The following is a 72,089-nucleotide window of genomic DNA, read 5'->3' as shown; positions in this document are numbered from 1 at the left end:
ATATACTAAGAATGCTTCATTGACAATGTCTTTTCTCTAAAGAATTTCCTCTTCAGAAGACAGTCTTTTGGAATCCTTAAAGATAAAATGAGCCTGTTGATATGTAAGTCATAATTTATTCTACACGTTTTATGAAAGTAACAATGCTAATGAAAATATTTGAGACCAATGAATCCTAATGCCTGGGCCCCAGGTAGGAGACTCTGATTTAATGTTGTCTGGAAAGATGACTGAGCCTCTGGGTTTTTAAAAGTATTCCTAGAAAATTTTAATGTGCAGTCAAGATAAGAACCATGGTATGAAACTTCAGATTAAATAAGAAGAATATTCCTTTATGAATCTAGAATTCTAGACCAAAGAAAGGAACACACACACACACACACACACACACACACACAGTTCCTGATTTCCAATTTGCTCTTAAGCATATTATTACAATCTTCAATTTTGAGAACATTTTTCTTGAAAAAGAAATAGAGAACCAATAAAAGAGCCTTGTCGTATGTGATTCTTTATAGTTTACAGATGTCCTCTATATAATACCATCTTAATTGATCTTCATGCATCCCATTTTACAGGCAATAAAACTAAGAAGCTATGAGCTACTTTGTACATTGTGCATCCATTACCAATAGGTATTAGTGAGCAGAATTGAGAAAATAAAACTTTAAAAATCTTATTAAAATTTAAAAATTTCAGTTCACAAGAGAGCTTATGAATATTTTTTATTTCCATTTATTTAGTATGAACTATTTCATGTATAAAAACACATAATCTATATCAATAATGGTAATAATCCATCAACCATGAGAACAGAATAAGATCCCATTTCTATGAAATATGCAGGAAGGCAAATGCACTTCAGAAAGTATGTTGGTGTTTGTTTGGGTCTGGGGATGGCAATGAGAGAAACTGCAAGATGGGCCCAGGTGTCTTTTTGGGGTGATAGAAATGTTCTAAAATTAGGTTATGATGATGGTTGGACAATTCAGTATATGTATCAGATCTGTACCAAAAGTCCTTCAGTATATGTATCAGAACTGTAAATTTTTTAAAAAGAATGAATTTTACATCATGTAAATTACACGACAGGAGGGCTATTAAAAAAATAGGAAATATAGCTGATCAATATCTTTGAAGCCCTTTGTGTATCTCTCTTTGATGGCATTGTGTTTTCCCCACCAGATTTAAAAATTATCTTGAAATTGGTGTTTAAAATTCTCTGAATTTTCTTTGTGTATACATATGTATGTGTATATACACACATGCACATACACTTACACATAGGTTCCTTTACATATTGTATTTAAATCAAGATATGCTTATTAATATTCATTTTATATCTATATCCATATCTGTAGCCCTATCTATCTACCATCTAATCGTCTATCATTTCCCTAAGTAACCCATTGTTTACTTTGGTTTTTATATTTTGGATAAATTATGTAATTCTAAATAAATTCTTCTGCAACATGATATTTGCATGCAATATTATATTTTCCACCTATATCATAATGTAGGAAGCTTGGGTTTTTCTGTTTTTGTTGCTAGGTGTTATTCTATTATTTTAAATATCACAGTATGTGTATCTTTTCCTTTCTTGGAGTATATTTGGGTTATTTTGTGTGTAATTGTGCACCATGTTTCTATGATCATTCTTGTGCCATTGACATCTCCAGATAGCTCTATTATTATTATTATTATTATTTATGCAACTAAGGGATATTTTCTAAGGAAAAGTTTCTTGAACACTTAGTATGTGCCTTACACTATACTGTATTTTTTTAAAATGTATGTTTATTTTTGAGAGAGAGACAGACAGAGTGTGAGCTGGGGAGGGGCAGAGAAAGAGGGAGACACAGAATTTGAAGCAGTCTCCAGGCTCTGTGCTGACAGCTCAGTGGAGCTCAAACTCATGAACGGCGAGATCATGACCTGAGCTGAAGTCAGATGCTTAACTGACTGAGCCACCCAGGTGCCCCCCACTTGCACTATACTGTAAACCCCAGTTTAAAGTGAGTTTTCACATACAGATTTCCAAGACAAAAACATTTGTTTTTGCTTAAACATCATTGATTTAGAAACAATGATAGGTACCATTTCACCAACAATTTGTATTATTTAAAGAAAGAAAAGATCCTTAACTGAGAAAAACTTTGGTTTTATGAAAATAGCGTTTTAAAATAAGACTTTGAAGAACTTAGCTTATTTCCTTTGAATACTTTTGGGGTGATAGAAAGGCATGAAATTGTTGACAAAATATTATGACTTGGATATTTATTACAACAACTTATACTTCCCAACTGATTAATAAATATGCAGATTATAAACAATTATTGTATGTATAACTTTACTATATAATGCCATTTGAGGAGATAAGAGTTGGAAGTTTTATAAGTATCCATTCTTGAAAACCTTATGTTCTTTAAACTGTCACTTACTCAAAGAACTTACAATTATATTTTACAATTATTTGTCTTGCTGTAATAATCATGATGGTTTTGAACTTGTGTGGGTAATTTTAACAGATGTTTGGTTTGTTTGCTAACATTTTTGAAATAAATATTTATTTGGGGTCATATATGTGAAATGTGGTGCCATTTATGTTTGAATTGTTTTAAGTGAGATGCCAGGTTTTTATTTATTTATTTATTTATTTATCTATCTATTTATTTATTTGTTATTTATTTATAGATGTTTGTTTATTTTGAGAGAGCATGCGTGCAAGTGGGGGAGGGGCAGAGGTAAGGGGAGAATCTTAAGCAGGCTCTATGTCCAGCTCAGAGCCCAATGAGGGACTTGAAGTGGGGCTCAATCTCACAACTGTGAGGTCATGACCTGAGCCGAAATCAAGAGTCAGCAGCTTAATCGACTGAACCACCCAGGCATCCTGAGAAGCCAGTTTTAAATAAGATTATAGGAGCATTTGACTTGTATGTGGGATCAAGAAAGTAACACAGTCACAATTCATGTTTTGTAGCCTGTGCGCACATACATAACTGTGTTCTTACCAGACTGGTGGAAATTCTGCACAAAAAACCCGCAAATGTTTTCATTTCATTTCTTGATATGTGCACATGCTACCAATTCACTACTTTTGTCTTACTACTGAGGAAGGAAGGAACTTCCTTCCTTACTACTTCCTTCCTTACTACTGAGGAAGGAAGAGGCAAGGAATCATGGGTCACCCTGTCTTCCCATTCCTTCCTTGTCATCATTTTCAGTCTCAGTGACTGGCTAACACAGGGAAGTAACATGAGAAGAAGGGATGTGATAGGGTTCCTCAGGCATCTGTGTTTCTTAGAACAATGTTGCCTTTTCCCATGTCTGAAACAAATCTTGGTTTAAAGGAAAGCATGATCTCTCAGGGCTGTCAGCTCCCCCACTCATCATGATGGTAACATGCTTACCTTGTACTCAGAGTCTCTCCTGGGGCATTGCTATGTCACATACACTGTATATGAACTCTCAGACATCAACTCTTCCCCCTTGTATCAGAATTGAGGTTGAAGGTAGGACAAAAGGTGTCTCATTGTTAAATTTTGTCTAAATTTTGTCTATTGTCTGTCTCATTGTTAAATAAGTGTCTATTTATTAAGACATTTTTAATTCTGTTGAGAAATTGACTACCTTGATTATAAAACTGCCAAGGGCTAAAATCTCAAAGTGTTTTAAGATGGAAATATAATATATCCTCATAGCCATTGACTATGTAAAAGTAAGGAGGTGGAGAGGTTGGGAGACATGTAGAAAGATGATGATTAAGAAATGTATAGATAGCTCAAAGAAACATAGTCTGTGAGCATAACGATAAAGAGCGCGCACTTTGAAATCAGACACTATGTGAATCAGACAGTATGTGAAATGTAATTTATTAGTGAGGAGAAGATACTTACAATATCCAAATATCGCCAGTTAATTGGGGAACATGGGAGTGCATATATGACCCCGGGATAATGATTTCATTCCTTTGGATACATACCTAGAAGTGGGAACTATGTGGTAGTTCCATTTTAAATTTTGAGAAACCTCCATATTGTTTTCCATAATACTGTACTAATATACATTCCAATCAACAATGTACAAAGGTTCCCCCTTCTCCACATCTTCACCAGCATTTGTTATTTCTTGTCATTTTGTTAATAGCCATTCCAGCAGGTGTGAGGTAATATCTCATGTGGTTTTGATTTGCCTTTCACAGATGATTAGTGATATTGAATGACTTTTTATGTACTTTTTAGCCATTTATGTGTCTTCTTTGGAGGCATAAATATTCAATCCTCCTATTCATTTTGAAAATCAGATTTTGTTTCTTTTTGCTATTGAGTGGTATGAGTTACTTATCATATTTTGGATATTAACCTCTTAGTAGATACATGCTATGCAAATATTTTTTTCTATTTTATAGGATGCATTTTCATTTCATTGGTCATTTCTTTTGCTGTGAAGAAGATTTTTGTTTGAAGTAGTCCCACTTGTTTATTCATGCTTTTATTACTTGTACTTTTGGTGTCACATCCAAAAAATCATTGCCAGGACTGAGGTCAAGATGCTCTTACCCAGTTTTCTTCTAGGATCTTGTAATTTTAAGTTTTATGTTTAAGTCCTTAATATATTTTGAGTTAACTTTTGTGAGTGGCATAAGATAGGGATCCATTTTCATTCTTTTGCATGTGAATATCCAGTTTTCCCAACACTGTTTGTCAGACACTATCCTTTTCCTGTTGATTTTCTTGGGTCTTTTGTTAAATATTAGTTGACTGTACATGTGTGCATTCATTTCTGGGCTCTTCATCCTGTTAAATTGGTTAATATGTATATTTTTATGCCAGTGCTGTACTGATTTTACTACCATAGCTATGTGATAGAGTTTGAACTATGAAGCATGATGCCCCCAGCTTTGTTCTTTCTCAAGATTGCTTTAGCTATTTGGGTCTGTTTTTATTCTATATGAAATTTAAGATTGTTTTTTTTTTTTAATTTTTCTGTTGTTGAGATATAATTGACAGATAACATTATATTAATTTCAGATGTACAGAATAATGACTTTATTTTGTATATATTGCAAAATATTCACCAGAAGTCTAGTTAGTATCTGTCACCATAGTTATACTTTTTTTCTTATGAAGACAACTTTAAAGATCTCTTCACTTACTTCAAATAGACAATACAGAATTATTATTTTTTAATATAAAATATTGTCAAATTGGCTAACATACAGCATTTACAGTGTGTTCTTGATTTTTGACGTAGATTACTATGGTTCATTGCTTACATACAACACCCAGTGCTCATCTCAACAAATGCCCTCCTCAATATTCATCACCAATTTTCCCCTCTCCTCCACCTCCCCATCCACCTCAGTTTGTTCTCTATATTTAAGAGTCTCTTATGGTTTGCTTCCTCCCTCTTTGTTTGTAACTATTTTTTCCCCTTCCCTTCCCCTATGATCTTCTAAGTTTCTCAAGATGCACATGAGTGAAAACATATGATACCTGTCCTTCTCTGACTGACTTAATTCACTCATTAAGTGAATGTGTGTGTGTGTACACATTCATCAGTTGATGGACATTTAGGCTTTTTCCATAATTTGGCTATTGTTGAAAGTGCTGCTAGAAATATTGGGGTACATGTGCCCCTATGCATCAGCACTCTTATATCCCTTGGATAATCTCCTGTAGTGCTATTGCTAGGTGGTAGGGTAGTTCTATTTTTAATTTTTTGAGGAACCTCCAAACTGTTTTCCAGAGCGGCTGCACCAGTTTCCATTCCCACCAACTGTGCAAGAGGGTTCCCATTTCTCCACATTCTCACCACCATCTGTAGTTTCCTGAGTTGTTCATTTAAGCCACTTTGACAGGTGTGAGGTGGTATCTCAGTGTGGTTTTGATGTGTATTTCCCTGATGATGAGTGACGTTGAACATCTTTTTATGTGTCTTTTTATGTTTGCCATCTGAATGTCTTCTTTGGAAAAGTGTCTATTCATGTCTTCTGCCATTTCTTCACTGGATTATTTGTTTTTTGGGTGTTGAGCTTGGTAAATTCTTTATAGATTTTGGATACTAACTATTTATCCTATATGTCATTTGCAAATATCTTTTCCTATTCTATCGGTTGCCTTTTACTTTTGTTGATACTTCCTTTGCAGTACAGAAACTTTTTATCTTTGATCTATTTTGAGTTTATTTTTGTGTATGGTGTAAGAAAGTGGTCTAGTTTCATTCTTCTGCATGTTGCTGTCCAGTTCTTCCAGCACCATTTGCTAAAGATACTGTCTTTTTTCCATTGGATATTCTTTCTTGCTTTGTCAAAGATTAGTTAGCCATATATTTATGGGTCCAATTCTTGGTTCTCTATTCTATCCAGTTGGTCTATGTGTCTGTTTTTGTGCCAATACCATACTGTATTGATGATTACAGCTTTGTAGTATGGGCTAACATCTGGGATTGTGATGCCTTCTCTTTGGTTTTCTTCTTCAATATTACTTTGGCTATTCAGGGTCTTTTGTGGTTCCATACACATTTTAGGATTGTTTGTTCTAACTTTGAGAAGAATGCTGATGCAATTTTGAATGGGATTGCATTCAATATGTAGATTGCTTTGGGAAGTGTTGACATTTTAACAAAAATTATTCTCCCAATCTATGAGCATGGGATGTTTTTCCATTTCTTTATGTCTTCTTCAATTTCCTTCATAATTTTCTATTGTTTCAGCATACAGATTTTTACGCCTTTGATTAGGTTTATTCCTAGGTATTTTATGGTTCTTGGTGCAATTGTAAATGGATCAATTTCTTGATTTCTTTTTTCTGTTGCTTCATTTTTTGTGTATAAAAATGCAACCGATTTCTGTACATTGATTTTGTACCCTGTGACTGCTGAAATCATACATCAGTTCTAGCAGTCTTTTAGTGGAGTATTTCGGGTTTTCTGTGTAGAGTATCATGTCGTCTGTGAAAAGTGAAAGTTTGACTTCTTCTTTGCCAATTTTGATGCATTTTATTTCATTTGGTTGTCTGACTACTGATACTGGGACTTCCAACAGTATGTTAAACAACAGTGGTGAGAGTGGAGATCCTGATGTGTTCCTGATCTCAGGGGGAAATCTTTCAGGTTTCCTCCACTGAGGATGATATTAGCTGTGGGCTTTTCATATATGGCTTTTCACTGTTTAATATGTTTCTTCTATCCTGACTTTCTTGAGGGTTTTTATTAAGAAAGGATGCTGTAGTCTGTCAAATGCTTTTTCTGCATCTATTGACAGGATCACATGGTTCTTATCCTTTCTTTTATTAATGTGATGTGTCACACTGATTGATTTGTGAATATTGAACCAGCCCTGCAGCCCAGGAATGAATCCCACTTGATCACGGTGAATAATTCTTTTGATATGATGTTTAATTCAATATGCTGGTATCCGGTTGAGAATTTTTGCATCCATATTCATCAGGGATATTGACCTGTAGTTCTCCTTTTGTGTGGGGTTTCTGTGTGGTTTGGGAATCAAGGTAATGCTGCTTTCATAGAATGAGTCCAAATTTTTTTCCTTCCGTTTCTATTTTTTGGAACAGCTTGAGAAGGATGGCTCTGAACTCTGCTTTACATGTTGGTAGAATTCCCCTGGGAAGCCATCTGGCCCAGGACTCTTATTTGTTGGGAGATTTTTGATAACTAATTAAATTTCTTCACTAGTTATGTGTCTGTTCAAATTTTCGTTTCTTCTTGTTTGAGTTTGGTAGTGTGCGGGTGTCTAGGAATTTGTCTACTTATTCCAGGTTGTCCAGTTTGTTGGCATATAATTTTTCATAGTATTCTCTGATAATTGCTTCTGAAGCATTGGTTGTGATAAATCCATTTTCATTTGTGACTTTATCCATTTGGGTTCTCTCTCTTTTCTTTTTGAAATTCTGGCTAGGGGGTTATCAATTTTGTTTATTTTTTCAAAAAAACAACTCTAAGTTTCATTGATCTGTTCTATTATTTTTTTTTTAGATTCTGTATTGTTTATTTCTGCTCTGATCTTTATTATTTCTCTTCTCCTGATGGATTTGGGATTTCTTTGTACTGCTTCTATTCCTTCAGTTGTGCAGTTAGATTTCATATTCGGGATTTTTCCTGTTTCTTGAGATAGGCTTGGATTGCAATGTATTTTCGTCTTAGGACTGTCTTTGCTGCATTCCAAAGGGTTTGGACTGTAGTGTTTTCATTTTCATTTGTTTCCATATGTTTTTTAACTTCTTCTCTAATTGTCTGGTTGACCTATTCATTCTTTAGTAAGATGTTCTTTAACTTCTGTGTATTTGGAGGTTTTCCAGACTTTTTCCTGTGGTTGATTTCAAGTTTCATAGCATTGTGATCTGAAAGTGTGCATGGTATGATCTCAATTCTATATTTATTGAGGGCTGTTTTGTGACCCAGTATGTGATCTATCTTGGAGAATGTTCCATGTGCACTCTAGAAGAATGTGTATTCCCCTACTTTAGGATGAAAAGTTCTAAATATATCTGTCAAGTACATCTGGTCTAGTGTATCATTCAGGCTATTGTTTCTTTAATGGTTTTCTGTGTAGATGATCTGTCCTTTGTTGTAAGTGGAGTATTAAAGTCTCCTGCAATTACCACATTCTTACAAATAAGATTGCTTATGTTTGTGATTGTTTTATATATTTTGATGTTCTGAATTCGGTGTGTAAGCATTTATAAGTTCTTCTTGATGGATGGACCCTGTAATTATGAAACAATGCCCTTCTTCATCTCTTGTTACAGTCTTTAGTTTAAAATCTAATTTGTCTGATATAAGTATGGCTACTCCAGCTTTCTTTTGGCTTCCAGTAGTATGATAGATGGTTCTCCATCTCCTCACTTTCAATCTGAAGGTGTCCACAGGTCTAAATGGGTCTCTTGTAGACAGCAAATAGATGGGTCTTTTTTTTTTATCCATTGTGATACCTTATTTGATTGGAGCCTTTAGTCCATTTACATTCGGTTTTATTTTTGAAAGATATGGGTTTAGAGTCATTGTGTTATCTGTAGGTTTCATGCTTGTAGTGATGTCTCTGGTCCTTTGTGGTCTTTGCAACATTCCACTCACAGAGTTTACCCTCAGGATCTCTTGTAGGGCTGGTTTAGTGGTGATGAATTCCTTCAGTTTTTGTCTGTCTGGGAAATGTTGATCTCTCCTTCTATTCTAGATGACAGGCTTGCTGGATAAAGGATTCTGCATATTTTTCCTCTTCAGCACATTGAAAATCCCTGCCACTCCTTTCTGGCCTGCCAAGGTTCAGCAGATAGGTCTGCTACTATCCTATGTGTCTACCCTTGTAGGTTAAGGCCTGTTTATCCCTAGGTGCTTTCAGAATTCTCTCTTTATCTTTGTATTTTGCCCCTTTCACTACAATATGTCATACAGAAGACTGATTCAAGTTACATCTGAAAGGAGTTCTCTGTGCCTCCTGGATTGCAATGTCTGTTTCCTTCCCCAGATTGGGGAAGTTCTTAGCTATGATTTGTTCAAGTACACTTTTGGCCCCTTTCTGTCTTCTTCTTCTGGAACTCCTATGATATGGATATTGTTCCATTTCATTGAATTCCCTTAGTTCTCTAATTCTTCCCTTGTGATCCAGAATTTTTTTATATCTCTTTTCTCAGCTTCCTCTTTTTCCATAATTTTATCTTCTACTTCACTTAATCTCCCCTCTGCCTCTTCAATCCTCGCTGTCACCGCCTCTAGTTTATTTTACACCTCATTTCCATCATTTTTTAATTCATCATGACTATTTTTTAGTTCCTTTATCTCTGCAACAATAGGTTCTCTGCTGTCTTCTATGCTTTTTTCAAGTCCAGAGATTAATCTTATAACTATTATTCTAAATTCTTGTTCAGTTATATTGTTTATATCTGTTTTGAACAATTTTTAGGTGTAATTTCTTCCTGGAATTTCTTTTGAGGAGAATTCTTCTGTTTCATCATTTTGGCTAGTTTTCTGTCTCTTATGTGTTTTAAAAGCTTGTTATGTGCCCTGCACCTGTGAGCACTACTATATTAAAAAGGGGTCATACACTGTCCAAGGTCTGGCCCTTCAGGCAGTTTTTGGAGAGTGTTACTTGCTCTCTGTTTTTGTGACTTTGGTTACTTTATCTCTCTACTTGTAGTGATATTTTGGGCCCTGCACCACGTGTGCTTGGATTTATTTGTTGAAGTATCCCTGGAAAGGATAACAAACAAACAAATAAACACACAAAGAAAAAACAAAAACCAAAACAAGAAACACCAGCTACATTAAACAACAGGGTGGAGGCAGTCCTGATGGAAGAGGTCTTATCCCATACAAAGAGAGAAATGACAAGAGCAGGGGAAAAGAAGATAAAATAAAAATTGACCAGGAAGGTATATGGCTTAATCCAGAGAGAGAGAAGGGAAAATAAAGAAGGACGTGCGGAATATGTATCAAGAGAATGGATGAAATATGTCTGCTTAAACAAACCAACAACCAGAGTAACCAGACTACAGGAGGGAAGAGATAAGAAGGAGAAAAGAAAGGAAGAATATATCTATATAATAATAAGGATTGTCAGAGAATTAAATCAGGCAATGCAACTGAGCTGGTCTGGAGGAGGGGTTGTCTGGTTCATCAGTGTCAATCCCATTCTGGTAGATCTGCAATTGCCAGGCATGGAGGGGAGTAGTTTGGTGCAGGTGGGTCCGCCTCCACTGTGGGACCTCTGTCCATTCCCTGAAGCTCCACCTCGCTGGTGTTGGGGAGAAAAATGGTGACACCACAGTCACCCTTCCATGGGCCAGGTGTCCCAAACCACTCTGTTCAAGCTGTCTTCACTGTGCCACAGGTGCCAGTGAGGCGGTTTGTCCCACTTTGCCAACTCCTGGGCCTCCCTGGCACTCAGCTTGGATTTAAACCCCAATGTCTTAAAGATTCCTGCTCTGTGCATCCGGGTTCCAGGGAAGAGCTGCTCTGCCACCACACAGTGCTAAGCACATGGTTTGTCCCACTCCGCTGACTCCTATGCCTCTCTGCTGGGACTTAAACCCTGATGACATTAAAGTTCCCACTTAGTCCACCCAGTTTCAGGGAAGTGCCACTTCTTGAGTGGATATATACCTTCTTCCCACAGCACTCCAGGGAGGGAATTGCTTTCTCCCTCTGTAGACTGCACCTCTGAGCTAGTTACCAAGCCCAAGGCTGGCTGCCTTCCTCCCCAAGTGTGCGATCCGGGCAGCTGGCCCCAGTCCAGGGAAAGCCAACAGTTAGAGATTGGATCTTTCTCCATCCTGCTCTGAGTTTTTTTTTCCCTCTTGTCCAGATACAGTGCTATGCTTCCCCGGCTTCTCTTTCTCTTCCCTTTGTCTCTCCGCAGAAGGGGATCACTCCCCTCCATTATTTTTATCTCTCCAAGCTCACAATCACGCACGTGTGGCCTGTTAGGTTGTCCTGGTGGGTCCCTGAAAGTTTCTGTGTCTCTTTGCCACCTGAACTCTTGGAGTTCAAAGTCCTATAGCCTCAACACTGCTTTGTTTGAGCGACAAGGGAACTTCAGATGGCCCCAACAACACAGTATTATTAACTAGAGTTACCAAGCTGTACATTGTATCTTGGTGAATGACTTATTTTATATGTGGAAGTCTGTGCCTTTTCAAAACCTTCACCTATTCCACTTATCCCCCTCCTCTCAGACTCTGGCAATCACCAGTATTTTCTTTGTATCAATAAGCTTGATTTTTTCCTTATTGTTTTAGAGTCCATATATGTGAGAAGCCATTCTATCAGGAATGAGATAAAATCTCACTGTGATTTTTTTAAAGTTTATTTTGAGAGAGAAACAGAGTGTGTGGGCAGGGGAGGGGCAGAGAGAGAGGGAGAGAGAAAGAATCCCAAGCAGGCTCTGTGCTGTCAGTGCAGAGCCCAACGCAAAGATGGATCCCATGAACTGTGAGATCATGACCTGAGCTGAAATCAAGTCAGACACTTAACCAACTGAGGCACCCATGAGCCCCTCATTGTGATTTTTATTTGCTTTTCAGTGGTGATTAGGGGTGTTGCACATCTTATAATGTAATTCTTGGTCATCTGCCATCTTTAGAAAAATGTCTATTCAGATCCTCTAGCCATTTTTTTTTTATTTAAAAAAAATTTTTTTTAACGTTTATTTTTTTTTTTTATTTTTTTTATTTTTTTATTTATTTTTTTTTTTATTTTTGGGACAGAGAGAGACAGAGCATGAACGGGGGAGGGGCAGAGAGAGAGGGAGACACAGAATCGGAAACAGGCTCCAGGCTCCGAGCCATCAGCCCAGAGCCTGACGCGGGGCTCGAACTCACGGACCGCGAGATCGTGACCTGGCTGAAGTCGGACGCTTAACCGACTGCGCCACCCAGGCGCCCCAACGTTTATTTATTTTTGAGACAGAGAGAGACAGAGCATGAATGGGGGAGGGTCAGAGAGAGAGGGAGACACAGAATCTGAAACAGGCTCCAGGCTCTGAGCAGTCAGCACAGAGCCCGACGCGGGGCTCGAACTCACATACCGCGAGATCGTGACCTGAGCCGAAGTCGGACGCTTAACCGACTGAGCCACCCAGGCGCCCCTCCTCTAGCCATTTTTAAATCACATTGGGTTTTTTGTTTTTGTCTTGCTATTGAGTTGTATGAACTCTTTGTGTACTTTGGATGTTAACCTCAAATATTTTGTCCCATTCAGTAATTTGTCTTTTCATTTTGTTCATGGTTTCCATTCCAATGCAGAAGCTTTTTTAGTTTGATGTAGATCCATTTGTTAATTTTGTTTTTGTTCCTTTTGATTTTGGTGTCATATCCCAAAAATCATTACTAAGATCAATACTGAGGAGGTAAACGCCTATGATTTCTTCTAGAAGTTTTGTGGTTTCAGGTATTTATGTTCAAGTTTCAATATATTTTGAGGTTTTTTTTTTTAATTTTTCAATGTTTATTTATTTTTGAGAGAGAGAGAGAAAGAGAGAGCAGGGGAGGGGCAGAGAGAGAGGGAGACACAGAATCTGAAGCAGGGTGTAGGCTTTGAGCTGTCAGCACAGAGCCTAACATGGGGCTTGAACTAACAAACCACAAGATTATGACTTGAGTCAAAGCAGAAGTTTAACCAATTGAGCCACACAGGCGTCCCCTATTTTGAGTTAGTTTTTGTGTGTGATATAAGAGTGATCAAGTTTCATTTTTTTTCCATGTAACTGCTAGTTTTCCCAGCATCATTTATTGAAAAGACTGTCTTTTCCAATTGTATATTCTGGGCTGCTTTGTCAAATATAATTGGCCATATTTGTATGGGCTTGTTTCTGGACTCTCTATTCTATTGATCTATGTGTCTGTCTATCATCTATCTATCTATCTATCATCTATCTATCATATATCTACCTATCATCATCATCATTATTATTATTATTATTATCTATCATCTATCTATCATCTATCTATCATGTACCTATCTAGAGAAGGGGAGAGAGAATGCATGAGCACAAGCAGGGAAAGGGCAGAGAAAGAGAGGGAAAGAGAGAATCCCAGGCAGGCTCCACAGTGTCAGTGCAGAGCCTGATGCATGGATGGATCCTACAAACTGAGATCATGACTTGAGCTGAAATAAAGAGTTGAACACTTAACCAACTGAACCACCCAGGTGCCCCAATACCACACAATTTTGATTACTATAGATCTGTGATATAGTTTGAAATAAGACAATGTGATGTCTCCAGCTTTGTTTTTCTTTCTCAAGATGGCCTTAGCTATTTAGGAACTTCTGCGGTTCTATACAAATTTTAGGATTTTTTGTTCTGTTTCTGAGAAAAATGCCATTGGGACTTTGATAGAGATAGCACTGAATCTGTAGATTCCTTTGATTAGTATGTACATTTAAACAATATAAATTCTTCCAGTCCATGAGCATGGAATATTTTTTCATTTATTTGTGTCTTCCTCAATTTCTTTCATCAGTGTCTTATAGTTTTAAATGTACAGGTGTTTCACCCCCTTGATTAAATTTATTGCTAGGTATTTTGTTTTTTTTTTTTTGATGCAATTGTAAATGAGATTGATTTATATTTCCTCTCTCTGATAGAGCATTATTAGTGTATATAAATGTAACAGAATTTTGTAGGTTGATTTTGTATCTTACAACTTTACTGAATTCATTTATTAGTTCTAACAGTTTTTTGATGGAGTCTTTAGGGGTTTGTATATATAATATTGTGTCATTCTGCAAATGGTGACATTTTAATCGTTCTTTTCTGATTTGGATGCATTTTATTTATTTTTTCCTTGCCTAATGTCCCTGGTTAGGACTTCCAATACTCTGTTGAATAAAAGTGGTGAGAGTGGGCATCCTTTTATTGTTTTGATCTTTGAGAAAAAGTTTCAGCTTCAGGTGTGGGCTTGTCATATATGGTCTTTATTATTTTGGGATGTATTCCCTCTACACTTAGTTGCAAGTTTTATCATGAATTTTGTCAAATGCTTTTTCTGTATCAATTGTGGTGATCATATTACTATTATCCTCCATTTTATTATGGTGTTTCCTTATAATTTATTTGCAAATATTGAACCATCCTTGTATCTCAATCACAACTGATAATGGTATGTGATTATTTAAATGTATTATTGAATTAATTTTTCTTATATTTTGTTGAGGATTTTGGCATTTATGTAAATCAGGCATATTGATCTGTAACTTTCTTTTCTTGACACATCCTTGTCTACTTTTGGTATCCAGGGTAATGCTGGCCTCATAAAACGTGTTTGGAAGTGTTTACACCTCTTTTATTTTTGCAAGAGTGAGTAGGACTGGTATGAATTATTTTTTGAATGATTAATAGACCTCACTAGTGAAGCCATCTGGTCCTGTGCTTTTGTTTGTTTGAAGGTTTTTGACTGCTGATTTAATCACCTTACATGTAATTGGTCTGTTCAGATTTCTATTTATTCATGATTAAGTCATGGTAGGTTTTATGATGCTAGTATTTTATCCATTTATTTTAGATTGTCGAATTTGTGGGTATATAATTGTTTATAGTTGTCTCTTGCGATCTGCATTTCTGTGCTTTCAGTTTTGAAATCTCCTCTTTCATTTCTTATTTTTTTATATTTAAATCCTTTATCTTTTTTTTTCTTTCTGAGTCTAATAAAACTTTGTCAATTTTTTTTATATTATCAAAAAAAGCTGAAAAACATTAAAAAACCCAACTCTTAGTTTCATTGATCTTTTCTATTGTCTTTTTAGTCTCTATTTCACTTATTTCCACTCTTATCTTTGTTATTTCTTTTCTTCCACTAACTTTGGGTTTTGTTTTTCTTTCTGTAGTTCCTTGAGGTGTAAAGTTAAGTTATTTATTTGAGATTTCTCTTGTTTCTTGAGGTAGGCATCTATCATTATGAACTTCTATATTAGAACTGCTTTTGCTGGGGTGCCTGGGTGGCTCAGTCAGGTAAGTGTCCAACTCTTGATTTCAGCTCTGGTCATGATCTTATGGTTGTGAGATGAAACCTCACATTGGGCTCTGCTCTTGATGTAGAGCCTGCTTAAGATTCTCTCTCTCCCTCTTCCTCTGCCTGCTGCCCCCTCAGAGAAAACCAGAACTGCTTTTGTTGCATCCCAGACATTTAGTATGCTGTGCTTCCATTTTCTTTTAATTTTTTTTTCAACGTTTTTTATTTATTTTTGGGACAGAGAGAGACAGAGCATGAACAGGGGAGGTGCAGAGAGAGGGAGACACAGAATCGGAAACAGGCTCCAGGCTCCGAGCCATCAGCCCAGAGCCTGACGCGGGGCTCAAACTCACGGACCGCGAGATCGTGACCTGGCTGAAGTCGGACGCTTAACCGACTGCGCCACCCAGGCGCCCCTGCTGTGCTTCCATTTTCATTTGTCTCAAACTACTTTTTGAATTTCTCTTTTGATTTCATCTTTGATCCACTGGTTGTTTAGTAGTATACTGTTTAATCACATACTTAGGTATTTTTCAGCTTTTCTTCTTGTCACTGATTGCCAGTGTCATGTCATTGTGGTCAGAAAAGATAGTTCATATGATTTCAATGTTCTTAAATTTGCTAAGACATTTTAAGTGAACTAACTTATGATCTATCCTGGAACATGTTCCCTCTGCCTTGAGAAGATTATGTACAGACACACCTAGGAGATATTAAGGGTTTGGTTCTAGACCACCACAATAAAGTGAATATTGCAATAAAGCAAGTCAAGTGAATTTTTTGATTTCCAGTGCATGTAAAATTACTATTATACTGTGGTCTATTAAGTGTACAGCAGCATTATGTTTAAAAAAAAAACACAATGTATGTACTTTAATTAAAAAAAAAACATTATTGCTAAAGAATGCTCACCATTATCTGAACTTTCAACAAGTTGTAATCACTGATCACAGATCATCATAACAAATATAATAATGATGAAAATGTTTGAAACATTGTGAGAATTGCCAAAATGAGACACATAGAAATGAAGTCAGAAAATGCTGTTGCAAAAACGGTGCTGATGAATTTGCTAAATGCAGTGTTGCCAAAAACCTTCATTTTTCAGATTTCACAGTATCTGTGAAGTACAATAAAACAAGGTATGCCTGTATTCTTTCATGGGATGGGATGTTTTGTTAGGTTCTGTTAGTTAGGCTCTATTCGGTCTGTTATTTTCCTTTGGAGTATATTACACATCAAATCCATTGTTTCCTTTTTGGTTTTCTATCTGGATGACCTATCTATTGTTCAAGGTGGGGTATTGAAATTGCCTACTACTGGGGTGCCTGGGTGGCTCAATCAGTTAAGCATCTGACTTCAGCTCAGGTCATGATCTCACAGTCCATGAGTTCAAGCCCTGTGTCGGGCTCTGTCCTGACAGCTTAGAGCCTGTAGCCTGCTTCAGACTCTGTGTCTCCTTCTCTCTGACCCTCCCCTGTTCATGCTCTGTTTCACTCTGTCTCTCTCTGTCTGTCTCAAAAATAAATAAACATTAAAAAATTTTTTTTTTAATTTTGAAATTGCCTACTATTGTATTATCATTTATTACTCTCTTCAGGTCTATTAGTATTCACTTAATATATTTAGATGCTCTTATTTTGGAGATATATGTGTGTGTGTGTACATATATATGTATACATATATATATATATATATATATATATATATATATATAGTTCTTGATGAATTGACCACTTTATCATTATCTAATGACTTTCTTTGTCTCTTCTTACAGTTTTGACTTAATGTATATTTCTTCTGCTATAAATGTAGTTCCCCTGGCTTTCTTTTGGTTTCCATCTTTTTCCATCCTTTTTCTTTGAGCCTATGTATATTCTTGAAGCTGAAGTGAGTCTTTTGTGGACAACATATAGTTAAGTCTTGTGGGTGTTTTTTATCCATTTTACCACTCTGTGTTAGAAAATTCTGATTAAAGAATTAATCCATTCACACTTGATGTAATTACTGATAGGTAAAGACTTACTGTTACTATTTTGTTAATTTTTTTCCCTGTCTTATGTTTCTTTGTTCTTTTTTATCTGTCTGGCTGTCTTCCTTTACGAATTTTTGATTTTCTGTACTCATATACTTTGATTACCTTCTCTTTATCTTGTACATATTTACTATGGGTTTTTGTTTTGTGGTTACCCTGAGGCTTACTTGGCATACCTTACTAATATAACAGTGTATTTAAGCTAACAACTTAAATTTGGTTGCATAAAAAACTCTTCACTCTTATTGTCCTGTCCCCGTTTTATGTTTTTGATGTAACATTTTGCATCTCTTTATATTGTGTATTGTTTTTTTTTTTCAACGTTTTTTTTATTTTTATTTTTATTTTTGGGACAGAGAGAGACATAGCATGAACGGGGGAGGGCCAGAGAGAGAGGGAGACACAGAATCGGAAACAGGCTCCAGGCTCCGAGCCATCAGCCCAGAGCCTGACGCGGGGCTCGAACTCACGGACCGTGAGATCGTGACCTGGCTGAAGTCGGACGCTTAACCGACTGCGCCACCCAGGCGCCCCTATATTGTGTATTGTTTAACAAGTTATTGCATAGCTATTTTTGTCTTTTAAGTTTTATTTATTTATATATTCATTTATAAAAATTTATTTTAGAGAGGGAGAGAGAGCATGAGTGCAGGAGAGGGGTAGGGGGAGAGAGAGAGAGAATCCTAAGCAGGCTACATGTTCAGTGCACAGCCTGATGCAAGGTTTTATCCCATGACCCTGGGGTCATGTCCTGAGCTGAAATCAAGAGTCTGCTATTCAAATGACTGAACTGCCCAGGCTCCTCCAATGCAACGCTATTTTTAATGCTTTTATATTTTAACTTTTATATCAGAGTTAAGTGGTTAATTCTCTTCGATACTACAATATTAAAGTGTTCTAAATCCAACTATATGCTATGCTTTACTAGAGTGCTGCATATTTTCGTTTTCATGTTATTAATTAGCATCCTTTTCTTTCACCTTGAAGAGCTCATTTCTTGTAACACGTCCAGTGTTGATGAACTACCTCAGCATTTGTTTGTTTGGTTAAGTATCTTGCCTTCATTTCTGAAGGACAACTTTGCTGGATAAAATATTCTTGGTTAGTAGTTTATTCTTTAAACTCATTGTATGTATCATCCAACTTTTCTGCTTAAAAATCTGTTTATAACCTTCTATGACTTTCTTATAGGAGAGAATATGTTTTTCTTTTGTTATTTTATAAAGTTTATTTTTGGTCTTTGATTTTAGATAGTTTTATTATAATACTTGTTGTCAAAAATCATTTTGGATTGAAATTATGGGGTGATCTATTAGCTTATTAAACTTTGATGTCCAAAACTCTCTTTAGGTTTGCGAAGTTTTCAGCTATTATTTCTTTATGTAAACTTTCTCTTTATTACTTTCTTCTCCTCTTAGGACTCTAGTGTAAATCCTTTCTCTTATTTCTCTTGTTTATCTTCCGATAAGTGCCACAGGCTTTCTTCATTCTTTTTCATCCTTTTTTTTTTCTGTTTGCTTCTCTGACTGGACAGCTGCAAATGATCTATCTTTGAGCTCACCAATTCTTTCTTCTGCTTGGTGCTGTGGGTTGTTGACGCTATATTACATTCTTCATTTTAGTCATTGTATTCTTCAGATCCAAAATTGTGTTTGGTTCTTTTTTATATTTTCTATATTTCTGTTGAACTTATCACTTCGTTATATTGTTTTCCTGATTTTGTTAAATCTTTATCTATGTTCCCTTGTAGCTCTCTGAGCATCTTCAGAATTATTATTATTATTATCAATGTTTATTTATTTCTTTTGAGAGAGAAAGCACAGTGGGGGAGGATCTCACAACTGTGAGATCATGACCTGAGCCAAAATCAAAATTTGGATGCTTAACCAACTGAGCCACCCAGGCGCCCACAGAAGAATTATTTTTAATTCTTTGCCAAGCAATTCATATATCTCCATCTCTTTGGGGTCCATACGTGGAAGTTTAAAGTGTTCCTTTGTTGATGTCATGTTTCCCTGATTCTTCATGATCCCCATAACCTTTTTCAGGTGTCTGCACATTTGAAGAAGTCATTACCTCTTCCAGACCTCATGATCTGACTTCTGTAAAGAAAGCTCTTCACCTGTAGGTGTGAGAATCCTGCAATGTACTGTGACACTGGGTCTAGTTGTGCAGGGCAATGTGGTGGCTCTAAGTCTGGGGTGGCATGATGTCTCCTTGGCCCAAGCCTCTGGAATCCACACTATCAACAACTGAATGGTTCTCATGAACATGGCAAGAGTCTGCAGTGGCTGTAAAGCCTATAAGGATCTTTAGTGTCACCTCCAGTCCAGTGGCTAAGAACAATGGCAGACAGCATTGGTGACTAGAGGTGGTGTTCTGTACATACTTAGTTGAGGGGGACAGCTGGAGATACCTGTGCAGTAGTAGTGGTTAATGGCAAACACAGTAGTGGGGGCCACAGCCATCAGCAAGGGTCTGGGTCAAGTGTGGGTGTGCTGGAAGCTGTGGGAACCCTGCATGTCAGCATGTATTCCTTGGACTTCAGAGTCTCCTCATGGGTGCATGTATGACAGTGGAAGGTGATGAAGGGAGCTGGGCCACTGGCATGAAGGTGCATAACTGGAGGGGCTTGCTACAGGCAGACCCAGTGGTGCAGGCCAGTGAAAGGAGCTAGGTATGGAGCCAAGCTTACAAGCAACTGTGTGGGCTAGTTGCCAAAGAGGCAGTGGTGCAAGATGGTGACTGGAGATAGGACCAGATATGGGCCACAAGCATCTGTTAGAACCTAGGTTTTGGGGTTCACTTCTGTGTCTGTAAGACCTTTCCATGGACACATACATGATGGTAGAGGCTAGTGATTTGTGAATGCACAGCTGGAGGGGTTAGTATTAAGCATATACATTGAGATGGGGGGTCACATGCAGAGGTCAAGGCTGGTGTGTTGTAGCTGCAGAGGCCTCAGTTGGTGCAGTTCCTGGACTCTGGCATGGTGGGAGTAGAAGCGAGTAGGGAGGGACTCAGGTGGCTGGAGTCTGTGAATACAAATACCCATGGGGTGAACACCTGGTAAAAAGGCTGCTTTCCTGGTCATGGGTTTCTTCAGAGATGAAAGCTGCTGGGGTCCTTTGCAGAGCAGGTTACAGGGAACCTCAGTCATTCAGCATGGTTGGTACCAGTGTCCTCTGCTTTTATTCCTTGATCCTAGCTGTCTCTGTTCATCTTAGCTTTACAAGTGTCTGAGTGAGGTGAATTTGAAGTGAGTCCTTCATGTGGTACCCTAAAACCTAGGCAGGCTGTTTCCTCACCTTGGTCTGTCTTTCCTATTGAAGGGTCCTTTCTAGCTGAGGAATTCCCATGTGGTGCTCAGCAGTGCTGGTCTGGGGGATGGGATGATGCAAGCAAAATGAAATTGTTCTTCCTTACCTTTTTGTGCACTTATTCTCAGGGTTTCCCACTGTGTTCCTGAAGTTTCTTAAGTGGACTCCTGAGATCTCCCAAGGATGTTTTTGTTCATAGATAGCTGCCCAATTGTTGATCTTTGTGGGGAGATGGAGGCTGGGGTCTCCTACTTGGCCACCTGGGTGATGTCCTGGAGTCTTTTTGTAATATGGTTTATTAAATGAAATCAGAATGTGGTTTCTAAAAATATGAATCATCTGCTTCCTAATAAATACAGTTAGAAGTTTTATAATTGTTTGATCTTTGATTTCTACTAGTACCTAATAAAATTGTTGCCTTATCTCATAAAATTGAATAAATGATTCTATTTCCACCTCAGAAACACTCTTCAGAACCTCAGGGCCTTCTTGTTGGCTAACCAAGCATAATATGTGTGTACTAGGTAATACCTGGAATTATACTTCTGACCTGTGGATTTACTAATATTCTCAGAGGAAAAAGATCTGAGTTCCATAATTCTCTAAGTATCTGTAAGTTTTATTTGTGTAACCAATGGGTTAATATGGACAGAGTAATATTTTTAGGGTGTTGGATTGGTTTCTTTTCACATACTATAATAAAAACCAGAAAGGGGGAAAAACCAGAATGGAATATGTGTACAATTTTGTTTCTTTGGTACCCCTAATTAGCTGAAATATTTCTAGTAAGGGAACTACAAAGGGCAAAGGCAGGGAATCCTATGGTTTGCTTCCTCTCTATTCAATTCAATTTTTGACATATTTATAATGATCATAAATTAGGACACTTTCCCTGAATTATCTGAAGTCCTTTGTAAGATATGTCTGAAACCAACAACCATTATCTATAAGCAAGAGGCCAGACAAGATAAATAACTTCTAGATAAAGGATGGATCATTTCATGCTCTCATGGAAGCTATTCCTTCAGTGAAGAGGGAGAGATTAATCCACAGAATATGATATCTTATAACCATGTGCATTATGACAGTGGCCTTTGATAGGCAGTAGATTTTCCCTGTAAAATTAAAAGCATTCTCATTTTTTTCTGTTGTTTTATTTTATTAAGCTCTAGATTTTGTGAACACCTAAATATTGTTTTAGAAACCACGAAGAAATTGTGCTCTTAAAATATTAGCAGAGTTGATGCTCAAATATTGAAAAAATACATTTTTGTAAAAATGGAAGTGTGCATAGCTCCTACTTTTTCATGCTTTGAAAAGAACTGCCTTTGTTCTGCTAGTCAAAGTACAGAGTAAAGATATAGGGCTGAGGAAGACAAAAATGGGTAAATCCCTTCCTCCAGGAGGAAGAAAAAGCAAGAGAGGGTCACAGAGAAATCCTGGCCAGAAGTTTTGGGAGAGAAAGAGAAGGAAGACAGGGCAGGGCCAGACATGGTGGAATTTTGGACTTATGTGGAGAACTTATGACTGTTTGTGGACTGGTAGAAATTTCCTTTTGTTGCCTCTTCAAGATGGCAAATTATATTACAGTATATTAGATTAGAATTTGTATTTCTTCTGAATGGAACATATGACAGATTTCTTCTGAATTGCCATCTTACAGTCCATCATCTCTCTACTACCTTAGCTACATTTTTTCCCCATGAGGACAAAAGGTGACAGAAGTTCACATATTAATCAGATTGTTACTACCCATATGACATTATCTCTGATGTTTGAGTGGCAAGAGTGGGACTCTTCTGTTACATGTTATATTTTTTCAATCAAAATTGTGGGAAAAGGTTAATTTGCACTTTGTCATATAGATAAAATTTTGTTTCAAGTTCTAGGGAAATGCAGATTTTGCTCAATAAAATGAATACATGTTGAATATGGGGAACTTTCTAGTATTTGAGTAAGCTGACTCAGAAATAGGTGACTATCCTTCACCAGTATGTTCCAACATGGATTAAAGGACCACCTGGAAGGAGGGAGTAGGCAAACATTACTTTAGGGGTCCAGAACTTTAACCAACTCTTTCAAGATTCCAGTGGATCTCTTTTCCTGGAAAAACTTGAAAAAGGAAAGAAAACGATACCAACTATAACCTCTACCAGTGTACCTGCTTTCAGGGCCATGACCGGGACTTATGGTCTCCTTTCTTTGCTAGCCATCTTAAATTCCCTTTACCCTCACTAGCAAGTCTGAGGTTTTGATGACAAACTTGGTGACTCATGCAAGTCTCATCCCTGAGAGATATAAGGGTGGGCCACCTTCCCCCTTTTCAAGTATATTTGCTGAACTTTTCCCTTTATCCTCACAAGTAAGAAATGGAATAACAAAGGCACAAAGTAATCTCTTGAATGCTAAATGCATTCCTCCCTACTCTCAGGGGACAACAGCAGTTCTAGCTCCCTTTGATGATCAGGGTCAATATCCCCATTAAGATGGTGACTTTTCTTCTTGCTTGATAGAGCCTCAGTTAATGAGCTTGAAGTGCCCAGGAGATAGGGGTAGCTTTTAATACAATGAGATTCTTGCTGATTTCATTGGCAGAAGTGTTTCCCCTTTGGAGTCAGGATTTTCAACTATGCAGAGCTCACAGTCACAGGGATAGGTAGCACAAATTCCCCATTGGATCAGTAGGGGTGTTGGTTAGTAGGCTCAGTTATGCTTCCCCCTTCCTTGGTTCCCATTTATTTTTCCTACTGGGCACACAGTACCAGATAAAGGTCATTCCCAGGTATATACTGCATTCTAGAAAATGGCACTCTATTATCATAAAGTCTTTCCTCTGAAGCAGTGTTTCACCTGTACCTTCACCAGGTTGTTACACTCTGATAGGCAGGCAACTTCGGGGTAATATGTTGCAAAATATGACCAAAGAATCCCATGGACATAGGCCTACTTTGCACACCTCCTTTGCTATAAGTAGGTCCCTTGGTTTGATGTGAAGTTATGAGGAATCCAGTATTGGAGAAGCGATACTCTATAAACTCTTAGATGGGAGCACTGTCAAGAAAGTCAGCCAATATACAGAAAAAAAACTCTCTCTCTCTCTCTCTCTATATATATATATATACACACATACATATATATGTATACATATATTATACATATATATACATATACACACATACATATATATATATATATATATATATATATTCTATCCTTTTCAGAATTAACTGCTTACTCTTCCAGAGCAGAAGAAACCCAGTAAAATCAACTTGGCACCACATGACCCATTGGTTTGCTAAAAAATGATGCCATATCAGGACTCAGTGTTTGTCTCTGTAGACTAGGCACTTGGGGTAGCAGTATCTAGATCAACTTGGTAAAAAGGAGCCTGTGTTGCCAGTACCATCTATAACTTCTATCCCTGCCACCATGGCCACTTCACTCATGTGGTCATCTTGTCAGCACTTGAGTGTTCAGTGACAAGGGGTGGTGGTGTCTTGTATGCTAAATCATTGGTGCTTCTTCCAAATGAGAAATTTTTTGATGGGAACACTTGCCTGAGGTACGGGATTTAACATCCTGGCAAGGACCACTGGAGATAGTATAAACTCACTCCTGGAATGGTTCCCAGAAACATAAAAATGTTTTGGCCTAGCTCAGTGAAGTTGAAATACCAGAATTACCATATTAGATAGTAGAGGAAGGGATTAAAACATTCTGGGAAGTGTGCTTTACTGGAGTGGAATACACAGTAGTGATGGAAATTCAGTGGTGTTTTCTTTTGTAGGCCAAGGCTAATGGTAGCAGGGGCTCATTGATAGCAGTCAGGGTGACAGGAGATAGGACCTCAAAACAGTAGAGTCAAAGTGGAGGTACTCAATCATAGTAAGTCAAGAGATATAATTATTTTAATAGGCAACAAGATTGGGTTAAGGGGGCATGACACATAGAAAGGTATGACGGTGTATGGCACACAGTGTTCCTGAGCAGTGAACACTACAGATGAGAGATGAAAACAAATGATTTTTCTTTGCTTATAGAGGTGAAGAACACAGTTGTCCCTCTTACCTTATAGTCTCCTTGGAAGGATAACGGGCATGGGTTCTAATTCCAAACTTTTTGGTATTTAAATAAAATCTCCAAAATTCAGAAAAACTCAAAATTTGGCTTTTATGATTTAGCTCTTCCAAGATCTGAGCTTTGTTTCTCCTGAAATGTAAATATATAGCAAGAAAACACTCCCAGTCTTCCCAACATCTTTGGGTATAATCCAGAGCCCTACTGTGGGCAACAGTCATTTAATATAGAAGTTTTCTTATACTTTGGGTCTTATCAATTAACTAGAAAAATGGCCTCAGAGATAATTCTCATGGTATTTAGAGTCACAGAAAGCTTGGGCACTCACAGGAAAACTAAGATATCCAGAGAACTCTTGGAATCCCATTGTTCTATGCAATTGTGTCAGATGTAGACTCATGTAGTTGTTAAATTCCAAGTTAGAGTTATACTCTGAAGATCATCATTTACAAAAAATTACTTGGCACCATGAAGGGTCAATTAACTCATTCAAGATTAAACCAAGAATGAAGGGTACCATCTCCTAACTCCTTGGTTCAACTGGGATGAAGGTAAGAAAGTAAAATTTCTAATAGGTCATCAACATGAATGTTGAAAACTTGTTTTACTTTAGCTTATGTTGTTTAAAATTCTCTAAAGTTTTTCTTAAATTAGAAGGTAAAGTGAACTAAAATTAATTTTAACTTTTTCCTTTTAGCCATCTTTCTAAAAACAGTGATCTCAGAATTATTTTGAAAATAATAGATGTAAAAACAGAAGACTGAATCAAATATTCATAAGGCCATTGTCAGATAGATGGGTTTATTTTATGTTATGTTTTAAAATCTCTAGTAGCAAGTGGTTTACTGGAGCTTTATAGTTCTCTCCAAAAAGTGAAATGTAGGAAATACTAAACTTAGTGTTATTTAATAGAAATTTTATTCTAAAAACTGAAACAAAATGAAAAGTAAGTTGTTATGAAATGGAAGCCAATGTGGGTTAGATTTTTTCTGAAGGATAAATGTTGATTCAACCTTAAGTAACAGAAAATAAATCATGCGGCATCCATTGTATCTATTCACGCTCTGTGAACACAGACAAATGTGGTCTGGGCTGCAATTGCTTTGCATGGATTCAGCCCAGATTGTTCCTTGCACTTAAGTCATAGCTCACACTTTATGCCCATGGCCATCTGTTCTTGGGACATTTTAACCTATATAGAGTAATATGGTTTGCAATACTTTCTGGATCCTGATGCTTTTAAACTTCATGTTAATTTCTATTGGTATCTGCCAGCGTATTTCCATTCCTGCCCAAGGATTAACATTTATGAGCTTCGAAGGCCAGCTTTGAGTAGTTTTTTTTTAAAAAAACACAATTTGCTTTTTCAATCTCCTCTCATTTTTCTTATCTTAAAAAATGATTGAGTTATGTGATGCTTTTAAATGGAATGATCAGAAATATACAAAATAACTAAATTAAAGAAATTTTTTTATTGACTTTTCCAAGCCTACAAACCTCCTATAGACTTTCCATTCCTTACTCTGAGCACAAAGGACTCTTGGTAGGTGGTATGGCCTGAAAATTCCCACATGAATAATGAGATAAACTTTCCCATAGATTTAGTCACTCCTTGTTAACTTTGTATTCATCCATGGACCATAATTTAAGTGCATGCAGAACAGCACTAAAATTCTGTTACATTAGGTCCTTGAAAAGCCACATAAAGCAAATATAACCTGTAGCTCAATATATTTCAAAACATGACTCTTCTTTCTTCATCCCTAATTTAGAATCCAGGTTTAAAACTAGTTGAATATGACAAGATTCATAGGCAAAATAATTTCCCAAATAGCTAGATAGGTTTTGTCCAATTTTCTCAGTTGGAGTGCTATGTTTATATTTCCATATTTTTACATTGTTTGTGTTCTATCTAACCACCTAACCATTTAGTTATCATATAACTTCAGCCTAATAACAGATAAATGCAATCTTCATTTGGGAATCGGGCTGCAGAGGTTAAGTGGCTTGGTCATACCATTGAGATCCTCAGTCTAAGGCAAAGTAACTAGTGGGAGCTATAGGTGTCTTACTTTGCCTTTCCACTCTTACCTAGTGTCTTCCAGGTTACGCCACAATGAGGCCAAAAGCCATGGAGTCTGAGCCATTCTAGTGCTATGGCTCACTCACTCCAGCTGAATTTTGTAGCAACGCCAGGGGGGTTTTCACTTATTCCTCTCATTAGTATCCACTACTCTTATTATCAGGCTTTGGGTCCTATCTGGTTTATGTTTTTAACTGCTTCTAGTTCAAAATTAATAAACCAACACAGCATTTTAGCTTCAAAGTACATAGGGCGGTGCTTATTTTAAATATAGAACCATAGCTTTTCAACCAAAAACAAAAACAAATTTACCATATGCTTTTTGATTATAGAGAATTTAAATATGAGGAGGGATGCCTGGGTGGCTCAGTTGGTTAAGCATCTGACTCTTGGTTTCGGCTCAGGTCATGATCTCACGGTTCATGAGTTTGAGCCCCACATCTGTACTCAGTGCAGAGCCTGCTTGGGATCTCTCTCTCCCTCTCTCTGCCCATCCCCTGCATGCTCTCTCACTGTCTCTCAAAATAAATAAATAAACTTTCCAAAGTATTACATAATAGGAGTATTAAATAATACCATTTGGGGGTTCTTCTTTGGGTCACTATACAAAAAATGAAGAAGTAATAATTTGTCCTTATCTTTGTCCTACAAAGAGCTTTGTAGCTCTTTGGATCTCTTGGAATATCTGCCTTAAGAGAATGCTCATGATCAAATTAAACTCTCTTAATACAGGAGTAAAATGAAGAAAGCATACATAGGCTCCAATATACATTGTCTTTTCTAGCTCTTAATTTTCTGTAGTATAGATTTGTGATAAAGCAAAATACAGACTCTCCAGTAGTGGGTCCATGATAGCAGACAAATTGGTATATTTCCTCCTATAACTATTTATTCTTTTCCTTAATTCATCCTGAAGCTCATCCTAGACCTCTTCTCTCTATATACCCAGAGGCACACATGCTTATGATTTAGGCTTAAGGGGCCAAGGTTCTTCTGAGGGTATATATAGTTACATGTTTAAAGACACTTTGATAGAGTTAGGTGAGAGATATTAAAGTACATAGAGAATAATGAGAACCAGTTCTTAGTGATTGGTTGTGTATCCCAGGTCAATAATTATCAAACAGCTATTTGATTTTTAAGATGCAGATTTCTTGGTATTAGTGGAAGAGATATTCTGTCTATTGATTTCTCTGATTCAAAAAAAGTACTGTGTGTGGTGGCAGAACTTCTTTTCCAGGAAAAATAATTCACATTGTTTTGAGACATGATATTCATATATTGCCCTAAGATTTATACAAGGTGCAACATTTCCATTTCATATTTATACAGGTTCCAGCAATGAGATGGTTTATTTCAATTCTATTGCATAGTTGCCTGGAAGCACCACTTATATTTTTTTTAAGAGAGGGCCCCAAAAAGCCAAGCCTAGACAATGATCTCCTGAATCTCACCAGGACAATTTAATACAATATCATTACATTGAAAACATTAACATGTATAGCTGAAAATCTACTTAATTTAAGCATAGTTTATATAGTATTGTGACAGACAAAAATATATATTTAGAACCATTATACATATCTGTCTGCTCAGGAGCAAACTTATAATAAATTATACATTATGCCAGGGTAAATTTTCTCAAAGACTAAAAAGAAAATGTTACACTTTATATTTAAAGTACAATGTTAATTCATTATTTCTAAATTAAAAAACCTAATAGCCATTCCACTAAATTCACTTATTTCAGGCTTACATTCATTTTACATTCACATAAAATCCATTACTATTAACTGTAGCAGTGATGTTGAATTTTGACACTGAGAGTTTGAAGGCTTATTGACATTTCAGTCCAAGCTTGATGTCTTAGAAAATATGTGTGAAAAAAACACATTAAAATCATCCAAGAAACATGTTACAATTACTGTAGAAGTATGAAAATAAAATATATGCTTTATTCTAATGCTTTATCCACAGGTATTGCCTCCAGGGGTTAATATATAGCCAGTGTCTAAAATGTTCCTGTCGTTTTATTTTCATGGAGGATGGATTTTTGAAAATTAAGTCCACTGAGCAAAGCTGGAAGTATACAAAGCTTCCAGCACTGCCCATGATGTCAACACAGAGCGAGGGATGAGCATAAGGTATTGTCTTCTGCATGTCACAACTTTGTTTCTTCCTTGGAAATGGAGAAATATGCATGCAAATGAGCCTAAGTAAACATCCTGTGATTGCTGTTTCATTCTTTTTGATCGTCAACATTTTTTTTGTCCTTTTAAAAAATCATCTTGTTAATATTTAGCACATTTGTAAGTGTATTTTATACTAAATTAGATTTTTATAAATCTAGTTTGAGAGTAGGTATGAAATAATGTGTCAAATAAAAATAGAACATTGTCAGGGTGCCTGGGTGGCTCAGTCAGTTAAGCTTGATCTCGCGGTTTATTAGTTCTAGCCCTTAGTCGGGCTCTGTGCTGACAGCTCAGAGCCTGGAGCCTGCTTCAGATTCTGTGTCTCTCTCTGCCCCTTCCCCACTCACACTCTGTGTCTCTGCCTTTTTCTCTCAAAAATAAGTAAACACTAAAAAATTTTTTAAAAAGAACATTTTTTATTGGCTTACATCATTTTAAGTTGCCTAGTTTTTAATGTTTTAGATGAGTTAAACTTTTTTTCCCTTTTTATCTTTATACTATTACAAAATAAGTGGAGTGGAAGAAATTTTCATTGTTAATATTTATTCTTTTTCACTGGATTTAAATTTGGTTATTGCACATATTGAGCATATTTGGACAACTGTTGCCCAACAAAATTATGAACTATAACATCTTCAAAGAGACTCTACATGCCCGCTTACTCTATTACAATATGGGTGATGTCTTCTATGGAAGCTGATGCATAAATAAGTTGTACAAAAACTTAGGGTGATGGAGTGCATAAAAATAATTATTCAGGCAGTGTGTTGGAGAGCATGGTACATTGGAAAGACTAGATGCACCAGGAACTGTAGTCCCCAACAATTAATCACTTTTCCATGCCAAATGTTTCCATCATTGCACTTTGTCCTTAGTGAGATTCATGCCCAGTTCTCTCCATCCATGTCTGAGAACCTTGGGATTCCCACACCACTTCCAAAAATGTGCTCCTTCCAAGTGCTCTATTGGGTAATAGGCATGGAGTAGATTCTGAGCAGATAGATGAGTAAAAAGAATTCTCTTTTTATTTAAGTATAGATGATGTTTTTATTTATGAGAGAGAGAGTGTGTGTGACCTGGGGAGGGGCAGAGGGAGATGGAGATAGAGATAGAGATAGAGACAGAGACAGAGACAGAGAGACAGAGAGAGGGAGAATCTTAAGCAAGCAGGCTTCATGTCCAATGTGGATCTCCATGTAGGGCTTGATCTCACAATCGTGAGATCATGACTTGAGCTGAAATCAAGAATTGGACATTTAACCGACTGAGTCACCCAGATGCACCAAAGTATAGATGATGTTCTATAAACATTCTGAATGCGACATCATATTCTCCATCAAGTTTTGGTAAAGCATTAAAATAAGGGATATTACAACAGGTAGAATTATCTAATTCATATGCTAAGAATCACCTGTGAATTTAGCTCATGTGTCATTTGATGCTTTTAGGCAATTACAATTTTTTAAAAAAGGAATGGTAACTTCCTGAACAACAGTTTCATACTTAACGTTGAACACTGAATTAACTTCACTTTGTCTATGAATTGCAAAACAGAAACATTTTTGGACAAAATGTTTTAGTTTAAATAAGTCATGGTGCCTTTCTTTATTTGATCAAATGCTCAGATAATTTTTTAGCTCATCAATTCACTCTGCTTTTGTAGACATAGCTCTGATTATTTCTATAATGTGGCTACGGGGAAAGCATTTAAAATTCTAAAATGGTACAAACCATTAAATAAATAAATAAATAAATAAATATACATATACATGTGTGTGTGTGTATATATATATATATATATATATATACACACACACACACACACACATACATATTTTTTAACTCCAGAAAAGGAGCAAAATAATATTTAATGACCAACCTCATGAAAGTTATGTGGACACCAAATGTTAAAATCGATGGCTTTTTCCCTTTAGGACTTATTTTTATTTTCTTCTTTCATCTGCATCTTAAAATTCACTGTCTACTTTTTGTAGTGATGATTTGTCTAGTACCTAAGACTGGCTTTTGCAAAAAGTGCCACAGAGTCACTCTCTTAACATTAAATCATCTTCACTAATGAATATCCAAAATTGAGAGGGTTTTATTTTTCTAGTTTTATCAGGAGGTGCCATTTGTCTCTCATTAACCTTAATTGGCGCTATACTGTTATCTCACCTTAGATAAGGCTCAATGTCACTTCCAGTACCAATTTAGATAGTAATATGGGACACTACTTCTTTCATCATGAAGCAAAACTTTATAAACTTCAGATGAAGACAAAAACCTGCTCTTGTCACTTTCTGCTTAATGGCCTTCTTGATTTATTGCTTTAAGGTTGTCTAATAATCATGCCTTCCATACTCTAGGTATGCTTCTCAATACACATGGTAGCTGTTGGGCACACTCAGAGGAGCTAGTGCTCCTCTACAAAGATGGATTCTACTTTTCCTATTACCTTGTGCATAAAGAAATTCCAGGACACAGTATTTTGCATATGTGTTTGCTTTGCCTGTGCTCAGAATAATGTGTGTCACTACAAAGAGAAACAAATTGCATATTCAGCAAATGTTCTAGTTAAGAAGATGCAAGAATAGGTTAACCATCAGGACACCAGGACAATCACCCATTAATTTCTTGCACCATTCATTTGAGTGATGGCAAGTTACTCTCTGAACTTCATCATGAAAATAAACCAGACCCACTAGTGAGTGCATTAGCAGACAAGGTCTAGATCAAGTCTACTGAATTTCCTTGGCTGTTTCATACCTACTTCTTTTTTCTGAATAAAGATAAATACTCTAACCCTCTGTTCTTTGAGTGGGGCTTAATTCACGTTTGAATATTTAACAAAAATATCTAGAGTCAGAATCAAACGAGGATGAGAAATACCGATGAGAAAGCAATCTGTTGCTTTCATACATGATTCCTTCTAACTTGGCTTGCATTTGTGCAACTGCACTTTTGTATGGATTTTTATCCACCTGAATGCTGTTTATTTTTTAAGTATATTTTTTATATGCTGCAACCCATCTTTCTTGGACTAGCCTGCTATAACACTCTGTTTGTGAAAGCAGTATTTCATGTGGATGGGGTCATTAGGAGTTATCTTCAGTCCCAGACCCTTCTGGACTTGAATCAATGTTGAGGAAAGCCTCCTTATTGGTAAAAGTTGAGCTGAGAGTTATGCTCTGTCGGGGCTTCACAGGTGCAAGTTCATCTAATTTAATATTTTCATTTTTGACCAGAATTGTCTTATCCATGTTTTCTTCACTGTGCCTTGCAACAACAGCATCAAACACATCTAATTTGGGTGGCAAGGTTCCACTCTCAAATAGATATTTGGCTAGATAGGAGATGCAAATGTTGGATAAGAACGAGGTAACCATGGAAAGGGTTTTAAATGGGAATCTCTGATTATATATGCCATTCTTATCAGGGTAATAACCAGGATAAAAGATCAAGGGCTGCAGGTACAGATATGGCTCCCCACCAGTTATTCTCAAGAAAAGGCCAGACACATAACCTGCCACAGCCCCATATGTGTTGGTTCCCTTGACGAAGAGCACACAGAGCAGCTGCGGGAAGATGATGATGTAAACGAGGTCTGAGCTGAGGTACCAGAGCCCATACACAGTCTTTGTCAGCAAGGCCATGGCTGTGGCAGAAGCTCCAAACACAAACACTGTGATTCGCATAACCCAGATGATTTCCTTGTCTGATGCCTGCAAGAAAATGCCACAGTGACAGCTTTTCACACAGTGCACTGGCTCATTTAAGTGAAGAATGAAATGCATTTCTGTGCTTTAAAGCAGGTCTAAACAATTCCCCTGGTTCAAATAGCTCATTGCAGGCAAAACCAACCTAAACGACAGTATAGGAAGCAAGCAATCCAGGTGGCTTCTCTGGCGGGCCTTTGGGAGTGGTTTCTGTGTGTCTTGTGCAGGAAGCACAGGTCAGCTGCACTTTTCTCTGAATATGCAGGAGGAGAGGTGAGAGGAGCTTATGTGCTGTCACAGGGGAATAATAATGCAAGAGATGGGGCACCTGGGTGGCTCAGTTGGTTAAGTGACTGACTTCGACTCAGGTCATGACCTCATGGTTCATGAGTTCAAGCCCTGCATCGGGCTCTGTGATGACAGCTCAAAGCCTGGAGCCTGTTACAGATTCTGTGTCTCCCTCTCTGCCCCTCTCCCACTCATGCTCTGTCTCTCTCTCTCTCAAAAAGAAATAAACATTAAAAAAATTTAAAAAAATAATGAAGAGAGGATTTGACGTACTTTTCATATTAAGGAATAGTTCTTATGTGGCCAGGAGGATGTATGGCCCACCCTTCTTTCCTCTCTTCTAGGAGTCCTACCATCTTTAAGGCCAGCCACCTTAAAAACATGTGGGGCCATTTTGTTAACTATGACCTAGAAAACTAGGGAAAAACAAAGAACAAAGCCTTAGTGAAGGAAGAAGGTGGGCAGGAACTCCTGTGTGTCCAGTGACACAATAGCCCTGTTCTGCACCCGCTTGATTCATTAAGGACAATCACACTGAGAGGCTATTTTCTCATGAACATGGACTTGGGAGTTCAAGTGAAGGGTGGGGCAGATGCTACACAAATGACCACAAAATAACGTACTCACCATGCTCTGCTTCAAGTTTCTTATAGTACATGATTAAACTCAAAGTTTTTCTAAGGTGTTTTGGGTTTCATTACTTTCATTAGAAAGACAAGAAATGTGAATTGTAGCAATATGACTGTACCTCTTGAAAAATGCTTATGTTGGTTTGTTCCCTTACGTACTAACATGAATAGTAACATGCATTAAAAATATTCATATACAGCATAAATAAAATTCAGCATTATTTAATCTTGTGTGCTTAATCAGAGTAGGGTCAGATTTTAATATAGGATATTAGTAAATATATAATATTACAGATAAAATAAATGCAATGATGACAAAAGCAATAATGCTACACTGGAAAAGACTGTTCTTACATTTTGTCTGAATGAAAGCTGGTAGATGTTCCGGGCAAACATGGAACTTGCTGACAAGATAGAAGAATCTGCTGATGACATAACAGCAGCAGAAACTGCACCGAGACCAAAGAAAGAGATGTACACAGGGCAGAGGTACTTCAGAACAATTGGTAAAATCATGTCTGCTTCATCGTTGTCCTTGGGATCTAGAGGCTTATATGTAGTCTGGTTCCAGTCTGTTGAATAGAAATGACAAATATAATAATAACTAAAGAACCACATGCTCTTTATCCATTTGGGGGTCATCTTATTCTCTGGGAGCTTTTGAAATAAATTCAGAATGTATGAATTAGTCTGATCAGAGAAGTGTAATTAGTATAATTAGGTACGTTGGTCTAAGTAGGTAGGAAATCCATGTACTGGTCAAGTGAAATGGTCTTATATTCAACTCTGGCTTCTAATGGGTTTTGGTTACACTTAGCCCTATTCACAAGACCTGTTATCTATCTATCTATCTATCTATCATCTATCATCTATCTATCACCAGCTATCATCTATCTATTCATTTATCTACTACCTGCCTATTATCTATTTTTTTTCTGCAGTTGTGACATCAAATTGTACAGAAACATAGAAAACATGTTATAAAACAAAAGCATAGATTATTTCTTCAGCCAGTTGGAGGTATGAGGGGACAAGTTCCTCCAAAACTTGGTTTTGGAGCTCCCTCAGCATTGTTTTTCTCCCAACTAAATCCCTTCTTGCATTGAATTCCACTTACTTGAAATAGGAGGCATGATAGATAAAGCAAAGTCCTTGTTTTATTGAGTAGAAAGTGCAGGTATGAGGCTGACATTTTCAGGAGGTTTTTGAACTCCATGTAATGGAACTCAAAACATAAAAGGCAAAAGGACTCCTGAGGAAGCAGGAGGGCATACGCATCAGAGGTGTACAGGCAATGTTTTGCAGCACATCTCTGGCTAAGTCTGTGGGCCAGGCTATTAAAAGCAATGAATCAGTTTGATAGTTGTGAGGATAAGGAAAAAAATGGGCAGAGGATGGCAAGTGCCTGATCTTGTTAAAGCAAGAAATAAAAGGAAGAATCACCATTGGATTAATCCAGTGTTTTGCAAACCTGAATGAACATTGGGATCTCTCATGCGTGCCTTTAAAATGCAGAGTCCTACATCCCTATCCTGAAATATTCTGATTGCATATGTCTGAATGATGATAATATTCAGCCAAATCTGGGAATTCACCAAATTATAGTTAATTCGATAGATTGACCTTTGGAGTAAAATTTAATTACAGAATACTATCAATTTATGTGATCTTCACAAAATAACACTGTGAAGCTGACTTAGAAAAACTACATACATGGGGCACCTGGGTGGCTCAGTCGGTTAAGCATCAGGTCATGATCTCACAGTTCATGAGTTCAAGCAAGCCCTGCATCAGGTTATCTGTTGTCAGCACAGAGCCTGCTTCAGATCCTCTGTCCCCCCCCTCTCTCCCCCACCTCTGAAAAATAAATAAACATTAAAAAAAAGAAAAAAGAAGAAAAACTACATACATAAATTATACAACTGTACATTTTCATACAGAGAAGAATGTATGTAAATGTTCAAAACATTTTTTAAAAAGCTAAAGTAGGCAACATGAAGTTTCTTGAAATATATAAAAGGTTTTTTGAAAAAATAAAATAGATAAATGTGCTTTTAAGTTTTAAAATTTGAAACTTGGAAATTATTCCTGCTATTGATACTATAAAGAAAATAAAACACTGTACTTTTTTTATTTCAGAAAATTTAAGTTTTTTATCATAATTGAAGGAATTGCATGATCAATTAAACACGGTCAGCATTATTTTCCAAAATTTTCCATTATTTATGCATGTATCTATGAATTAAAGTTTATTTAGAGAGAGAAAGAGAGAGTGTGCATGCATGAACTGGGGAGGGGCAGAGAGAGAATCCCAAGCAGGCTCTGTGCTGTCAGAGCAGAGCCCAATGCAGGGCTTGATTTCATGAACCATTAATTTTTCATACAACTGAGTGTTTTGAATTATAAAAACCTATCAATTAGCAGTCTAAGACTCACCAACATTAATACTATGCTTCTCCAACAGAATCTCAGGTGAACCACTAGTAAAATATGCGATAAGATCATTTAAATTTTATGATATGTTTGCCTGCTGAACTCTAGAATTCATAGAAGGAATTACATCTTTAAATTTATTTTTTAACAGAGGTAATTCTGCATTGTGCTAATATGCTTTTGCATATTATTCACAGAATGGCTATGAAGGCTTCATTGTAAGGGTTACAAAAAATATCCTGTTGTGCACCACACAAGATGGCGAAAATAGTGGTGAAAAACAAACAAAAAAGTTTGTCTTTGAATATATAGTTCTTTACTGTTTGTACCATTATGTGCTGAAGAATAAAATGGAATCTTTAAATGTACATTACTATAGCTCCTTTTTTATTTGCTGAACTTCTTTGATGGCATAAGTACAGGACTGAATAAGAGTGGTTTCCCTTGGATCCTACTATTTTTTTATTCCCCCATTTTCCACTGCAGTTCAAACCCATGCTTTGTTGAAGCCAATTTTACAGCATTCCTTGAGATATTATGGTACCAGAAACAACAACCAAGAATATGAACCTATTCCAAAAAAATAGCTGACATTGTGTTTTTCAGTGTGTTGCCCTACAACACACACACATACACACACGCACACATACATGCACATATGCATGAGTGCTCCTGATGGCCGGATCTGTTTTCTGATTGTGACATAAATGCTATCTTTTATTCAAAGGCACATAATCACCTTTGTCAGTCATCTTGTTAAGTGTTTGTTTATGTCATGGATGAACAATTGGAATTAAGAGTGTACATTATGAATCATGACTACTTCTTGTAAAAGTTAAATAATCTAATAAACAGCTGTACTAATTGAAAATAAAAGTATCCACATGAGTATCATCCTGTATCAACTTTACAAACACAGCAGAGTAAAAGGTAAGCTTCTTTAATCTGTTTTAATGACCTTTACCTACAGGACCCCTTTGAATTTGGATTATTCTGTTGTATTTTCATGAAATACCCTTGGAAGCTGCATAGCATAGATATATAAGCATCAAGAGTAATTAACAAGTTCAGTAAAATTAAGGGTGAGATTTAAAAAATATTCTAGATAAAGGCTACTGGGAGATAAGCATTTCATAATGCTTTTTTTTTTTTACTGATTTTGAGTAAATTATTCTCTAAGTTACTTAGTGCCTTGAGTTTATCTTTATCTTGAAAACTTATTTATTGATTTCTCCAAGAAAGAAAACTTGTAATTAGCAAACTATAAAAAATGTAAACAGGAATCTCAAGTTCAAAATGGTCTGTAGGTGTCAGGTAAATTTCTAAGCCAGTGGCTCTCAACTTGGGCTGCATTTTGAGCCACCAAGCGGCTTTAAAAACCACTGCTCTCAGGATCCATCTTAGATTATTAAAATAAAATCCCTGTGGGGTAGGATAGAAATGGGTATTTTTTTCAAGAGTTCCTTCCCCTCCCCAGATGATGTCAGTGTGCACCTTGGTTGAGAAACATTGCTAACAGGATCACATAGACACAATTGATAAGTATACCAGCAAGGGCGGGGGGGGGGGGGGGGGGAAGGGCATGCTCACAAATGTTTTATTGGTGGGGAGAGCAATCAAACACTTTTTGGAGGCATGGAGCTAAAATACAATTGTTTGAGTGCTATAACAAATGTCTGTATATGAATATGATGAGAAACAATCAACTATGTGCGGATAAGAGGGAAAATGGGGGAGGGAGGCCGGTTGGGTGGTAATTGGTCACTTCAGTGAAGCCTCAGTGGGTCCATTAGTGAAGTTGCAAGAGATATACCTGTTGATGCTCCAATGGCCCCAATGAGTATGGCTGGTAAAGCCATCACCAGGCACCCAAAAGCTGCCAGGAATGACAACACTTGAGCATAGGTGGCTGAGGATGAAGAGAGGACCCTCTGGAAGTAGGCTTGCCATGGGATTCCACCCAGCATCTGCATGGGAACAGCAGGGACTCAGAATAAATTAGAGGCAAATAACATCTATTAGGTATTTTTTAAATAAGAAGTTGTACAGTTACATGCACGGTAGTCATTTGTATGGCTCTCATACATGCCAAACATCTCAACTGCAATCATCACATTTTCAACTGCAAAGAATTTCTTCAAGTTTTTTTCCTTCATAATTATATCACACAATCTTTTCTATTCTTTGGTTTCCCTACTTTAAGCTGCATTGCAACTACCCAGAAGCCCAGAAGCCTTAGCTTTGTTTTCATCTGGAGGTTCTTTTTTTTAAAGTTTATTTATATATTTTGAGAGAGAGACAGAGAGAGAGAGAGAGAGAGAGAGAGAACAAGCATGGTGGAGGGGCAGAGAGAGGGAGAGAGAATCCAAAGCAGGTTCCATGCTGTCAGCCCTGAACCTGAAGTGGGACTTGATCTCATGAACCATGAGATCATGACTTGAGCTGACACCAAAAGTAGGTCACTCAATGACTGAGCCACCCAGGTGCCTGGGGATGTACTTAAAATTCTTACTGAGGATACACAATCATAAACATTTTGGATACAGTGAACTATAACGTAATTTGTTGCCTGCTATAAAGAAGTATATACAGCTGCATGGCAATCAGGAACACCTGATTGAACACCTGTCAGAAATGACAGGGAGTCAGTTCTGAAGCACTGAGAAGGTGTCACTAGGCAGAGATGGAGAGAGAAGACAGCAGCACCTGGCAAAGAATCTAATGTGAAAACAAGAAGAAACAAACAAAACAATGAAACAACTATGAGACCACCATGTCTTTGGCTTAATTAAAGGTCAGGGTGTGTGGGAGACAGGAGGCAAGGGAATACCTTCCCCTTGATTACTGCCATGGTCCTCTGACTCTCATACAGTCACTGCTCATGAGTGAACTGGTGAATGAATTCCCCATATCACAATGTATTGAAGTTGTTTCTTTAATTGCCTCTGGAATGTATTGTTTATCATTGTCACACCTGTGCCAATGAGAGTGCTTGTTACATATTGACTCCAGAACAATTTCCTCCTTATAAAAGCTATACATGTTCAAAAGTTAAAAAAAAAAAGTAAAATAATAAATTCTAAAATACATAATCCATTTCTCAAGTCTATATTTTTCCAAAACTTTTCCTTTGGTTTGCAACCTGTAAGTCAATACAGATCTTCTCTGACTTACAGTGGGATTATATCCCAATAAATCCATCATATGTTGAAAATATCTGAAGTCAAAATCAAAAATGCATTTAATACATCTAATCTACTGAACATCATAGCTCACCCTAGCCTACCTTAAAGGTGCTCTGAACACTGACATTAGCCTACAGTTGGACAAGTCATCTAACACAAAGCTTACTTTATAATAAAGCATTGAATATCTTATATAATTTATTGATTACTAGACTGAAAGTGAAAAACAACACGGTGTATGGGTGCAGAATGTTTGTCAGTGTATGTTGTTTACTCTTCGTGGCTGGCTGGGAGCTGTGGCTGGTTGCCGCTGCCCAGCATCACAAGAGACAGGATAGTACCGCATACTGCCAGCCCAGGAAAAGATCAAAATTCAAAGTATGGTTTCTACTGAATTCTATTGCTTTTGCACCACCATAAAGTTGAGAAATTGTTAAGTCAAACCGTGATAAGTCAGGAATGTACGTATATCACTAACATTTTCTATGCCAATGAACATTCATCAACAATTTAGATGCTTATATGAATCTCTACACCATAAATTACATGCCAATCTCTCTGGATATTTAAGTCACCAGAGCTTTGTAAGTGAGGTGAAATCTGACCTCCACAGACAAACAGAAGCTCTGATGGTGAGGTGGAAGATGGGTCTGGAGAAGTGAGATTTGGGTGGGCTGCTGCAGGGAGACCGTGAAGGGCCATTACAATGGGCCAGGTGAGGAATGTTGTCAGTGAGCAGGTTCAGGGTGATACCTTAAAGGTATCCAGAGCAGGAGTCCATAAATCATAAATTTATGACAAGTGGAAGTTCAGAGAGACAATTGGAAGGCTGGAGACCACTCGTGAAACATTTGGAGGCTTCCTTCTGTAGTTCATCCATTCATTCATTATCTATTATTCCACTTTTCACTTGTGTTGCATTTTGAAGAATGAACATAACTTAGTCATATAATTTTTTGAGGTGGAAGAAACCTTAGCAGTCATTGGATATATAGCCTTATCTTCAAGATCTGTAAATCTGAGGACTAAAGTGTCGTGTAGGAGAAATAACTTTTGGGTCTTGATTCTCCATTTCAATCCTTCACTCAGACAATGGTGTGATTATGAACAAACTGCCTATCTTCTCTGTCATAATCTTCTCCTATGTAACCATAAATATATCTGCTATGCAGATATAAGTTCATACACACATAATATTTAACCCCATTATCCATTGAATTCATAATTATAATCCAATCTAGAAAAATGTTGGCCAATACGTTTACAATCCTTGGGAAAGAAGCTCTCCTCACCACCACTAGAAACAACTTGTTTTCTTTTTTTCCTGTCTTCTTACCAGGAAATTCCTTATTGGGACAGACAAATCTGCCTTCAGGGATGAAATTTACCGAAGTGCCATAATGACAAAGTGAAATTACAAACTATTGTGAACCCTCTAAAAAGGAAAAAAAAAATAAACAATTTCCCTTTAATTTTGATATAAATGTTAATCTATTTCTTACTTTGAAATCAAAATAAGTGTTTATTTTTGTAAGTAACCATTCCAAGTAGCAAAATCACAATATCTGGCAGTTTCTTTTGGTTTTCCCATCTTTCCTCAATCTGTGATCTGCCTTTATTTCTTCTGTGCCCCACCTTCACCACAAAGTCCTGTCAAGTTCCCAAGCTATCTCCAACTTCCCAAGACTTCTTTCTTGGGATCTTTCCTGAGGGACACCTCTTTTTCCAATTTCTGTCTGCACTAAAGGTCTTATGGCATGACTAACTTACTTACTCAGTAATTAGAGACTGAATGGATTACTTATTTCAGAATAAGTGGGTTGTAATGCCTAAACCAAAAATACAGATTAAAGCTTTTAGAAGGCTTGGCTTCAGATTGGGGAGGTACCTGGGGGTAGGGCATAGTGTTCTTCACTTATAGCACAGCAGAAATGGGTACACACCATATATTACCCCATTGACATTGTCCCTTGAAGGCTTCACTCTCTCTCCACTTTGACACTAATCAGCTACCACAGTCAGTAAGTGGCTCCAGCCTTCCAACAGGAAGTAGTCAGTGTGGAAACATACATGAGCCAGTAGGTGACATATACATATAAGTCTTAAAATCTTAAAAATATGTTTGATTTTAGGAAAAATGAGACTGCATTCCTCAGGTAAGGGCATTACTTACCAACAATAGAAAACTATCAAGCCAAGTGTAGATTTCAAATGATTCAATGGTCCCCAGCCAAGGCTTTTGGTATTTGGTGTGCAGAGCAGTGTACCCAATGTCAGCAACTGCAGAATGTGACAGGGCGAAGGGGACACTGATCCACTGCAACCAAAGAGGGACATGAGACTGTTAAGCTACAATTTTTTTTACCTGTTTAACATGTGCAAGGTTTCGCCACATATTTTGTTTCCTCATAGACCACATAGCTCGGTTGTTCCTCTTGTTCAGACAGAGGAGAACTTGGAATTAAGTTCTCTGCGGGATGCCATGAAATACTTATTTACAAAAGTTAGACTAACATATTATCTATACCTGTGCTTAATTACACCATATCATATCAAATATAAGAGCAGTCAACAAATCTTTGAAGAAGAAAATGTTAAATTTGAGAACATTGAGTATATTGATATATAAACACTTGTTGTTTTCTTTGAATTAGATAAAGATGTCCAATTTTTAACATGACAAGGAAAGACCTGATTGAGAACTTGGTGGGTGACACAAACCTTCAGGCGTGAGTCCGGTGCTAATACAAAAAGAAGGAAGTGAATGGGGAGACCATCTATATGGAACAAGGCAAAGAGGAGAACACACAGGATGTGCACACACATCTTTTGGGCTACAAGTGGCTTAGGGAAATGGGAAAGATAAACATAAATATATGGAGAGAAATTTGAATTGTAAGCTGAGGGTTGGTGTTTTGTTTTGCAGGCAGCTAGAAGCTAGTGGCATTTCTTCTAAGTTTTTTTTTTAAGTTTTTATTTAAATTCCAGTTAGTTAACATACAGTGTAATATCAGTTTCAGGTGTACAATTAAATACTTACAACACCAGGTGTTCATCATGGCAAGTGCCCTCCATAATGCCCATCACCTATTTCATCCATTCCCCCACTGACCTCCCCTCTGGTAACCATCAGTTTCTTCTGTATAGTTAAGAGTCTGTTTCTTGGCTCGCCTCTGTTTCCATATGCTTGTTTGTTTTATTTCATAAATTCCACATATAAGTGAAATCATATGGTATCTGTCTTTCTCCAACTGACTTATTTTGCTTAACATAATACTCTCTAGCTCCATCCATGTCATTGCAAATGGCAAGATTTCACTACCTTTTTTATACGACTAATACTCCATTGTGTATATGAGCCATATATTCTTTATCTATTCATCAGTTGGTGGACATTTGGGCTTCCATAATTTGGCTATTGTATATAATGCTTCTGTAAACATCAGGGTGCATGCATGCTTTTGAATTAGTATTTTTGTATTCTTTGAGTAAATACCTAGTAGTATGATTGCTAGAATGCAGGGTAGTTCTATTTTTAACTTTTTCAGGAACCTCCATAATGTCTTCCAGAGTGGCTGCACCTGCTGCTTTCCCACCATCAGTGTAAGAAGATTCCCCTTTCTCCACATCCTCACCAACACCTGTTGTTTCTTCTGAGTTTTAAAAAGAGTTTAGTGTATTTCTTCTGCATTTTAATTTCTAGATGTGAACAGTGAGCTTAGGAGAAGGATAAGTCAGAAAAAGCAGTAGGTACACTGATATGACTCAGGCCCGAAATACAGTGATGATATTGGAAATAGAAAGACATTGGTACTAAAAAGGATTATGAAGAGAGATTCAACAGTCCTTACATTAGAGTGGTAAGAGAGTTCAGAGAGGGAAAATGAGCAGATGAACCTCATGTTTACAGTTGTGGAGCTCCAAGGATGGTGATAAAATCAACAGAATTGGAGAATTTGAGAAAAGGAAATGGTAAGGTGTGAGTTGATACATTAATTATGCATCCATGTATAGCCATTTGAAGGTTGGAAAACAAACCATTCTTGGCCTTTTATTCAGTCAGATCAATAGACCCTTAACTTATAACCAAGACAACTTGATTCCTTATCAGTTTGGTTACATTCTGTAGCATAAAAGCACTCTAACATTTATACCCACATATATTTGCCTTACCATCTTTGTACTGGCATGCTTGATTTATGCACCTGTGCATTTTAAGGTCTGGTCTCATGAAAAGCAATGAGAAATTACATTTATTGTCAATAAATAGCTTCATCCCCTGGGGTTGTGTTTGTTAGAATACCAAGTGCATCATAAGAGCTGTCATTGCCAAACCAACCATGCCTCCAAGGTTCTGAACAGAGATTTATTTCTGGAAGTGTATGATGATGCTAAGGAGAATTGTGAATTTCAGCACTGCCCACTTGCTTTTGGCAATTTAAAAATTAAAAAAGTAGGAGTCATTGAGCAAATTAAATATACTTGAATTCAATTAAAATATAAGTGAATGAAATTCCATGAAATGCACATCAATTCTAGGGGAAAAAGAGGAAATATTATGATCATTGCTAGCATATGTTAATTTAAGGCTGAACTGTAACTTTAGTTGTAGTCAGTTCTTTTAAATTTTTTCCTCCATTATTAATGATGCTAGAAAACAAACAAAAAAAACAAAAACAAAAAATGAGTCTGAGATTCAACTTAATTTTTCTGACTGTCTAGTGTGAACACTAGCATAGGGTGAAGAGCTTTTCGTTATGAGAAAAATAAGGAAAAAAGAGGAGGCTCAAGGGTGCTTTAATCATCTGTGGAAAGTGAGTCATGATGTGCAGTCTCAATGTGCTCTGTCCGTGGCCTTTCTACGAGGGCACCACCCCTACAGGACACACAGCTGAGATAACATACACATGTCTGAACTCAATACAGTGCCCAGCACGGGATGGTCACACCATTTTCCTTATACTACCTTAGAATTGTCTTAGGCATTGGATATTATATGGATAATAATACAGTCTTGATATCTTAAGATGTTGAGTTTGCAAAGGCTCAACATTGACTAAAATGTGCATGTAAAACACAAAAGCACTTTTAATATAATACCAACAATATTCACGTCTCCATAATTCAGTATTTTTTACTGAATAAACACACATATATTACCTAATTTAATCTAGAACTTACAAACAATACATAATAAATCTTGTGTCCTTTCTTTGTTTCGAGACCCCAAATAGCGATGATAAATATTGAAACCCACAGTTTTTCCAATGGGATAGTTTCTGTCTTATGAGCAGTCTTATGGAATTAAAACTAATACAGGGGAAGGTTAAAAGACTAATGCAGGTAAGCACCAACATTGACATTTTAACTCTGAGTGAAGTGTTTTTTGCTTTCAAACTCAAGGGAGAGCATACATAATTTTCTATCAAATGTGGGCATGAAGCAAAGCAAGTCCTAGACCTTGCTAAGAATTAAACTGAGGGCATATTTTCTGTCAAAATCCAACTAAATGACTACATTTTTTCATCCAATTAATTGAGAAATTTAAAGTCTCAAATCATACACAACTTACTATGTATTGCTCACTATGGAAAATAACGTTTCTATTCAATTTTGCTGAGTTAGTATAAAATACCACATTATCTTTTAGAAAGAAGAAGGAAAGGAAAGGAAGAAAGAAAGTCTGTGAATGGCCCCACTTACCAGGCCTATGAAGATGCAGAAAAGCTGAACTACATCCGTGTAGGCCACGGAGTACAGACCACCCACCAGCGTGTACAGAGTGGCAATGAGCGCAGAAACAATGACAGAAGCTTGCACATCAACGTCAATGATCACGCTGATGGTGGCTCCTGAAGAAAGCAGACAAGAGAATGCTATGGTCAAGGTACTCAAATGGATTCCACTTTCTGTTCAAGGATACACTGAATGTTCAGTACCAGCAGGTAGTGCCTCTGTGTCATGTGAAATGTATTGGATGATAACAGCCAAAGTGAATTGTCATATCAAAATCTTAAAATCTATAATATATTCTTCCTTCCTGAAATTGGCACTTTGGTAACTTATATAGGTGGGGGCATCCAAAATTGATGATATGACCTCAGAATTCCATGAAATATATTAAATTTAATACCATTATAAGAACTTTCAAGGGCACCTGGGTGGCTCAGTTGGTTAACCATCCAACTTTTGGTTTCAGTTCAGGTCATGATCTCATGGTTGGTGAGTTCAAGCCCTGCATGGGCTGGCAGTGTGGAGCCTGCTTGGGATTCTCTGTCTCTTTCTCTCTCTCTCTTTGCCCCTCCCCTGCTTGCACTATCTCTGTCTCTCTCAAAATAAATAGACTTAAAAAAAAAAGAAATTACAATAATTTTACTAGCTATCTGAAACAGACTTTAATTAAATATATGCAATGTATCTACTCATATTCACGAGATAAGCACAATCACCCACTTCCACATTTTACAATTAATGTTCATTTTCCATTTTGCATTAACTCTGACCCCTGCTAGCTTTTCTTAGATGACAGATGGTATAAAGTGCCAAGGTTTAAGACAACATTGTAGGAGAAAGTAATAAAACTGGTAAATTTAATCCAGTCCTACTGCTAGGACACAAACGTATTGAACCCTAGATTTCAACATCATATTTTTTTTTAATTTTTTTTTACATTTTATTTTATTTTTGAGACAGAGAGAGACAGAGTATGAACGGGGAGGGGCAGAGAGAGAGGGAGACACAGAATCTGAAATGGGCTCCAGGCTCTGAACTGTCAGCACAGAGCCCAATGCGGGGCTTGAACTCACGGACCGTGAGATCATGACCTGAGCCGAAGTTGGACGCTTAATCGACTGAGCCACCCAGGCGCCCCTCAACATCATATTTTTAAGTAATTTTCCTTATCAGAATTTTAAACCTGCCTTAGAAATAAAATTTATGTTTTTCTTACTTTCTGACTGTTTATGTGTTTTTGATGTCTATATTTCCAATGAGAATATGAGGATAGGGACACTGGACCACTATGGTTCTTGGACTTCCAGTTCAGAATTCACCTGCTGCTTTACAAATCCTTTCTCCACCATTTTCAAAAGTTACATAGTTTATGTTTCATATTGTTTTTTTTTTTTTTTTAATTTTTTTTTTTTCAACGTTTTTTATTTATTTTTGGGACAGAGAGAGACAGAGCATGAACGGGGGAGGGGCAGAGAGAGAGGGAGACACAGAATCGGAAACAGGCTCCAGGCTCCGAGCCATCAGCCCAGAGCCTGACGCGGGGCTCGAACTCACGGACCGCGAGATCGTGACCTGGCTGAAGTCGGACGCTTAACCGACTGCGCCACCCAGGCGCCCCTGTTTCATATTGTTAAACACAGCAATTATAGGAACCCCAACATACGTGCAACAAATCTGTGATTTTTTTGTATCATTAATTTCAATCTTATGTTCTGCTACCACTCCTCAAATGCATGCTAATAGCGTATGCAAACCACCAGAGACGAAAATCCATTTTCTTAAGGAGCAGTGTAAACTATTTTGATCTAAGATAACAATATAAAATATTTTTCAAGAATTTTTTTCTGAGTGATTTGGCTTTGGTAACAAAATTAAATTATTTTTATGAGTAAAAATGAATTAGTAAAAAGACAAGTCTGGTATTGGAGAATGAAGATGAAGGAAGGTGGTCAATTTGGATCATTGCAAAGGTGGTGACTTTGGATAGCAGACTGAGTTTTTGCTTCATGTTGAAACCTTAGTTGTGATTCTTTGCCAATCTTCTTTTGGTATGGTTCTTGACTTTAACAACATTTCTAAGTCATGTCTCAGGAATGAAAATTCCAATTATTACCTGCCTCTTTGGGCTGCTGTTTAACTTTCTACCGTTGTGACGTTTTTATTAATTCCATACCTCCAAAAGGTAGGGAGGGAGGCTGTATGCTACAGAAAAAAAGATCACTGGACTAGGATTTTAAAGACTTGGATCCTGGTAAATACTGCCATTTGGTTGTAACTCAGTGGTTTTAAAGAAATCACCAATTTTTCTATCACTATTAAGATTGGGGTTAATTTTTTCTCTAAAATATTTTCTAAATAATTCCATCATTTATAGTGACTAAAATTGAAGTTACATTTCCAGATCTGCTGTGAAATATTAGTTTAATCATGAGGCCATAAAAATAAACATACAATAAAGTTATAAAAATTCACCGAATTTGAGCTGTGAGAAGTATAAATACACATTTTAAAAAAAATGTATGTAAAGGATGTTGTCCATTTATGCCAAGAAGGTAGTTTAAAATTCTCTTAAGTTTCAGCACATTCACAAGAAGGTGATAATGTTATATTTGTCTATTCTTAAGTGTTCCAACTTATTTCTAATAGACACTAATTTTGAATTGTCCCACTATTATTTTTGAAGAAAATATGTGTTAATTTAGAAAGACACATTCTCTTTACAAAAGCATATATTCCAAACAATAGCAGCAATGTTTTTTATACATGTTTTTGATATGTGTGTGCATCTGTGTAGAGAGGGATATATAGATATCAACACATTTTACATATATAGTGACATAACACACAGATGTAGATACACACACATATATAATAATAAGTAACTGAGCGAAGTTTAGAGTTTGGTTCAAGTTTATATTTCAAAAATACTTTAGAAATATTAGTTTATTATTTTAACTCTCCCTTCAGGGCTCTGTTACATAAATTGATCTGTATTCCATGAAAGTGAACATTTTGTATTCATTCTGTTAGCTACTGAACCCACTCCTTTTTAAATATCTCAGCAGGCTGTTCTTAAAACCAACATTTTCTAGTGTTAAAACCAATGACAAACTACCATTGCTTGTAGGCTAATGACAGCGAGGTGGGAAAGGAGATGTATTTTTACACATAATTTCATTAGGCTATAGGTGCAGTGGTAGTTGTGGAGAATTATTATATAGTACCTAGAAAGTGCAACATTTTCCACTGAGTTATTACAATATTTTATAGCTATCAAACTCTTTTCTTTTCATCCTTTTCATTCTTTTCATTCTTTTCATCAAATCATCCCTTCATTTTATAGTTGGAGACCAAGAAGATAAGATTATATGGGAGTTTAAAAAATAATGTCATGAGGGGCGCCTGGGTGGCACAGTCGGTTAAGCGTCCGACTTCAGCCGGGTCACGATCTCGCGGTCCGTGAGTTCGAGCCCCGCGTCAGGCTCTGGGCTGATGTCTCGGAGCCTGGGGCCTGTTTCCGATTCTGTGTCTCCCTCTCTCTCTGCCCCTCCCCCGTTCATGCTCTGTCTCTCTCTGTCCCAAAAATAAATATTGAAAAAAAAATAATGTCATGAAAGGAAGTATAAACTAATGTCTGACATTACAGAGGTCAGATCTGATGATAATACTGAAGCTGGAAGGTAAGTTTGTAGTATAGAATATACACCATAGAAGGAAATTCATCTTATCTTACTTTTGCTTTGACCACTTAGGGTCTAGCTATAGACATAAGCCTTTTATCTTCATTTGTAAGAAGAGATGGAGAGAAACATACGTGGATGCCTGGATATCAAACACGGACACAGCTCACTGAGGAAGGTTATGGAACTTCCAACTCTATTAATCTTCAAGAAGGAACTCAGCACTCAGTGAAATTTCCCCTTGATGAAAAGGCAAATTATTGAGCCTGACCGATCTTCCACTATCTTGTTTTCTAAACCTTGCAAGTGGGCTGAGAACTAATGGGCCAAGGATAAGTTGTTCTTAGCATTAATTGGTCTTAGTAGTAAGTTAGACCCTAAGAAGTCTCCATTCATTTTCTAGATCCCTAAACATATATACAACCCAGTACTTTAGGATGTACTGGGATTACACTGAGAAAAGAAATAATGTTGTTCTTCTTCTCCTCTTTTGAAGAAAGTATGGCCATAGATGATTCATTCATTGATTCATTCTTTCATTTGTGAGAAGATTATAACTGTTAACAAGATACAAGTCCTATCTTCAAGAACTTTAGAACTCCCTTTGTGAGGTTGGATTTGGGCATGATATAGATAAACAGGCACATAATAATATAAAGTGACAAGTCCAATGAAAATAAAACTCTAGGTATCTAAGGAAGCCCATGGGAAAGGCATCTGGCAAGGTCAGGATGTCTGGCCCAAGGAAGTGACATCTATAAGAAGATTGAAGGACATTTCCTGGTTTTCTAGGCAGATGTGCAAAATTGTAGGGGGGGAAAGGAGTCCAAAGCAGAGGGCACCTGGGCTTGCACAGTGTCAGAGGCAAGACAGGAGGTCTAGAGTTCTGGAAAAGTAAGGAGGGGTGGGGGGGAGGAGGATGAAAGAAACAAGAGACTAAGTCATAAAAAGCTTTCTGGGCCCACTTAAAAGTTTAGAAAGGGACAGTAAAGGGACATGATCAGATTTGTGTTTTAGAAGGATGAGTCTGGCTACCATATGTAGACCAGAGGAAGAGGGCTGAACCATAAGCAGGGAGACGGTTGCATTAAATCAGGTGAGGGAAGCTGCAAGTAGCCTGGCTTGTGGCTGAAGGGAGTAAATTTGTGTATGTGCTGCTCATCAACCAGAGAGAGGCAGAGGTCCTTACCTAAGGCAGAGAAAATGGCTGCAGCCCAAAACATTTCTCCCATTAGCGCAGGAATAAATAGGAGCCCACCCATGCGTTTTCCATAGATCTGCTGAAACGGGTCTAACATAGTCACATATCCTTTGGAACGCATAGGCTTTGCAAAGAACAAACCACCTAAAAGAAATTAAAGTGTTTATGAGAAAATAAAAAATTCATAATATAATAGTCTTTGCCAACATTTTATTATGTTATAATTTCTCAAGGGAAATACATTTTTTAGAACATTTATATGTGTGGAGGAACCAGACTAAAATACACTGTGAATACAGAACCAAGACATACTTAGTAACAAAACATGACTTTCTTAATACGTTTGTCATTGTATGCATCGAAAGGGCCATTGAATAGTATATCTGAGGCATGTAGATTTAAAAACATGGACCAGCGTGGCATTCGCTAAAATGCCTTTGTATCACCCAGAATAACATTTAGACACTGATTAAGCACAAAATCCAATAAAAGTATTTTAAGGGCAAAAAATATTAGGAACTCTGTTATATAATATTCTTGACCTTTTCTTAGTTTTATTCACAAAAAGAAATTCAGGTACAATTCAAGTTGATTCATTGTTAATGATATCTCTACACTATTTTTGAAAGAAAAAAATCATACATTAGGAAATTAACTATTCTCTTGCCATCAGATCAAGGGACTAAAAACATATTCCATAATCAAGAGACCAAATAATCTAAGCATTAGTGTTACTGATTTCTGGTAATACCTACTTGAGAGAATTCTGGTAACATTTTTTTTGCACAATAGTTATTTACCATTTGACTTGTTATTTCATTTGTTATTTGTACTCCTGTTCTTTATGCTTTACCGAGTGTGTCACTAAAGTTTAAATTTTCACTTACCTAAAATCAGACTCAGAGAATATCCAATTGGTGCCTGAGCCCAAGCTAGACCATAGTCTGGTACATACACTGCTTCAGCTGTCCCATTGATGTAACCTCCTCCGACCCAGGTGGCTGAAATAGAATGAAGAGTGAGGGAAAGACGCTGCCAAACTCCTCATACCCCAGACCTGCTCACGTTGACACAGTGGCCAGTAGCCTCCTGTGACTGCTGAGCACCTGAAATGTGGCTAGTCTGGATTGAAGTGTTCTGGGTGTAAAATATATACTGGATTTCAAAGACTTCATATGTGAAGGTGAATGTAAGGTGTCTCAATAATTGTTTTTGCATTAATTATATGGTGAAATGGAAACATTTTCAATGTATTGAGTTAAATACATTCTACTTTATTTTTTATTACGTTATTCTACATTATACTTATTCCTCTACTTTTTAATGTTCTTTAAAAAAGGTTTGTAGAAAATTTAACATTACCTCTGCAACTCACATTGTATTTCTATTGGACAGTGTTGCCTGGCGTTTGTTGAGGTCAAGTTTCTTTATTTTAAGGTTTTTCTGTTTTAATTGTATTGATCTTTTCACATGGATCACGATTATCTTCCTCAAGGAGGGGGCAGGGAGAGGCATTCACAGTTGTAGATGTATGTATTTTTTAAAATTTTATTTTTAATTAATAGGGTCACTTCTTAAACACTCTGGGTACATAGGATTTTGGCAGAGCTGTTCTGCATCCTAACATTTTACTTACTGTCTTAAATTATTAAAGGAGAGAGGACACTTTTACTCCAAGGTGTCCTAAAGTGACTTTAAATTATCTTTTTCCTCCTTCTTTCCAAGTACCTAACATATGCTTAGGACCTGGGCTGATATTAGAATTTGAATGTTGACTGCATACCCACTTGCATTCTTCATTCTAACCTAGGTCTTTTAGTAAGATATTTGATATTTCACAGAGAATAATAAGAAATATGTCTTCTCCAGATGTTATTTAATAGAACTCCTGTAGCATAACAGTTGAAGGAAGAGGTCAAGGGTCCAAAGAAAACACATGTTGGGTAAACAAGTTTGGGCAAAGAAGGATCTATAAACTCTACCATTTTCTCTGAGAAGGCAGTATCATATATGCTTCTTCCTGAAAAGCTAAAGTTAATGGAACACTTAAATCCTTATAGTTTTTTTTTAATGTTTATTTACTTTTGAGAGACAGCGAGAGAGAAAGAACGGGGCAGGGGGGTGGGCAGAGAGATAGAGGGAGACATAGAATTTCAAGCAGGCTCCAGGCTCTGAGCTGTCAATACAGAACCTGACAGAGGGCTCAAACTCATGAACCACGAGATCACGACCTGAACCGAAGTTGGTCACTGAACTGAGCCATCCAGGTGCCCCAAATCTTTATAGTTTATTTCCTTTTAAGAATATTGCCAAAATATCTAAAAGAATCCCTTGTAGAATGTGTGAAAAATTATGAGGAACATGGGCTGGCTTATCAGATAGGAGTCTGAATTCTAGGCTATATCATCCAACTGGGAAAAAAGTTTGACTCTGAAAAGTTCTCTGAAATCTCACAATTAGAATGTAAGTAAAGTAAACATGTATTTGAAACTATCAAAGACAAGTGTTTCTACTGTGTTCATTCCAAAATTTATCTGCATTTAATCCAGATACCAAGCAAAGAAGGGAATGTTTTAAGGTTAGTGTTTTTTTTAAAGGTTAACATGAAAAGACCTCCCTAGAAAAAAAATCTTAAGCACATTTAAATGGAAATACAAAAACCCTAAATTAGGACAAATATGCATATATCAGCCCCTCTCATCTGCTTGCTAGCTTTTACATGGCTGTGAATAAATAACAAAAGCTATTATTTGTTTTTCTCATTTTAAGCCCTCCTGTAAATTTAAACAGGGTTTCCCCCTCCACTAAGTGTCTAACTAGGACTTGAAGAAATTATTTTCACAGTCATAGAATCAGACTTGATCCTCCTTCTAGGAGAATCTGAAAACTAGGAAACTGGAACTCCTAAGAACACACTAGCAATGTTTCATTGCATAAAGGAAATGGTCTTATGAGCACAAAGCTTATAAGTGATCATTTTTCATTGTGTAGATGTCCTCTCCCTTATCCAAAAACAAAATTGGTGTCTGAATGATTGTAAACATAAGAAGTGAAGACTTGGTTACTTATCCTGGTTAAAGTCCATCCATTTTTATCACTCTAGTCCCTTCTATGCCAGAATTTGCTCTGCATGTTTGCATATTTCATGTCAGATTTATCAGTGAGAATAACTCTTTTAAACTATATGCATTTTTATTTTTTAATCTTTATTCTTTAACAAATATATATGATCAATGAATCTGACAAGGTGTAGATAATATGGTTCAGATTTTAAATGAGTTATGATATTGACCAAGGTTCTTTTCAGTTCTTAAAGACTGAAAAAAAAATCTTTAAAAATTGAGATAGACTATGAAACTTCATATGAAATAATCATGATTCAAATTCTTCTATACACTTTAAAAAACTGTTAGGTTGAAATAATCATTCTAGATCATAAAAACAAATTCTGAAATATTACCTTTATGAACACAATAGATCTAATATTAAACTAGAGTCATAGAACACTATAATAATTTTCAATGAATAAAAACTTTGATGTACAGCAACTCATTTATTCTTTTCAACAATTTTTTGAGTGAAATCAGTTTTTATTGTTTTATTTCGCTTTTCTTCTCATTTTCTTGGTATAGGAGAAACCTGAAGGGAATATATAATCACAATGTTTTGCTTCACTTCAGATGCCAGTATCACATCTGGATCTTTAGGGTAAAAAAGAAGCATTGTTGCTATAATGAAAAATGAAAATTAAGATGTAAAGTTGTGCATGGTGTTCATCAGGATAATAAGGAAACAACATCTGAAAATCTATACCAACATTTCAGTAAACATACGCAAGTTGTAGGGTTATGGATGATTCTTAATCTTTATGTTTTCCTACTTATCTGTGTATATTAGATATCACAGAAAATATTTTGCACAATACAATTTGTTCTATATATGTGAGTATATAGAAAAATTGAGACACGGGGGTAAGAAAGGACCTTTTTACAAATGTCGTGCCTTTATATTCTAGAAAGGAAGCAAAGCCAGCTAGAGGCCTGCACTTGGTGCATTGCGGAGGGGTCCCAGGGTGTGGCTGCCAAAAGACCAGGGTTTGGTGCTAATTCTAGTCCTTACTTCCAGAGACCTTTCACAGTGGTCAAATATAAACAGCCTCATAATGGTCATAAGAAACTATATACAGTTGAAGAAGAATTAAAGGAACATAAAATGTGCATGTCTGAAAAATAAAACCTATAGTCCATAAACTATTCTAGAACATTGTAGGTTTCAGATGGCCAGCAGGGATGCAGTCTTCACAGACTGTTCTGTTAAACTATTTCATATACAGATGAGTCATATTTAAATAGCACATCAGGATGGAAACTGGGCATCATTTGGATATGATTTCTCATGGGATATTTTCCAATGGGCCCTCAGAGTTCTGGTTAGTCTGGATTATGTTGCTAATGTTTAAAAACTTAGTAAGAATCAGAAGTGAAATGTTATTGTTAGTGAATATATATCAAATAATATTAAAGATATAATTTTAAATTGTTGTTTTTCAGAAATATTTTCAACAACAAATAAGAATATAAAAGAGAAACAAGTTACCACTTAAACAGAACCACCTTTGGGAACAGGAGGAAAGATATCAGCTTCTCTGAGCCCAAAGGGTTTTGAATAGGAAAGGGCTGCAGATGCAGGCTAAGGCATTTCAGTTGGGACACGCCCTAGCTTTCCCCCTTTTATATCAAGCCTCCTGGAAATCTTTTTTTTTTTTTTTCCCCAGTGCTGTGGATTTTTCACATGTGATTATCTTCCTCTGAGGAAATTGGTTTATTAAATGGGAGGATTAGGTTTCAAAACAGGGCATCTCTCAATATGGAATTGTGTTGCCCCTAATTGATTTATTCAGTTGAAAACTATCATGAGTTAATGTTCATTGACATTCATCATTTAAGACAACAAAAATTCACAACTTTGTACCTGTATTAATGAACATGATGAGACACTGACTTTATCACATAGCTTGTAAGACTAAGACACTTTTCTCCTTTGTTTTTATTCTGTTCCCACCCACTGAACTGTCCGGATCCTCCAGATTTGTTTCATTGATATTGTGTCCATCGATTTTTTATAAAATCATTTTGTTCAAGTACTACTGAGTTGACACCCACTTATTTTTGTTTCAAAAAAGTAAAATTATTTTTAGGATATGTAAGTAATGAACTTAAAGAATCCCCAAAGGACAAAGGCTAATGTTTGCTTTGTCACTCTGAGAAGCCAAGGAGGGGTGGGCAGCATGGACCAGAGGCATCAGAACCTACCTGTCATGGTAAATCCACCCACCAGCAGACCAATGTCTCGGCCACCAACTATGATGGCCTCGCTGCGCTCTTCTGAGCTGCCACTGTTTTTGGTTCTCCAGGCAGCCCATATTCCAACCAGCAATATTAGAAGGTAGAACACGATGATAGCAATCAGTCCTTCTACATGGAAAGCCATTTTTATCTAGGGGTCCAGATTCTTCCACAGTGAGCTACTTCATTAAGATTTCTAAAGAAAATACAGTAATGCATTATAAACCAGCCAAGCATGCATAAGCAGCTGGGAATAAACCAGCTGGCTCATGAAAGATCCTGTGCCACTTACAGAAAAAGCACATTGAAATCGCATATGACACTACCAGTTGCCAACACATGTCCACTATTTTATTCTAATTAGTATTTAACAGTTTAACATTGTTTTGAGCCTCCAAGGGGGGGAAAAAAAATAGAAATGGCTGTTTACCAAATGTAATCATGGTCACTTTTTGTGCTTAATAAATTCTTTTAATTTAAAATTAACCTTGTCTTGTATCGTAACTGAGTCTCAGTCAAGATCATTTACAAAGAGGATGCATCTGGCTTTTGGAACTAACTTACTATTCCATCTAAAATTATTGTAAGACTACCCTGAGAATTCTAACATATTCTTACATTCAGTCATCCATTCATTCTTCCATCTCTCCTTTCAAACAATTGTAGGGAATGGTTCCAAAAGTAATGTGACATACAAATATCTGGGGAAAAAAAAACTTTAGGAAAACCAGTTTCAAAAGCACATCAACTCTAATTTTCAACAAGTGCCTGTGGTCCAAGTTACTGTAGCAACTATAGATGGTACATTGTTTAAAGAATGTACCTTTTAGCCTGCTCTTCTGGCTCTTCCATTGTTCTTTGCTCTTTTCATCTCTCCCTCCTCCTGAACTTAATGGTAGGTACAAGAAAACAATTTAAAAATACAGTATTGCCTAAATATATAAGAGGGGGTCAAACGTATTAAAAACAAGACTTCTTAAGAGACATATGTCAAATTCTAACGCCTTCACCTTCAGGAATTCTTGTTCTCTGTTATTTTTCAACCCTCGTGACCATGGCTATTTCATGCACTCGCGTTCACACAAGCACGTTTCTGGGGGGGAAATGCAGGTATTTGTGTTCGCAGGTGGGTGATGAGTCCTTGGGTGAAAGAATTAGCTTCCCTCTGATTCAGGGGAAGCAAAAGAAGCGCGGGCGCGCTGGGTGCGCTCCGCCTTTGTGAGCAACCGAGCTGGGAAGTTCTTTCCTGGGCCCAGCCTGGGGGCTCCCCAGCACCCTCCACCCAACCCCCGCCGACCCTCCCGCTACCCCTCGGTCCTTCTCCTGCGCCCAGACTTCCCGCCGCTGCAGCCTAAGAGCCTTGGGTGCCAGACTGTGGACCTGCCCGCGCATCCCCACCAAGAGGCAACAAAAGCCGAGTCCTTCCGACCTAAAACGCCGGCTGGGCGGCCACCGGGTCCCCGAGGGAGCGGGCTCCGACGCGCCCGGGATGCCTGCTCTGCTCCTACCTGGAGTCGTCGCCGCGCGGAGAAGTGCTCCGCCGGCTGGAGCTCCTCTCGGGACCGCCGCCCAGGCACCTTGGTGGTTGGGGGCTTCAAGGCTGCCGAGGGAGGGGGAGTGTCCGGGGTGCCAAGGGGCGAGGAGTATCGCCAGGCGGCTGGGTTCCTGCCCCAGGTCTCCCAGAACCTGGACGCGCACGGAGTTGACAGGTGTGGGCGCCCCGGCGGAGGACGCGCGACGCGGCTGAGGTGGCGATCGATGCCAGTATTGGCAAAAGTCCCCTTTATAAGGGTGGCTGGCGGGGGCGATCGTCAGAGCTGGGCAGGCGGACGTCAGAACAAAGTGGTGCTGGGGCGGGTGCCGGGGAAAGTGCCCTCGCGCGCAGGATGGGTGTGGGGGTGAGGAGGGGCGGGGGCTGAGGGGCTGGGCGGGAGCCCGGGCTCTGGGGTGGCTCCTCTGCGGGATCCCGAGCCCAGGCGGTGCGGACCAAGTGGCTGCCACTCCCTCTCCCCTCCTCCGGAAAGGAGGGCGTGTTCCGGAGGGTCATTTCCCATTCTGACTTCCCTGGGCTCTGGTTCGAAGCAGGGGATGGGGAAACTGGGAGGGTCCCAGGGCATCTTGTTTTCAGATGGAGCAGCGGAAGTCCAACAGACCGGAAGGGTCTAGAATTCTTGTCTTCCCAGACTGGCCCGAAGTGGTTTCTTGTGCCTCTCACGGAGTAGAGGGGCTATCTCCCACTGCGTCCCATGGGCCTTGGGTGGAGGCTGGTTCCAGCTGCCCTGGTGAGGGGTTCTCTGAAGAAGACTTTTCAGGAAAGTTTCCGAAGTCATTTTTAAATTCATATCCCTTTCGCTTAAAAATGGGGTTAAAATGAAAGACTCTAAGAGTTGTCCAAAACAATGAAGTATCGCACAAGCCAGACAAGATAGTTTTCCTTGTAGATGTAACTAGGTTGTTTACCCACCCAAATCCCCTATTCTAGCGTCACAAAAAATTTTGCTGTAAGTTTAATATTATCTATCATTTATCTATCTATCTATCCATCCCTAGATAGCTATATTTAATGCCTAGATTATTTACATATGAACGGATAGAGTTACACATGCATAGCATAGAGCTATATTTTTTTATCTAGATATATAGATGGATTGGTAGATATAAATATCTGCTTATTTATATACATTCTTTCCTGGGCCCAGCCTGTGGGCTCCCCAAGCACCCCCCCACCCAACCCCCGCCGACCCTCCTGCTACCCCTTATATACCCTTGTATATACCTTGTATACCCCTTATATACATTTGTGAGTGTATGTAAAAAGATAGAATAGCAACAAGTCCCTCTGGCCACGTTTTTCTTTCTTTCCACGTTGAAACATGCCAATGTATTAACCAGTGAAATATGAAAATCTAGTAACTAATAGAATAAGTAAGAGTAGTTCTTAACTACTGTCCACTTCTTGCAAGGTGAAATTTCACACCATCCCCCATTTTCTTATGCTGGATTTGAAAGTTAACTTTCAAATTTATGTCACTACCCCTTTTCTTTGTTCTCTGTATAAACACTAACTACATCAGATCACCTTGTTTGAGATAAGAAGTCCCATGGAATTCAAATTGAAATTAAGACAAGGGAGAAGGGTCTGCGTGAACAGTTATCTCATTTAGTTTGAATGATTAGCTCACTGCTTTTCTGGAAAAGGTTTAGATAACCTTTCAATGTCACTCCATTTTTTTTTTTTTTTTTTTTACATGAGGGGTTATGAATTTAAGCAATTTTAAGGAACTGATAGAAGGAAAACATAGATGGAATTTCATATTATTACTCAAGTGCTTTTCTTTTTTTTTAAGTTTTTTTAATGTTTATTTATTTTTGAGAATGAGAGAGACAGAATATAAGCTGATGAGGGGCAGAGAGAGGGAGACACAGAATCTGAAGCAGGTTCCAGGCTCTGAGATGTCAGCACAGAGCCTGATGCCAGGCTTGAACCCACAGACCGCAGGATCATGACCTGAGCTGAAGTCTAATGCTTAACTGACTGAGCCACCCAAGGGCCCCTCAAGTGCTTTTCAATAGAAATTCATTCATTCACTCTTGATTTTGTATTTGACAGTTATGTATAAGTCAATTTCTGATTCTGGACTTAGGCCACAGAGTAATTTCTGTCTTTCTTACCAGAATACACTTCAGGTCAAAATGATAAAAATCTTGTGGTTGTAGCAGGGCATATGTGGGCAGTGATAGTGTTTGAAATAGTGCACAAGGCTAAGGTCCTGAGGGCTAGACTCAAATCCAAAGAGGGACAAAAGAGGTGGCTGTCCTCAGAGAAACATCACCATGGCTTTCAGCTACAAGAATCAGGAAGGCAGCCAGGACACAAAGCTCTCTGTGGGGCCCACCTAATCCACTTTAAGAAGCCAGATTTGCCAGCTTCTAGATTCAGTGCCAGATCTGGGAAGGTACGACGACCTTGAAGGTGGCCAAAACAATTCTGACCTGGCAGAGCAGCTATCTTTCATGACAGAAAGCACCAGTCGAAAATAACAATTGCTGATGTATTGAGCCTACTTCTGTGGAGACATTTCCTCATTTGCTGAGCCCTTTGAGCTCCTGCTTCTGATCTGATCAGGATGCTGCTTGTGATTTTCTGCTGTAGGATGTCTGCTCCAGACACCCACTCCTCTTTTGTCTTTAATATGCACCTCTTCTTCTGGTCTTCTAAGCATATGTGAAGTACACGGCAATGGAAGTTCAACTTCAGCTTTGGACAATAAAAAAAGAAGGTTTTGCCTTTCCAAATCATTTATTTATTTAACAGAAATTTCCTAAGCGCCTTTTATGTTCTAAGCACTGTTCTGAGTACTAAGAAGCATGTGGAAAATTATATAGTCCCTGCCCTCAAGCAATTTATCATTAGTGAAAGGAAAGCAGGAACAAACAAGCAAAAGCTCTACTTGAATATACTATTATAAATACTGGCAAAGACGTGTCATATCTACGCACACAGATTTTAGAGAAAACACACAAAAAGGCTTTGATAAGACTGGGGTATTGCTCTTGGAGGAAGGGGAGATTTATACATTCAACAAACGCAATGTGAGGACCTACTCTGTGCTACGAATTACGAAAGCTGTGAGGTGAATAGCCTGAAATGAAGACAGCCCTGTCCTCATTGAGTTTATAGTCTATGGCCTTTCTACTCAAAGTATGGTCCATGAAACAAGTGTCAAACATCATCTCCATTTCTTTTTCTTTTGTTTTTATAACACTGGTAATTTGAGAAGGACATCACTTGGTATACACACATTGAACATCACTCAGATATGAATGACAATGCATAATGAGATTTTGAGGGATCCGTTTTCTTTAAGCCATTATCCTTCATCATGTCTCAGTTTCCTCATACAATTTTTACTTGAACCTTTCATAATTTCTAATTGATTACATTCAGCTTCAATTATAATTTTGCCCTGTCATTTGCAAACCAGGGTGATCATCAATAGTCACAGAGTACTTTAAAAACTGTGGATCCTAGGGCCCCACAGCAAAAATTATGATTCAGTAAATCTTGGGTAAGAGTTCAAAAATTTCTTTTTAAATAGACTATTTTTTAAGAGTATCTTAGGTTCACAGAAAAATTGAATAGAAGGTATTTCCCAAATACTCCCTCCCTGATATGTACATCTTCCACTGTTATCAATACCATCCTCAGCACTACCACAACCCAGTGGTACATTTGTTGCAATAGATGGGCCTATACTGACACATAATTATCACCAACAGTCAATTGTTTATGTTAGATTTCACTCTTGGTGTTCTTTCTGTGGGTTTGGATAAATGTACAATGACATGTATCCACCATTATAGTGTCATACAGAGTAGTTTCACTGCCCTAAAAATAATCTGTACTCTACTGGTTCATTCCTTCCTCACTAACCTGTGGCAACCAGTAATCTTTTTGCTGTCTTCATAGTTTTGCTTTTTTAGAATGTCATATAGTTGAAATCAAATGGTATGTAGCCTTGTCAAGTTGGCTTCATTCACTTAGTAATGTGCATTTATGTTTCCTCTATGCCTTTCAATAGCTTGATAGCTCATTACTTTTTAGTGCTAAATAATATTCCATTGTCTGGTTGTATCAGTTTTTTTTTGTTTTGTTTTGTTTTGTTTTTTTTATCTATCAACCTACTGAAGAACATCTTCTTTACTTCCAAGTTTGGGCAATTATGAGTAAAGCTGCTATGAACATCTATGTGCAGTTTTCTGTGTAGACATAAGTTTTCAACTCCTTTGGGTAAATACCAAGGGGCATGAGTGCAGGATCACATGATAAGAGTATGTTCAGTTTTGTAAGAAACTGTCAAACTATCTTCCAAAATGTCTACACCAATTTTTACTCCAATCAGCAATAAATGAGAGTTCCTATTGCTCCACACTCCCAGCAGCATTTGGTGCTGTCAGTGTTCTGAAGTCTAGCCCTTCTAATAGATGTGTACTATTATATTTTTATTTTAATTTGCATTTATCTTGATACATATGACACAGATAATCTTTTCATATTCTCATTTTCCATCTGTATATCTTCCTTTATGAGGTGTTGTTTAAGACTTTTAGCCCATTTTTAAATGTTATTTTCTTGTTGTTGGATTTTAAGAGTTCTCTGTATCTTTTGTTGGATTTTAAGAGTTCTCTGTATCTCTATCTTTATTACCTATGTATTCATAAAAATTTTCTTCCAGTCTGTGTTTTTTTTTTTGATTGTCTAGACAATGTCTTTTGCAGGGCAGAAAATTTTAATTTAATAAAGTACAGCTTATCAATTATATCTTTCATGGATTGTGTCTTTGATGTTGTATATAAAAAAGTCATCTTCATAGCCAAGGTTATCTAAATTTCCCCTGTTATCTTCTAGGACTTTTATAGTTGTGTGTTTTACATATAGGCTTGGGATCCATTTTGTGCTAATGTCTGTGAAGAGTGTAAGGTCTGTGACTACATTCATGTGTGTGTGTGTGGGGGGGGGGAGCGGGTTCAAGGACCATTTGTTGAAAAGCCTACCTTTGCTTAATTACATTGCCTTTACTCCTTTGTTAAAGATCAGTTATCAGTTGATTACATTTATGTGGGTCTTTTTCTGGGCTCCCTATTCTTTTCTATTAATGTATTTATCTATTCTTTCACCAATACCATTTGGTCTCATTGCTGTAGCTTTATAGCAAGTCATAAAGTTGAGTAGTGTAGGTCCTCCAACTTTGTTTCTCTCCTGCAATATTGTGTTGGCTTTTCTGGGTCTTTTGCCTCTCCATATAAACTTGAGAATCAGTTTCTCAACATCCCCAAAAATAACTTCTGGGATTTTGACTGGAATTATATTGACTGTATAGATCAAATTGAGAAGAACTGACATCTTGACAATATTGAGTCTTCCTTTCTTATCCATGAACATAGGATATCTCTCCATTTACTTACTTCTTTGATCAGTTATATAGTTTTTATCCCATAGATTTTGTACATTTTTTTATTATATCTGTATTATTTTAGGGGTACTAATGTGTTATTGTGATTTTAATTTCAGATTCCACTTGTTCATTGTGTTTATAGGTATATAGGAAAGCAGAATTTTTTTTTGAAGGCTTCCTGGTGATTTTGATAATCAGCTAAGTTGGGGATCCAACTGCTTTTCAGGATGGAATAAGTTTTTTTTTTAAATTTTTTTTTTTTTTCTTCAACGTTTTTTTTTTATTTATTTTTGGGACAGAGAGAGACAGAGCATGAACGGGGGAGGGTCAGAGAGAGAGGGAGACACAGAATCGGAAACAGGCTCCAGGCTCCGAGCCATCGGCCCAGAGCCTGACGCGGGGCTCGAACTCACGGACCGCGAGATCGTGACCTGGCTGAAGTCGGACGCTTAACCGACTGCGCCACCCAGGCGCCCAGGATGGAATAAGTTTTGAAGTCAAACCACACAACTTTAGATGATATTTGCTAGTTATGGGAACTTCAGAAAATTATTTTGCCTTTTTTGAATTTTAATTATTTTCCTCTAAAATGGAAATAAAAAAATGTGCAAGGTTATTGTTGATTTCATAGGAATGTAATGATTGGGACAGTATTTTTTAAAACACTAAGTGCAACACGTATTTTCCCACTGGTGATCAGTATACAGTAGGTAATTGCTACCTCAGCTGTAACTTCTGTTATTGCTGCTTGATTCACTGTTGAACTGCTGATGTTCCAGCCTCTGATAGCAGTTAATTACACAACTATTGTGGTGGATAAATGTTCCTGACCATTTCCTTACCTAATGTTGAAGAAATGTTTTGCTAATAACCTCAGAGCTGCTTCAGAAGCTCATATATTACATGAAATACATCATAGACTAAGGTGCAGATTCTACTTCTTGATCCATTTTTAGCTAAAGCCAATTTATGCCTTTGTAGGTAGGGCTAGAAGGACAGGTAAAAATTCACTTTCATAGAGATACATGTGGAAGAGACATCCAACTTCATCATCTTCCTGACACTCAGTCCTCACCAACAGTCCCCAGAAACTTTTCAGTGAAACCCTCTTCACCTTGGTCACCTTGTATAAGGCTAACCCCTTTTCATCCAAGAGAAACTTCCATGATCCTTTGTCTACATGCAGCCAGAGTGATATGTCCCTCTTCCAGGCTGTTTTCCCATGGCACTTACTGCTACCTATTGATGGTCAACAGATCATATGTTTATTTTTCTATTAGCCTGTGATCTCTGTGAAGGGAAAGATCACATTCCATAAATTTTATCTAGTCACACTTAGCACTGTGCCTGGAATACTACTAGTCAAAAATTTAGTTGAGCTGAACTGCCTTATTCTTTTACAGAAGGAAAATTGAGACTCAAAGTAAATGAAGACCTGAGTGCATTAGAATAGACCTCCATAGTGCATTAGAATAGACCTCCATGTGCTGACAATAACACTCATATTAATCACTTGGAAACAAATCAATTAGATTCAAATGCAATTGCTAGCAAATGCCAAGTTTTTTCCTTCTATCCTTATGATAAATGGCACATGATGACTAAATCTTCATATATTTGAAACAAGAAGTTATATGGGAATTATATAATTGTATAGCCTCATCATAGTTTTTAAAAGTATAACAGTGATGAGTAATGTATTTTAGGGTCACCCTCTATTGGTGGTGTCAAAGTCATTCTGTGAAACCATTGTTATTCTTGGTAGTAGCAGAAGACATTTTTCCTTATGTTTTTTTCCTAACATTATATTATGAAAATACTCAAAAAAACATTACAGTTGAAACACATATCAAAGTTAATACTTGTATAGCCACAATTTAGATTCTTTCAGAACATTTCTTTTTATCATATCTATCTTCTACCTATTCATCAATTTATCTCATTTGTTTGATGCATTTGAAAATAAATGACATAAGTACAATTCCCCCTGAACAAACATATCATTAACTAGAGTTCACTAATTGTTTACAGTTGTTTCCTTTCCTATGGAGGTAAAATTTACATGCACTGAAATTCATGAATCTTGAGAGTGTATTAGCTGATTTTTGGTAAAAGCAAAGACCAATGTAACCAGACGCTGATGAAGATATAAAACATTACTTTGCACCCCATAAAGTCTCTTATACCCCTTCTGAATCAATCCTTGCCATTGTTCCAAAAAGACAAGTGAAGTTCTAAATTTTCTTCTACTGTGGATTAATTTTGCCTATTCTAGAACTTCATGTAAATGGAACCACAATGTATGTACTTCCACCCAGCATATGTTTTTTTTTGAGATTCATCAATGTTGCTGACTGAATAAGCAATGTGTTCCTTTTTTGCTGTAATTTTCCATTGTGTGAATATATCACAGTTGATAATCTATTGATAGGCATCTGGGTGCATTCAATTTTTGATTATTATGGATAAAGCTGCTATGAACAGCTATTTTTGTGGTTACAGGTTTTTATTCCTCTCGGGTAAATGCCTAAAAGTGGTATTTCTGGGTCACAGAAAATGTATACTTAGATTTTGTTTTTAATGCCAGATCATTTCCCAAAGTAGAGGTACCATTTTACACTCCCACCAACAACATATAAGATTTTGCTTCATATCCTTGCCAGCATATATATATATATATATATATATATATATATAATTTTCCTTTTAATTTTGGCCATTCTGGCTTTATGTAGAGATGTGTCATTGTGAGTTTATTTTTCATTTTGTTGATGTGCTTAATGATTAATAGTATGTCTTCTTTTGGGGTACTTGCTGGCTCAGTTAATAGAGAATGTGACTTTTGATCTCAGGGTTGTGAGTTCCAGTCCCATGTTGGGGGTAGAGATTACTTTAAAAAAAGAAAATCTTAAAAAAAAAATAGTATGTCTTCTTTTGTGAAATATACATTCAATTTTTTTTTCCATTTGTGATGAGTTACTTGTTTTTAAAAAAATTATTTTGTTGTAGACCTTCTTTATATATCTATTTTACCTTTTTAAAAATGTTTGTTTATTTGTTTTGAGAGAGATAGAGAAAGATCGTGAGCATGAGTGGGAGAAGAGCTGAGAGACAGGGAGAGAGAAAATCCCAAGGAGGCTCCACACTGTCAGCACAGAGCTTGACATTGTGTTCGATCTCACAAACTGTGAAATCATGACCTGAGCCAAAATCAAGAGTTAAATGCTTAACAGACTGAGCCACCCAAGTGCCCCTACATATCTATTTATTTATTGAAGATCAGGAGTTTTTCATTCTGATCAAATCTAATTTTTCTCTTTAGTTTTATTAAAGTAGTTGAGTAGTTTTTTTAGTTTCTAGTTTGTTTAGTTTCTTTTGTTCCTCTAAGACTTTATAGCTCCAAAGAATCTTCTCTAATATTTTCTTTAAAAAGCTTTATAATTTTAGCTTTTACATTTAGTTCTATAATCTATCTCAAATTAATTTTGTGTATGGTATCAGGAAATTTTACATTATTAAAATTTTTTTCTGCCCCAATCTCTCTTTTTTCCACATCTGTGTCTCCATGAAAGATTTTTGAAATTTATTCCTCAGATTCTTAAGATTTTAGTTGTATTTTCAGTTTATCCCCTTAGTATTGCAGAATAGATCATTCTTATTGAGATACATTTAAGTTCACTGACTTTTGAAATTTTGGTGTGGGGAGGTCATATCTATTGTACTTTTACTCTATCCAATATTTTTTTAAAAACGCACACATTGTATTTTATAGTTCTGGTACTTCTACTTGTTACCTTTAAATTGTTATCTCTGCTGAATTCCCTATCTTTCCAGTATGACATATTTTCTTTATGTAGTCAAATATAGTTAAAAATAGGTATGTTAGTGTCCTGGTCTGCTAATGGCAGCATCTGGGTCACCTACAGTTTATTTCCTGTTACTATCTTTTCTACTGGGAATTTTTCACATTTTTTTTCATTATTAATTATGTTGAGTAGTTTGGTTTGTATCCTAGATAATATGAATGACAGATTTTGGATTTTGGTATATTCTTCCAAAGAATTTTGCTATATATGATGTTTTCATATCCAAATACTGGACTTGTCTCGCTGTTTTTAAAACATATTTTTAAATTTTAATTGAAGTATAGTTAGCTTACAATATTATGTTTCAGATGTGCAACATAGTGATTTGGCAATTATATACATTATAAAATGTTCGCCACAAGTGTAGTTACCATTTTTGCCATACAAAGTTATTACAATATTACTTACATCCCCTATGCTGCACTTTACATCTCTGTGAGTTATTTGTTTTATAACTGAGAGTTTGTCCCTCTTCATCCTTTTCACCTATTTTGCTCATCATCCCACCCTCCTTCCCTCTGTCAATACCAGGTTGTTCTCTGTATTTATGATTTTATTTCTGTTTTTTTAAACAGAATATATATATATATATATATACACACATATATATATACACATATATATATATATATATATAATGTAATGTGTATATATGTGTGTATACACATTCCATTATATACATTATATATATAAAAATATATAAAAAATATATATATATATATATTTATATATATAATCTTCTTTATCCATTCATCTATCAATAGACAGATTTCTTCCATACTCTGGATATTATAAATAATGCTGCAATAACATAGGGGTGCACATATCTTTTAAAATTAGCATTTTTTTCTTGGGATAAACATCCAGAAGTGGAATTACTAGATCATATGGTATCTCTATTTTTAATATGTTGAGGAACCTCCACATTGTTTCCCACAGTGGCTGTACCAATTTACATTCCTACCAACAGTGCATGACTGTTCCTTTTTCTCCACATCTTTGCCAACACTTATATCTTGTCTTTTTTTTTCTTCTTCTTCTTCAGAATATAAGACTTTATTAACTTCTTCAATGTAAGGTATGTTGCAGACTTTGAGTATGGGATTCTCTCTTGTCCAGCAAGACAGCAGATGCAGAATTAAATATAAGAGAGGCTAATGTCTGGGAGGAGACAAGAACCCCGAGTATGGGTCCTTGCTCCCTATTTATTAGGATCAGAAGGCTTACAAATGTGATGGATGTTCAGAAAGAGACAATAAAACAATGATCATTAACTCCAGTGTGTGAGAGAAAGGGGGTTTTGAAGATATGTGGTGTTAGGGGTTTGGGTCAATACAAAACAAAACCCTGGTGTTGAGCAGGTGGCTGTTTATGGCAGGCATCCTGTCTATCTTAACTTGCCTAGGGGGTAAGATAGATAGAGCATGCTACCTCAGGGTCAACAAGGCACTTTTCTTTTGCTAATTAGCTCCAGGCAGTTTCACCCGTCTGCTGTGGTCTATTGCCATGTTTACCACTTCTCAGATGCTTTCATCCTGTGGAAGCAGCTTTCTGCTTTTGTTCTATGCTGGGGGCACTTTTTCTGTTTGTCTATTCTTGGATGCTTTCGTCCTAAACTGTGTTAAGCCATTGGTGCAGGCTCAGGGAATTCCTAACCTTACTCCCCAATAGGGTAGAACTACACTGCAGTCTAGATCAGTTCCTTTTGCAAGATTACAAATCTCAAGAATCTTCCATTCTACTTCCTTGGACTTTTCTCTATTTTTCAAAATGCATAATGAATTAAGTAGGATTATGTGTGGCTAATACAGAGTGACTTAAAGAAGAGAAAAGTTACTTCTTTCTCACATAAAAGGCCAGAAGTAGGTAGTTGCAGTGCCTTATCTACCTGAACAGCAGCAGTAGTCACAGGTTTGTAATGGTATTCACACTGACAGTACCCAATAGGCTTCATGGGACTGAACCCGGCAACAGGCTCACTTAATTTCATAGGAACCAGCACAGCAGCTTGAGGCTTGTTGCAATAGGAGGCTCTACTCTGGCACCCAATTGTCAGTTCAGGTGTAAGGGAACAAGATGATTTGGGTGGGTGCACAAGCCACACTGGTTTAGAAACTTCAGTCTCCTCAAGAAGCAATATTTCTTGTAACATCCATGAGTATAGTTTCCAGGGATTTTTGTAATAAGAAACACAGCACTTAAAGAAGCCCTTCTTGGTCTAGATACAGTTTACCAATAAGGGGATATTTTTAATTATAAACACTATTGCCTGACATCCCTGCCTAACATTCTATTGTTATTTTATCTAGTAGATTTCCAGAGAAAACAATGCCAAAAGGTAATCTTGAAGTCATTTTACCAGGAAGAAAAAGATTATTATTAATCTATTAAAGGTTATTATTAACCTTCTTTATTCTTGTCAGTACAGGGCACTATCATATCAAGATCCATTATTATTATTAATTACTATTATTATTATTGTTATTATTATTTTTAATTTCAGAGATACAGAGTGAGGTCAGGGGCAAAAGGACAGAGAGAGAATACTTAGTGCAGAGTCTGACGTGAGTCTCAATACCATGACCCTGGGATCATGACCTGACCTGAAATCAAAATTGGACCCTGAATTGACTGAACCATCCAAGTACTACAGAGTCCAATATTCTATCTATTGCTCTGCCATTCATAGCTTCTATTTCCAAGGTTACTTTATAGTCCAAAAAGCCTCCTGAATATCTAGCCACCATGTTCATGTTTCAGCAAGAAGAAAGAGAAGATGAACTGGCCCATTTCCCTTCATGCCTTAAAGTTTAAGGTAGCTTTCCAGAAGCATTTATCACTCAATACTTATAATTCCATGTCACTGGCCAGAACTTAGCCATGTGACCACATATACACATCGCTAACCAGAATAATTCTGGGATTTTGTTACAAACCCAAAAAAGAAAGAACAGATATTGAGTGAGGTAATTAGCAAGTTGGGTCAGAGATAGGATGATGGAAGAAACAGGAGACAGTCAAAGAATGAGAGAGACTTGACCATTAGTGGTTTTGAAGAGAGCCAAGGAATGTAGGCAGGCTCTAGAAGCTGGGCACAGTTCTCAGATGACAGCAAGAAAATGGGACCTTGATTCTTCAAATCTGCCAGCAACTGAATGAACAAGGAAATATAATCCCCCACTCCCAACCTCCAGAAAAGAATGAAGTCCTGTCAACACTTTAATTTTAGCCCAGCCCATGTCAGATGGCTGACCTACAAAGCTGCAAGATAATACACTTCTGTCATTTTAAGCCACTAAGTTCATGGTGATTTGTGATGGCTGAAAAACAAAAGCAAAAACAAAAACAAAACAAAAAAACTTTTACACTTACCTTAATAAAACTTCCAATGTAAAGGACTTACCAGTGATGGGTCCCTATAGTCATTTATACCAAATTTTCAACTTTCAACTCATATCTCATCCTTAATGATTCTGGTATATTAAACTGTGCTATATTGGAAATGTGTGTAGAGCCAACAAAACTAGTAAAATAGTAAAAAACTGAAAGTTACACGATAATTTTATATAAAAACTCCAAAAAGTTCATTAGTAGTTGTTATAAGAAACATTTCTTCTAGGAGTGATTTCTAAGGCAATAGAAGTGAGTTTTATGAGTTTCCATAAAAACAGAACCTCTGTCTCAGAAGAAGGGATATCAATAAGAGGACCAGGCTTCTCTATTTCCAAGTTCAGTGGTTTCCCCTGTTCATAACTCAGGTTTGAATTATCTTTCATTTTAATCTCTTCCTCTTCCACTTCCAAAGGTTTGTCTGAGGCTGAAGGCTCATTATCTTCATTTTCATGCAGAAAGCTAAAATCATGTTGGGTCTATAGAAGAAATTGTTGTCCTTGATTTGTAGCCATTCCACATCACCTGTTTTCTTCTCCTTCCCTCTTTTCTGTCAGAAGAGTCCTTGTCATGCTGAGTTTCTTCATTGTATGGCATTTTATCTTAGCACTGTTTTTTTTATTGCCCTCTGTATCATCATATTCAACATTTTCTTCAGATACAATCCAGGTCCCAAGAGTGTCTTCATACTCTCCATACTATTCTTCATAGCTCTCCACTTGAAGAATGGGCCTCCCAGTGTCAGTTCCTAGAACTTTGCATTTATTTTCACATTTTGATAGAAAGTCTGAATCAATAATTCCAGACAATTCCACCAAAACCCACTGCTCTACCTCTTCTTCTTCCTCTTCCTTCTCCTCACAGCTCCTCTCATCAGTGGCCACCCTAATCCTGCACCTCTTTGGGACCTCTGAATCAGTAGCCATGCTCTCCAGGGCTACCATCTTGAGTAGAGGCCTATCTTGTGTTTTTGATCCTAGCCATTCTGAGTCAGGTGATATCTCTTTGTGGTTTGGATTTGGATTTTCCCTGATGTTGAGCACATTTTCATGTACCTGTTGGTCATCTGTATGTCTTCTTTGGAAAAATGTTTGTTCAAGTCATTTTTCACTTTTTAGTTTGTGTGTGTGTGTGTGTGTGTGTGTGTGTTTATGTGTGTTGAGTTGTGAGTTCTTTAAATATTTTCAATATTAACCTCTTATCTGATGTATCATTTGCAAATATCTTTTCCCATTCTGTTGGTTGCTTTTTCATTTTGATGATAGTTTCCTTCACCATGTAATAGTTTTCTAGCTTGATGTAGTCCCAATTCCTTATTTTTTGCTTTTGTTTCCTTTGCTTTGAGGAGACAGATCCAGAAAAATATTGCCAATACCAGTGTTTAAGAGTTTATTGTCTATATTTTCTGTGAGGAGTTTTATGGTTTCAGGTCTTACATTTAGGTCTTTAATTAACTTTGTATCTATTTTTGTATATGGTGTAAGAAAGTGGCCCCAGTGTCATTTTTTAGCATGTAGCTGTCCAGTTTTGCCAACACCATTTATTGAAGAGATGGTATTTTTCCCTTTTTTAAAAATATATATTTAAATGTTTATTTATTTATTTTGAGAGAGAGAGAGAGAGAGAGAGAGAGAGAGAGAGAGAGAGAGAAAGGCATAGAGGGGAGAGGGGAGGGGTGGAGAGAGAGAATCCTAAGCAGTCTCTGTGCTGATGTAGGGCTTGATCTCACAAAATATGATATCATGACCTGAGCCAAAATCAAGAGTTGGATGCTTAACCTACTGAGCCACCCAGATGCCCTGATCTTGTTCCTATTGTGTATTATTGCCTCGTTAGTCATGTATTAATTGATCATGTAAGTGTGGGCTTATTTCTGTGCTCTTTATTCTGTTCCATTGATCTGTATGTCTGTTTTTAGGCCAGTACCATATTGTTTTACTATTTGCTTTCTAGTATAGTTTGAAATCAGAGGATTTGATATCTCCAGCTTTGTTCTTTTTCTCAATGTTGCTTTGGTTATTTGGGATCTTTTGCGGTTCCATAGAAATTTTTGGAGTATATGTTCTGTTCTGTGAAAAATGCCATTGGTATTTTAATAAGGATTTCACTGAATATATAAGTTGCTTTGGATAGTATGGACATTTTAAGAATATTAATTCTTCCAATCTGTGAGAAGAGAATATCTTTCCATTCATTTGTGTTGTCTTCAATTTCTTTCATCAATATCTTGTAGTTTCCAGAGTAAAGGTCTTTAAGTTCCTTGGTTAAATTTATTCCTTTTCCCATTTTAGGGGTGCCTGGGTGGCTCAGTCAGTTAAACGTCCGACTTCAGCTCAGGTCATGATCTCACTGTTCATGGGTTCAAGCCCCACATGGGGCTCTGTGCTGACAGCTCAGAGCCTGGAGTCTGCTTCAGATTCTGTGTTTCCTTCTCTCTATACCCTTCCTCCACTCATGCTCTGTCTCTCTCTGGCTTGCAGAAATAAATAAACATTATAA

The 72,089-nt window shown here is 37.1% G+C and overlaps 1 protein-coding gene, 1 long non-coding RNA gene and 1 pseudogene across 2 annotated transcripts; 1 reads left to right on the top strand and 2 right to left on the bottom strand.

Annotated features, from left to right (window-relative positions):
- The first annotated feature begins 25,307 nt into the window (after positions 1-25,307).
- On the top strand, positions 25,308-45,465 carry LOC131485290 (uncharacterized). The gene is made up of 3 exons (XR_009248758.1): positions 25,308-25,444; positions 28,954-29,120; positions 45,070-45,465. It is a non-coding gene; the product is annotated as an uncharacterized LOC131485290 (long non-coding RNA).
- On the bottom strand, positions 31,655-57,300 carry SLC5A7 (solute carrier family 5 member 7). Its single transcript, XM_058684599.1, has 9 exons — positions 56,887-57,300; positions 55,346-55,574; positions 50,921-51,034; positions 50,022-50,177; positions 45,123-45,271; positions 41,593-41,736; positions 38,048-38,201; positions 34,156-34,373; positions 31,655-32,890 (listed from the first exon to the last, which is right to left on the bottom strand). Exons 2-9 carry the CDS (start codon positions 55,521-55,523, stop codon positions 32,264-32,266), a joined length of 1,740 nt encoding a protein of 579 aa, XP_058540582.1. The 5' UTR covers positions 55,524-55,574; positions 56,887-57,300; the 3' UTR covers positions 31,655-32,263.
- A 12,487-nt stretch (positions 57,301-69,787) lies between these two features.
- LOC131486331 (general transcription factor 3C polypeptide 6-like) lies at positions 69,788-70,534 on the bottom strand (annotated as a pseudogene).
- Positions 70,535-72,089: the final 1,555 nt, after the last annotated feature.

Source organism: Neofelis nebulosa, chromosome 9 (genome assembly GCF_028018385.1).
Source record: "Neofelis nebulosa isolate mNeoNeb1 chromosome 9, mNeoNeb1.pri, whole genome shotgun sequence".
NCBI classification, from domain to species: Eukaryota; Metazoa; Chordata; class Mammalia; order Carnivora; family Felidae; genus Neofelis; species Neofelis nebulosa.
The sequence above is the reverse complement of the archived record's forward strand: the minus strand, read 5'-3'. Positions and strand labels throughout refer to the sequence as shown.

What these genes read in the sequence shown, in the direction of transcription:
- SLC5A7 (XM_058684599.1), bottom strand. Translation starts at nt 55,523, where the DNA reads ATGGCTTTCCATGTAGAAGGACTGATTGCTATCATCGTGTTCTACCTT. An exon ending in TTCTCTGAGTCTGATTTTAG is followed by an intron (nt 50,178 to 50,920) that starts GTAAGTGAAAAT and finishes AATTTCTTTTAG; the next exon opens with GTGGTTTGTTCTTTGCAAAG. An exon ending in TCTGCATCTTCATAGGCCTG is followed by an intron (nt 41,737 to 45,122) that starts GTAAGTGGGGCC and finishes CTTTGGTTGCAG; the next exon opens with TGGATCAGTGTCCCCTTCGC.